The following is a 63446-nucleotide window of genomic DNA, read 5'->3' as shown; positions in this document are numbered from 1 at the left end:
CGGGTCCGTGTCTCTGCCCTGTCCCTTCCAGCAGCCGCCGTTTCGTGACATGAGAAGAATCGGAGAGTTTCCCAACGTGCTCTGACACAACCCGTTCTGCCAGCAATGACAGCCTTTTCTGCCTGTTGCTGTTCCTCATTTGGCATGATGCTCTTTCTTGGTACAGAACGCTGCTATTTGGAGACCTCCAGCCCCCAAATGCCCTGGATCTGGCCTGGGCAATGATTGAAGCCGGTGCAGCTCCGTTGGCTTTGGGATTGTTTTGCCTGTGTGCTCAGGGCTGACACGGGCTCTGTACGCAGCAGGACAATACCGCTATGTGTCCAGGTCTATGTCGTCTCCAGATCCCACCATAGTTACGTGGCTGTTTGGGGGGGACACCCACTGACACCTTAATGGGGTGATGGGGCTCTGCTGCGTTGGCGTTCGGCTGAGGATTGTTGGTAAGGGGGTGTCACGGAGAGGCTGGTGCGCCCGTGGCTGCTGGGACAAATGCTCTCTGTTTGCGTGTGTTTCGTAGCTGCCTGTGTTTGTAGCTTGGGCGGGTGGGAACTCTTTTTCGAGCGTCTTTTAATCGCTCAAGAATTCGTGTTTGCCTGCCCGTGCCGTCTCTGGTATTCGGTAGCGTGAGCTCATGCCAGAGGCTCGCAGGTAGCTGCGGAACGTAATTCCTGACAGCCTCTTCTCATGATGCTCACAGGAGTGTTAGCTTGGATCTCCCGGCCAAATCCTGCCCAGCTTTGCCAGAAGTTGGGAAGCTCCAAGTTTAAGCCCTTGGGCCCTGTGCTACCCTTCCTTTTCAGCTTGTGGTCAGTCTGCCCTGTATTTGCTGTGAATATGCAGAAAGCCCCTTCCTGCAGGGTAACTGCTACCCTGTGACACTGAGCACTTCCCGAGGATGCTGGGTTACGTGATCCCTGCTCAGGGGATGGGTGCTGAGCACTGGTGTGGGGTGGCAGCTGCCAGCCCCTTGTCCAGCTGCCCTGTGCTCGCCTATGGCTGAGAGGGGCCCTTCCTCCCCTCCTTTTGCTGTCAGATACCATCAAACCTGTAAAATCATGGGTTTTTTTAGGTGGGAAAGCACGTCTGGCTTTCCCCAGGGCTGAGGGTGCTGTAGGTGGGAGATGTGTGGTGCCTGCACGGCCGTGGCATCCCCATCACCCATCTTCCTACAGGGTTTAGCTGGCTAGGGGGGCTGAACCCCAGCGCTTCCCTTTCCTCTGGAGAGGGGGGCAAGCCCCAGGCTTGGCCAGGGCTTCCTGGGGGACAGGGTCAAGATTTGTCAAAACAGGCTGGGGAAAACCCCACATCCCTCTGAAAAGACCTATTAAAATTTACAGAGATTCCTGCAGGCTGTGGTTCAGCTGATTAAATGAAAGTTTATTGCGAGGTACATCTGTTTAAATTTTTTTTTTGGTGAAGATTTAACTTTCCTACTTAGAGAAGATCAAAGGGTCTCAGTTAAGTACCCACTTGCACATTTAATTTTGTTCGGATACATAACATCCTCCTTTTCCAGATTATTGAAAATTACTGTTGAGGCTCTGGTCTTACTGAAAAAGGCTTTAATAAAGTGACTTCTTTGGGGGCCACGATGCTCTTTCTATTTTGAGAGGCTTGAACGCCTGCCACAAATAATGCTGCTGCTGGCAGGTGTCTCCTGAGCTCCCTCAGCTGAGGCAGCTTGCTGTGATCGGAATTGCAGCTTCTTTAAGCGGCTGAAGATACCAGTTTACATATATCTAAATGAAATTCTAAGCACTATGTAGGTAATATTTGCCAGTGAAATACGTCTTTCATGAAGCAGGCTGTAACTCCATGCCTCACCTAGAAATTTTTACTACTTTTCTTAATAGTAGCAAAGTGTAAAGGTTTGTGTCAACTTGACACTGTTATCCCCTGTACTTTGAGCGCTCTTTAGACTGCAGGTGTGTCCGCAGGAAAGGCGAGATCCCGTGTTTTCCGGCAAGTCTGCTCTCCAGCAGTGATTTGGGAAATCTCCTCCTTCATAAACAATGCGAAGAAGTGCAGTGTTGTCTCCTCTGTCTGTTAGTTATGAACTGAACTTGGGTTTTTACAGTTATTCCTTCTCTGGTAATTTGATTTAAAGCAAGTTAGCAAATCTTCAGGGAAAGAAACGTCAGGGGAATGCACTGAACTGCTGGTGTTGACACAGATTTTATTCCCTTGAAATGAAATCATAAAAGAGATAAGATACTAATGTTCATGCCAGCTTCTAGATTTATTTTCTCCATCTCTACATAATGAACACATTGAAGGAGAAGCTGAAAAGTCCCTGAAGTCTGTGAAATAACTGAAGCCCCGGGTTACTGCAGCAAGCCATCATGCTCTGGGATGAGAAGCACCTTTCTGTTGCTTTTGCAAACAGATGATTCCTTAACTTCAGATTGGAACAGCTGTTTTATAGTGAGTCATTTCAGAAACAATAATTAAAAAAACCCCACGTTTGGGTGGGCACGAGCATTGTACAGTGGCCCTAAATCTGTGTATAATAGAGCCGAGGGAGCAATTTGATTTTCTTCTGGGTGTTGAGTTGCTGGAGTGTCTGATGTCAGTAAGCACCTGGTCTTGGCTGAGGCTGGAGCGGACACTTCATGCCTTTTCCTCCTCTTGTCTGCATGACAATCGATGATGTGTTTTTAACTTGCTGTTACATGCCTTGTACCCTGGAAGCTCTCCTGCAGGGACTGAGAGATTCAGTCATGGCCGTGAGTCTGACGGAAATTGTGGTTGGGCTCTTTTTTTTTTTTCTTTCCCTTCAAAAAACCTTGGCTAGCCTGTGGCTTTTTTTGTTTGTTTCTTTCTTTCTCTTTTTCCCCCCAAAAGCAGGGTTTTTTTGGTCCTTATTCAGGTGCTGCTTGTTAGGCTTTTCCTTCACTCTGAGATGTGGGATGTGTGAGTAGCTGGCACGCAGCCTGGCTTCTTTGCACCCGGTTATGTGGGGCCAGACCTCAACCTTGCTGTGCTGCTAGATGGAGATATCTACATATTATATTATCAATCAAAACTTTTATTTATATATATTAATACAGTTTTAAAACAGATTCTTAGCCTGTGCCCCTGCCCTGCTGCTCACTTCTATAGACTCGTGAGCATCTACCAGATGTACATACATGTCCAGACACCCTGGGAAGCAGAGAGTGGTGGAGGGATTAGAAAGTGGGAAAAGCTCTGATTGTTAGCTTTGGTTTACAAAATATTTGCCATGCTGCTTCCCCACCTACTTATCAGAGGGTGTCCAGGGTGGCAGGAGGCCACTGTGGTCCTCGGGGTAGGTAGAAATGCACCCTTATTCCAGCTCCTGTGCCTGGGGGGAGCAAATAGGAGGGGAAATGTGGATTTGCAGATCATGGATTTTTTATATATGTGCATATATATATTTGTGCCTTCAGATTTCAGCTTTCTATTTCCATGCAATAATAGTTGGAGGTACCTAACCTTTGGGGTTGGCATCATGTGCCATTGCCATTGCGCTGAGCACTCTGCTCATCCCTTGCTCCTTGTGCCTGTGTGCTGCGATGGCATTTAGTTCTTTCTGGATCCTTAAAGCAGAGAAACGCCAAAACCTGGGGGTTTACGTAACAGAGTGGGAGTGGGGCTCCTGCCTGTCAGACAGCTTGCCTGCGCTGGGGTGCCACGTCCTCCGGGCACCCATCTGCTGGCACGGGAGGCAGGGAGATGCTGTCTGGTGGCTGCTGCTCCCACGCTGGGGAGCTGGGACCCCAAAAGGAGCTGGGACGGTGCCAGGCATCCCCCTGGCACATGCTGCCTCCTCGCCAGGGGAAGAGAGGAAGCCATGCACCCAGGCAGGGAGGCAAGTATTGCCTCTGAGAATAAAAACTTGCAATTTAAACACAGCTCTGACTGACGTGAGTCTAAATAGATGCCGGCAAGGGAAAACTTGGTAAAAAGGGGTCAGGGAGGGGGATGGAGTCACTGCTAGAAGGACCCGCTGCTGCTCGGGCAGCCAGCATGGTGTGCTGAGTGACAACGTAGCGTGTGGTTGGGTTTATTGCCAGAAAGGGATGTGGCATTTTAATATCCAGATAATCACCTCGAGATAGCAATCTTGTCAGGCTAATGTGCTTGTTTTGTTGCCAAGAAAATGTGTCCGGAGAGTGGGGCTGGATGGGAATGAACCCGGTAGCATCTCCTTGGCACGTGTCTGCGTGGAGTCGGCACTGAAGCCGACATCCCCATGCAGCGTTTGCACCTCAGTGCCCCTCAGTTGATCGTTTCTGCAACCATTTTCACTTAAAACATCCCTCTGCACTCTGGGGCCGCAGCGCTGCCCACACTGAGCTCCAGCAGATCCAATCGTGCCGTACCTCTAGCTGGATTTGACAGCAAAGTTTGCGTTAGTTACCCTGGTGTAATAACCTTGTCCCTCCTCTATCCCTGTTTTTCTGGCAGAGAAGGCACAGGTAAAATAAGAGGTGGTCTTCTGCCCTAAGGAACTGACTCTCTAGGGGGAAAGGCTGTGATAAAAAGACAGTGTCAATAGTGATGGGGTAGACATTTTTCAGGAGAGAAGGAGCATCCCTCCATTGCGCACCCTGGGCAAGCCGGTGGCAGGGGGGGTATGGAAAGCCTCTGAGAGAGGAGGTGCAGAGCTGAGCATAAAAAAACCTCATCACTATTTGCAGGTGTACTCAACAGGAAGGCTCGTTCCCTGGGTGTGGAGTCCTGTTCACACGGTACTGACAGCAGTGAATATTCATGGTGTTGGGAGTTATCTTTCTGGTTTACAGCTCAGCTAGGGGAAGGAGACGAATTAAGTTGTAATTTCCTTGGTTGCATTTTTTGGGTTAAGCTGTGAGTGGGCCTGGTTCCTGTCTTAGATTTCTATTCCTGCCAGTGCAATGAACCCTCGTGTGTGCAGCCCTCTCATCAGGGCTTTTGATTTTGGTGAAATGAGATAAACCCGCTGATGAACGCCCTGTGCTTTCCTGGGCTTCTCTGGGTGGGTGCGGAGGGATCCCAGTGCTGTTCCCCAGCTCTGGGGGCTGTTCACAGCTCCCTCTCCGTGGCTGGCGAAGGTGGCCCAGGCACAGAGGGATCACTCTTCTCCGTGGCGAGCGTTCCAGCGCAGGGACAAAAGGCAGTATCGGGCAGACAATGTCCCACAGAGCAGAGCTCTGACGGCCTCTGTCCGAGCCTGTGATTCACAGCCAGTTGGTGTTTCTGACTGTCTTGCCATGTGGGAACTTGCTTCCCGGCTCTTCTCCCGTCGTGGGTCCTGCCAGTGATGTGTCCTGAGGCTCCCCTATGCCATTTCTCCCACTTGGACTTTTTTAAAATCAGAAACCCTCATTTCTCGTTCTCCCCTTTGGTCTTTATTTCCCCACTCAGAACACAGCCTTCTCAAACGCTTGGGTCAGAGGCAGCTTGCAGCGACAGGACAAGGGGTAATGGGTTTAAGTTGAAAGCAGGGAGGTTTAGATTAGATATCATGAAGAAGTTTTTCACGGAGAAGGTGGTGAAGCACTGGGACAGGTTGCCCAGAGAAGCTGTGGATGCCCCATCCCTGGATGTCTTCAAGGCCAGGCTGGATGTGGCTTTGAGCAACCTGGTCTAGTGGAAGGTTTCCCTGCCCATGGCAGGGGGGGTGGAACTAGATGGTCTTTAAGGTCCCTTCCAACCCAAACCGTTCTGTGATTCTATGATTGGTTGGGCGGTCTCTTACTTGCAGCCTCAAGAGATCCCCGGGGTAAAAGTAAACCAGCAAGAGTAATTAATTGCATGTTTCCAACAGCTTGGGTAACCCAGGGTGTTGTGGCCATGGCTGTACATCATAACTGTGCCCTGCTATACCTGCCTACAGGCAACCTCACCGCTTATTTTTTAATTTAAATTAAGAACTTTTCTCTCTCTCCCTCAACAAACTTGGAATGTGAAACACAAGTGAGTATTTTGGGTCTGAACTCTGTTTATTCAAGTAAGGTGCAGTTGCCTTTTCCATGTGAAGACCACAGATCTGCCTTGTCTGGTGCTTTCATGGGTGCGGTGAGGAACACCCTGTGAGTGCTGGTGTCTCCCAGGAAGTTCGGTTGTCCTGTCACAGCTAAAGGGCTGCTGAAACAATTTGGAAAGCAGGCATCATGTAGTCTTTTCAGAAAGAAATGCTTTGGTCTCTCATTCCTCTTTTTCTAAATGTCTATTTATGTAGTCCCCATGAGATGTTCTGAAATATGTTTTTCCATGACAGAGGCTTCCTGCAAATTGATTTTTTTGCAAGGGTCCCACCCAGCATTAAGTCTTACCAAAAAAGAATAGTAGATGACTCATGGTGGCTTTGAAATTTCTGTGGTTAAACCTGATCCCGCTGAGTTTTGGCAGCAATTATGGCAAATGAGCCATTTTCTTCACTAGCGGAAAGAACCGGCGAGATGAGAACTGCTGTCCGAGCCCGTTCACGGTTTCTTCTTTCCCAAAGATACCGCTTTTCTTTCTGCTAAGCGGCGCTTTTGTTCATGTAGAAAACTGCCAGCAGACACGTTTCCGAGCAGTGCCGCTCCAGAAGGTCATGGCACTTGAGGGGGAAAAGTAATATTTAACTTTCGGCTCATCGTGTGCAGCTGTCCATGTTGTGATGAGGTCTGGAGGGTTATGCTTGTAAATTGTAACCTTAACGCTCTGATTTCGTCTAGGAGCATGTGGAAAAATACTGTACGGGAGTTTTCACGAATTGAGAAAGAGCTGCAGGGTGTCCCTGGCTTGTCCAGACACCCACGTTGCTTGTAAGGTTCTGGAGGCCTGGGTGTGGGTAGGGAGAGGAGCGAGGAGGTGGCTGAGGTTTGAGCCGCCTCGTTTGATGGCGTGAGCATCATCTTTCACTGCCTGCCATAGCACACCTCTCTGCTGGCTTGATGGAGGCATGGTTTTCCCCCTCCGGGAAAAGAGGAAAAAAGAAATGTATTCGAGGCATCTATGTTGTTCTGCGGGAAAAGAGGAAAAAAGAAATGTACCCGAGACATCTATGTTGTTCCAAGGAAGCTGTCAGTATTGCCAGTGTGTGTAAATGAGCTATTTTGCATGGATTTGCACGGCTTTAGATGTATTTAAGCAAGAAAAGTGGGGGGAGCTGTTCTGTTTCTGAAAGTCACTTCTCTGTAATGAGTGATTTTGCCGTTGAGTTTGCCTGGGTCTGATCTTAGTTCAGCAAGTGCTGATTGGAAACCTCAGCCGTCCTTCTGGAGTTACTTGTGAAATCAGAACTGAACTTCTGTAACTACTTCCTCATCCTTAATTCTGATAAAGAATCGAGCGCTTTGAGGTATAGAAAAATGAACTTTTCAGGAACTCGAGTGCCCCGTGCCCTGAGTGCTGTTGTGATCCCATGGAGGGTCATACGGAGATCGCATGGAAGTCTCCTTGGGAGAGGCTGATCCGCAAACCCACCTGATGCCCTCGGTAAGGTCTTGGGGACAATGTCACCTCTGCCCTCGGAGCTCGGCTCGCAGCTTCCCTCACAGTTACCTCCGGGACTTCGAAAGCCGACTGTTTTCTTCTTGTAAACTAGAAGTTCTCAAATATTTGTTTTAGCTGGCCAGGAAGAAGGAAAATGTAGTTCTTGGGAAGCCTTAATATTATCCTAGATGCACGGATGAAGCTGTTTGTGAGCTGGTAGGTGGGTGCGGAAGGGAGTCGAGGGCTGATGTTTGCCCGTGTCGGTGCTTGCTGCTGGTGAGGATAAGCAGCTGCTGTTGGAAACACACAACAGGAGCAGGTGTGCTGTCATCTCCTCTGGCACATGCCGTTGCCAGCTCTTTGGGCATGATGCCTTATTGTAGGATGGGCTTGTGGTGCTGGGTGTCCCGGCTTGGTGCTGGGAGCTGTGGCCATTGCGCACTGGAGCTTCAGGGGCGGACTACAGAACGGATGTCAGCCAAGGATGGAGACATCAAATTCTTGGCGAGTTTATTAGCCAGAAGATGTGAAGATTCTTTAAAAGAATTGCTTAAAAAAATAAATCATCAGGGAGCGTCAGTTTAGAAAGGTGCTAAACCTGGGTTTGCAGGCAGGAATATGGGAGCGTTTTGGAGTGGTGCCAGCGGCTACACCATGTCATGAGGCTTTGCACTGGTAGCCCCAGCCCTGGGCGTGGACTCTGGATGACAGTGCTCTGAGTGGTGCAGGGTCCCTTTGGGATGGGGAGACAGTGGGGTGCTGGCCGAGGAGCTGCGACATATCCTTGCTGGGATGGCTGGAGGTGTGTGATGTCCCCAGGGTGCCGCAGCTCCTGCCGCTCCCACAAACCTGCCGTTCATCCCATACCTTGGGTTCACCAAAGTACATCCCTAGCACGCTGCGTGCGCAGCGAGCAAACAGCTTGGCGGAGGTTAATGTTCACTGTGCACGGTGGCAGGGTCCATTCACGGCACCAGGAAGCATCAGCATGGAACAGCCCCATGCGGTCGCCTGCATGGACCTGGGGGCTGCCCGGGTGGGTTCTGCATGTGGGTCCCAGCCACGCGCCCTCTGCTTGGGGGCTTTCTGTAAGAGGGACAAAAGCAGCAACAAAACTTAGGTGATGGTCACCCTGCAGGGGTTGTCCTTCAAGCTGGTGGTGCCCCAGGGAAGCTGTCATGGGAGTCTGTGCCTTGGACCCCCCCCAGGCAGGGGGGCTGGACTTGGCTGCTGCTCACATGGGAGCACTCAGTCCCGCACTGTGGTGCTGCCTTCCTGCTCCATCGTGCCCTTCTGCTCATGCCAACTGTTTTATTTTTCCAATGAAATTTATTTGAAGAATTCCATTAAAACAAACACAAAAATCAAAGCAATCGAAATGACATTTTATTTAAGCAATAAACTAAGTAAAAATACATGGTCTCAATCTGCTACTCCTTGTTGCTGTGGTACCCACAGAAATTACTCATTTATTTGAGCAAGTCACGTAAAGGGTCAATAAAAAGTTGGCACCTCCGTGTGCTTTCGCGTGTGGCTTTTAACAGCAGGAAGAGAAAAGAAAAATCATGTTTCCGCTTAATGGAAACTTGGCAAGAAGCAGCAGGGTCACAGCTGGAGCGAGGACGGTGACCTCTTGACGCGTACCTGTGCTCTCTGCCTTGACACGGAGCAGCAGCGGCAGGGGGCAAGTGCTGGTGCAGGGAGTGCAGGCAGGGCTGGGGAGAGATGGCTGAGAGATCCTGTTGCAGTTGCCCAAATCCCTCCTGGAGCGTGGGTCACAGTGCTTTCCCTGGGCTTAGCCCGGCTGGCAGGAGTTATGTGGAGGTCTGGAAGTGTTTGCACTTATCAGCTGCCCCCAAGCCCACTGTGGGATGGAGGGGCTGGGCTGCCTTCCAGCATGCCTGCTCGGCTTCCCACCGCCCAAATTCCCTGTGGAAATGCGGCTTGGCAGGTGGCAGTCGCTGGAGCAGACGTGGCACCCGGAGATACCAGAATAGTGTTGAGTGATGTGCAGGACATAGCCCTGTAGACATCTATACGTTTAGATCATGAAACTATGTCCTGTATTTATATGATGTATTCAGCTATATATAAGAGCACAGGAATGGTTCCATCCCGTGGGCACTGTGGTGGTCCTTGTCACCTCTCATCGTCGTGAAGATGGTTACTCCAGGAGCCCTCTGCATTACCCTGTTGCCCTGGCAAGCTGCTTGGTTTTAGGATTTTGTATAAAGCTTTTCTGCCCAAGCTCTGTGTGTCTGCCAGTATGCTGAAGTGCAGCTTCTTCGACCTTCCTACTGTTTGTGCTCTTTGAAGCAGGTACTCTTTCCAGCCCCTCTTTTCCCTCGTCTCAGGACTCGCTTTGCCACCCTCTGTTGCAGCGTCTGGCAATGCTGAAGTGGTGCTGATATCCAGGGTGTTGTCAACCGTCTCCCTTCATCCTCCACAACCACAGTGCTAGTGGGTCTCCGGGGATGGCTAAGCGGGTGCTGGAGGCTCCGGGTATGCCCTGTCCTGGCTTTTAGTGGTGTTAGGCACAGTGGTCCTGGGTTTAGGGGTTGTGACCACATCAGAGAGTGGAGGGCTGACAGTGATCCAGGGATTGGGACACAGCTCCCGGAGGATGCATGGCGTGAGGTGCCAGCACCGTACTTAAGCACTCTCGTCTGTGCCCAAGGAATCCAAAACATGGTGATGAATACGTACGTGAAGGGCTGGCATTAATCACTGGTAAATACTGAATGATTGGCTTCTCAGGGGCGGCTGCGCTTCCCGGGGCAGCCCTGGCAGCAGGGGCCATGCTGCGGCTGGACAGGGAGGAGTCCCATGCCAGTGGGAATGGGAGCCAGAACTCCCAGCACATGGGTGTGAGATCAGCAGCCACGGCTCAAGTGTGGATGTTTACGTATTTCCCTTCATGTCACTGTTCCGTAAAGCAAATAAAATGAGTCCTTGGGAAGGGCCTGACGCTTAGGCTGGTCCTGGGTGTGGGGAAAAATGCGGCACAGAGGGGTTTTCTGACTGCAGCAGCGGGTTAGTCACCGTGTAATGACAGCGCTGCCTGCCGTGGTGACCGGTGCCTTACCTCATCGTTTCCCTTGACCTGCCTGCTGCGTCCATTGGCTTTTCTCCTGCCTGAACGCAGGGCTCGTCTCGAAGCATCTCGTCCCCTGTTGCAAACGGGTCGCATGGATGCCCGTAAGTTAGCGTTTTTTCTGGGAAGACTCGTGGCTTGGCTGTAAGCCTCGCGTGGAGAGGACTAATAAAGCGTAACCAGGGAACTGTGGTGTAGTCGTTAAAGCGGGAAGCACTAATTGGATCCTGCTTTTAGAGGTATTAGTATTAAATGTAGGAACTCCGTGAGAATAATTGTTTTGGAAACAGTGTTTAAAAGTGTTTTGATTTTATCAGGACTGGGCTGGAGATAAGAAATTTAGGTCAGGACCATATCTGAGTGTGGTTTTTGTTGATTTAGATTCGTATTTCGGTTCTTTTCCAGCTCCATATCTTTCCAGGATGGGAGCAATGCTTTGGTTCTTATTTAAGGGCTGTTTTGTATGCATTAAGAAACAAGCCCTAATCTTCTTGCGCTGTCCCTGTAGTATGAGCATCCAGAAAGGCACATTTTCAGGAGGCATCTTTATGTGCTGTGCTGGCCACTTGCTCCTCTGGCTAAATGGCTTCCATGTCCTGAACTGGAAGGCAGGGTTCCGTCATTGCGGAGCACTTTTGAATCCCCCTGTCTCTGAATTTTATAATTAGAGAATGGAACACTCTGCCTACAAGAGTCCTTGGATTTTGAGTAACTAGTGGGGAGGGGTATACTGAAAAATAAAATCAGTGCGCATCTGTTCAGCTTTATAATGGGTATGTGGTTTTCCTGGGCTGGAAAAACAGGACCCTCTTTGCAGGTGCTGGCTGGGACCCCGAGCCTGGGGGACATTTCCCGGCTGCTCGGCGGACGTCTGACACCTGCCAAGGTCTGTGGAAGGCAGGTCTGCCAGGGCGTAAATCTAGGGCTGGTGACAAGCCCGGCTCCTCCTGCGGAATGCAAATAACTCCTCAAAAAGGGCTCTTGTAGGGTATTTCTCCATGAAGGAGTGGTCCAAAGCTAATTTTAGGTTTAAAATGGGATAAATTGGGAAATATTTACGTGGAAAAGACTCATCACCAGCAGGCAAGGCAAATAGCTGTTGAGGGCATCGTTCGTAGGATTTCCTTGGCATGTCGTCTGGGCCCTCTGTGCCTGTATGGCACTCAGGCTCCTGGCAGCAGCAGGAGGAGAAAGAAGACTCATGGCTCAAGTCATTTGGGTTTTGGTTTGGGTTGGTTTTTCTTTTTAATATCCCCATCTCCTTGCCCTGTTCTAGCCCGAGGCCATTTGCTCTGCTCGTGCAGCCACGGGGCTTGCCTGGGTCCCACCACCGGTGCTGCCCGGGGACACCGCCAAGCATGGGAACAGAGGTCGTTTGTCACAGCCCTTGCCAAAAGGTCATGGTACTGGGAGAGATGTCATGAGAACTGGAATGAGGGCAATTTTCAGGGATTATAGTGTTTCTCACCATGGGGATGGGAGTTGATGTAGAGCATTAATCCCTGGGAGGTATTAGCAGGAAATGCCTGTTTTTACTGGATGTATTTTCTCTTCCCTTCTCCCCTCTTTCCCAAATGAAGGCTTTCTCTGTTACATACCTCTGCGTGGTGCTTGTTAGCATTGTAACCTCGTTAAGGAGCAGCTATTATCTGAGCTTGTGGATCTGCCACAGTACATGTAAAAGAATAAACTTGAGCTGACCAAATTTTAGGTAGTCTGTGCTATTACCAGCTGCATACATTTTCCCATCAGGACTTGAATGTCTTCAAAACGCAGAACTGTTCATGAATATTTACTAAAATACTCATTTTCTGCCTTCCAGTTCCCATGCCTTTAGAGCCAGGCTTTTGTTGTGCTATGAAATGAGGAGAAAACCACTTTTTCTTTAGTGAGGGCTGATATTGTTACATGATCCCCTAAATAATAACTTGGGGTTAAAGCATAAGCAAAATGGCAAATAGCGAAAACCAGATATCGGGCTTGCAGTATTGAGCTGGGGATTTGCACTACATTCACAAGGGCTCAGGAGTTAATGTGGTTGATTTTCATTGTCACTTTTCCTGCAGTTGAAACCTTGATTCTGGGTGCAGTCATGATTTCCAGTGTATGTCTTTTACTAGTTCAAGAGGTTTGGTGCCTGCGGGCTGTGGGGACTGCCAGGTAAAGGATGGCAGAGAGCTTATGTTGTGCTTGGAAGAGGAAATAATCTGAAAATTGTGTTGGACAAAAGAGGTGTCAGCAGTGTGGGGGGGATGGGGGGGTGGGTTTAGTATGTTTTTCCCCTTTTCTCAATTTTTTTTTTTTACCATCTCCCTTTTTCCTTCTTTGTTCATTCGTTCCAAATTTTTCCTTTACTGATGCCTTTTTTTAATAGGTTTTTCCTCCTTGCTGCTTTTGCCCAGGCAGACTTTGAGCCGGATGAAGCCGGAGCGGCACCTTCCCTCCATTAATACGCAGGTCATCGTGCCAGCGCCTGCCTGCCCCGGCGGCAGGTTTGGGCATGTGGGGGTCTCTGGAGGGAGCTGGGGCGGCTGCTCCTCCAGCCCGCCCTTGCAGACATCCAGCCCTGGGCCCTCTGCGAACCCTCCTCGGACAGTCCTGTGCCTTTGCCATTAGACGGGCAAAGTCTGCTTTAAACCTGCAATTCAGAGCAATTTTCTCTCGTCCGTCCTGCTCGCAGCAGTATTCCACACACTTGCAGGCTGCTGTCATTTTTTATCCCTGTCTCCTCCGAGTTCTAACACTGCTCTCATGGGTCAAGGGCTTCAGACTCTTCCCGTCCTCTACACCCTGTATTCCTTTTTGGCTTGCTGACAGTAGCCCTGTTTGTGCATCTTGGCACAGTTTCTGCCTTTGTTTGGATCGCCGGTTCTTGACTCACTGAAACCCTGGTCTTTAGTTTTAGGTTTGTTTTTCTTTGTTTGGGTTTTTTTTCCTTTAACAAACTGCTGCTTATTTCCTATCCTGGGTGACAGCAGCCAAATGCTTCAATGTAGCGCTTGTTTCCAGTAAATTTCATCCTGTTATTTCCACCCTCCTGCAATTTGGCAGTACCATCTTACTGCCCTCTCTGTCCTTCACGTAATTGCAGCCTCCAAAGCTGACGATACCAGCACGTCCTACAAGCCTGTTCCCGAGTCCATCATTAGTGCAAGCAGTGAGTGGCACTGGATGGGCACTTCTTGATGCCGCTCGTCTGTTTCGCGGTTGAACCCTGGATATCCGTGCTTGGTGCCTGCTTGCACCCAGCCTGTTGCAGATTAACCCAGGCACATTCCTCAGCTTGCCTATGGGAATGCAGACAGCGTCCGCATGGAAGCTCTGGCCAAGAAGTGAAATAGCTCTTACCGAGCAGAGCCATATACAGCAGTTTATAGCAGCTTTGAGGGACGTGGAAGGTCCCAGCTGCCCCCACTGTGCTGGGACTGGGTTTGCCCCGTGCCCTCCGGCTCTGCAGTAGCCGGCTGTGATGGGGATCTCAGCCTGGGTTTGTGGCTGTGGAAGTCACATTTTCCCTCTCGAGCCCATAATCTGGCTCTGATCTCAAAGGGGGAATCTTGCTGTTGGGACAGACTCGGATCCAGCTGGGTTTGGACTCCGGTCTGTGCCAGCTGGGAAAACAGCTTTAGCTTTAAAACAAGAAATTTTTAAAAATCCTGAGTTATGCAGCCCTGCTGTGGTCCTTAGCAAATAACAGTTGCATACACTGGTTAATTGTTTATCCATTAACTGACTGCGTCAATTAATCAGACAAGAGGAGCTCAGCTGTACCTGGCACTGCGGGGAGAGGAGGAGGAGGGAGGATGCACATCCTTTCCGTGTTGGCCTCTGTCCGCGTGCTCTTCCTCCAGGCCTGTTGATGAGGTATTTGCTGATTTCCTTCAAGTGTAATTGCTGGCACGGCACGTACGAACCGTGTTTGGGCTTGTCTTCTCTTTGACCCTGCAAACCTCTGCTGGAAAGTGCATTAAGTTTCCATGAAGCAGGAGCATCTCTTCAAACTCCAAAAAAACTGTGTTTTGTTTCTAAATGTGAATACAGACAGAAGAAGTACAAAGCAAGATGCTGCTATATGTCCAGCTAGAGATGGCAAAAAAACATTCTTTGTGTGGAGTGCCAAGTGGGAAATAAAATAGGATTTTATTGTACGTGTCGATGCGTAACGTGGTGGAATGACTTCACTGCTAAAAGAAAATAGAATTGAACCTTACGCTTTGTGAGCGATTTGTCCTCTGCAGTATACAGCTAGTAACAGGTAAAGTGTAAAGCTCCTGACATGGAGAACTGGCTTTCCATTGAGCTGTGATGAATGGGGTGTGTGGCAGTGCTGATGCCGAATTCCCGCTGCAGGGAGGCTGTGCAGACTGGGTAGTGCAGTGGGTAGTGTCAGTGGCTCTGTCGCCCCGCGTTTCAGTGTGTCCCCATCTGTGAGATGCAGACTTGATTAATGCAAATTCCCTTTTTGCCTTCCCTGGACAGAAGGGGAACGAGGTACCCAGGAGTATTTGTGTGTGAGTTATTCACACAATCTCTTGGGGGGACGTGCTAGTCCAGCGAGCCCCCAGACTGTCCCTAAAGCCTTCTGTGCGGTGGTGGCACAGCCACCAGCACCCTCGGAGCCCTCACTCCCAAGATGAAGCCGTTGATTCTGCATTTACTTTGGTGTAAGAGAAGAGATTGACCCAATTTTTCTTGATTGAAGTCTGTGTGCAAATGGATTTTTTTTTCCCTGAAGGCAGCTGATTTTTAACATGTTTTCAGGCTTACATGATAGCAGCCTTATGTAGTAATAAAATTATGTACTTGTTTCAAGAGGAAACGATAATAATGTTCTTTCAAAAGCAGCTAAACACATGAATTATTAAAATGTTAAATTATTTCCAAATTACAGCATATCCAGCCCTGTCTATGGAGCTCACTCCAGAATAATTGCACAGTGTTTTTTGCAGAATTTAACACCAGAAATGTTACACTTTTTCTTCTTTTTAAAATCTTTCTTTCGCCCAGTGTAAGCATTTCCACGAGTGTAAGTGGGCATCCTTCTGTTGGCTCCTGTACAACATTGCAGTTTGTCCCGTCCGTATTTTTTCAGCGTAGCTGTCGCACTGTGACCATTATTGGAGAGCAGAGATTGAAGGGCCCGCTTATCGCGGAGACACCCAGGAGCTGGAGCTTGGCTGTGTGCAGGGACCAGCAGCCCCCCGGCGAGTTGCAGAGTCTGGAAAAGGAGGAAGAAGCTCTGCCAATACTCACAAGCGTTGCAAGCTTGCGCCAGTGCTAGTGGACACGCCTCACATCTTGAATTTTCTTTTTTGCCCCCTATTTTTTTTTCTTTTCTTCTTCCTTCCCTGCTTTTGTCGTGACTCAGTCTGCTGGCATGGGTAGGTGGGGATAAAAGTGGGAAGTGCTGTAGTTGTCAGTGCCCAAACATCTCCAAGTGCCACGGCCTGAGTAGGAGAGAGCCTTCCCTGGGCTGGGTGCCTGTTGCACAAGGACGAGCCTCAGCGTCAACCTGTGTAGCTCCCAGGCTTTCTGTGGGCATCGGGGTGCCCCCCACCCTGGGCCACTCTGTCGATGGGAGCCCTCGCGGCTGTGACTTTCGAGCTCGCTGAGAGGTGGAGCCGTGGGCGATTGTGTAAGGTGCACAGAAAGAGAGGAAATGTTCATAATGCAAGGATTTTGTGACACTGGTTCAATCAAAGGAAGAACGCTTAACAAAGACGCCTACTGATTTTCTGAGTGAGCTTTTCTCCGTGCAGCCGAAGCTGGGAAACGCAGCGTTGTGTGAATTAGGTCTCGGATTTGGCCGGGTGTTGATATGGTTTGTGCTTTTTCTGGTGTGTAGCTGTTATTACGGAGATAGCTGAGATGGTCAGGTGAGTTGATAAAGCTTCCTTGCTTTCCCTTTGAGATCATTATGTGAAAGTAGTGCTCAGGCACAACCAACCCCCTGCAGGTTTTTGTAGCTGGAATGTGAAATACTACGTATTTTCCATTTTAAAGTGCAACCGGAGTGTATGCGTCCTGTGGTCACTGGCACTGGGGGAAATTTTCTGTTGTAGCCTGAAGCTACCTTTGATTTTTCACTGCTCTGGGCAGTGCTTAACTGTAGCTTCAGGGCTGGGTGTTTGTGTCGGGTGTGTAGGATGGGGATAGTTGTGATGAATGTGAGTGGAGGGAAGATGCAGCCACATGCTGCTGGAGGTTTCCCTCAGCCTCACTGTGATAAAGGGTGATGACAGGCCTGTGCTCCTTCCTCCTCCTCAGCCCCCAGTGGCTTCAGCACGTATTTCCCTGAGATGTCACTGAGAGCCGAAAGCAATGCAGCTGCGTCAACACTGAAGAAGATCGCTGCAGACATGAGCAACATCATCGAGAGCCTGGACACCAGGGAGCTCCACTTCGATGGGGAGGAGGTTGACTCGGAGGTGCTAAATGACCCAAAATGCGCCGGTGAGTTGACACCCGTATGTTCTCATCCCACCTGGGTTTCATAACTGATAATCTGGTGGATCCAACCTTAGCAGTTTTACCAAGACCAGCCGTTGGCCCTGTTTTAGGACCAGGAGGCATTACTCTTTGCACTTGAGCTCTTCAACTCAAGTCCCTTCCGTGGAAGCTTGTCTTTAAACCCTCTTAAATAAAACGTGGTATGTTTTAGTGGGATTGATGCTGCTGTGCAAATGCTGCCGTTTTAAAGCTTTGCAGCTATCTCTGGCTTTCATGCCCTTGCTGAGTGTTACAAGGCTGTTGAGCTAACCAGATTTGTGGTCCTTCCAGTGTGCATTCCCTTCTCTGCCATCTACCACACCTGTGGGTTCAAAGAGCCGGGCATACAGGCGTACCTCACGGGATGTCCTGTTCGAGTGCGTGTGTTGGAAGTTGAACGCTTTACTTCCACAAAGAAGGTCAGAACTTCCAGAAATTTCATTTCATTTCTGTGGAACTGTGTTAGAATGCTGTTTGTGGCTTAATTTTGTGTGTGCTTGTTCATGAGCTGAGCCCTTGGGGTGGTGTTCTGCTGCTCAGGTACCAAGCCCCAACGTCTACACCATCGAGCTGACCCACGGAGAGTTCACGTGGCATGTGAAAAGGAAGTTCAAGCACTTCCAGGAGTTTCACAGGGAGCTGCTGAGGTACAAAGCCTTCGTGCGCATCCCTATCCCTACCAGGAGGTGAGTGTGCAGCCCTGTGGATGCGGTGGGTTTTGGGAAGGCACAATTTTCTTTTCTCTTGTAATAGTTTATCAGTGTGGATTCACCGATCCCATTTTCCTGCTGTAAGGAGGAAACTTCAGTTCATTCTCTATATGTTTAGCAGCTACAGCCTAAGTGGTGCGAGCATCTCCCTGCTGACTCAGAAAGCATGTTGAGTCCCAGGATATCAACTTCTGAGCTGCATTTGCCTTGGAACTGGGGAAGGGTTATGCTAACGCTAGTGGAAATTGTTGGTGTGATGTCACTTCCTGCCAGCGTGGGCTGCCTGCGGACACATGGGGGGCCCTAGCATGGGTGGTCAGCCCCACCTGGGCTGGTCTGGGTGCTCAGGGGACTAGAAGTGTAAGGAGAAAGAGAAATGGGAAGAGGAGTGATGTCGGTTGGCAAGTGCCTCCTGACGTGGAGAAATGTGGGAAGATGATATTTGGAAAGGTGAAATTATGAGGGGTTAAGGGCTAGGGGAACATAATGCCCTAAAAATAGGGTTTAGACCCCTTTTCCTTAGAAAGGCAAACGGGGACCCTGAAAAATCAAACTCTGTGTTGTATTTTTATCTGAGAGACTGTTGCAGCGCTGACTTCTTAAACGAATCCACACTTGCTTTTTTTCCTGCCCACCCAGCTCTCGGTTTTTAAGAGTTTGGATGGGAAGAATAAAAGCATTGCAGAAGAAGGGTTACGTATCGAGGCACACACACACTCACAGCGCTTAGACTCAACGTTGGGGTTTGTTTTTCCTTTCAGTCACACGGTGAGAAGACAATCCATCAAAAGGGGAGAACCGAGGCAGATGCCGAGTCTGCCGCACACCGCGGAGAGCACGGTGCGGGAAGAGCACTTCTCCAGCAGGAGGGTAAGTGCCCGGCTCGGTCTGCGGGGCTGGAGGGGTGCTCAGGTGGGTTCTGAGGTGCAGAGATGCCAGGCAGGTTGCTTGCGAAGCCACACGCTGTCAAAGCCCTTGTTTTATTAAGTCTTTTGCTTGACATAGTTAGGCTTTGACAGGTCCAGCTTTAACACCAAATTCTCCTCCGTGCAAAGAGGATTTTGCTGCTCCCAGGGTTCGTGTGGGGGAAGTTTTCCTCTGCAGTAGAGGAAAACCATGATGCCCAGAATGGCAGTTCCCCTCCTCCCACCTGCTTTGATTTAAAGATAGAAGAGGCAGTTCGCAGAGTCCAGTTGCGTGATGAAGGCAGCCCCGTGGCCATCAAAATTGGAGAGATTTCAGTCCTGTCCTCCTCTGAAAGAGGAGATGACAGTCAGGCTCTCGATGCTGAAATGGGTAATTTTAGCCAAGGCACACGTGTTCCGTGTAACTTATCAGATGTTAACAGATGGGCCCTTCTATGAAGAGGGTGGATGCCTTCCTACCTCTTCACTGCAGCTTCACTGTTTGCAAAAAAACCCAAGCCTGTTAATGTTAAAATCCCGCTTGTTTGTTCCCCCTGTGCTTACCGCTCTCCTGCTGCTGCTCGCTCCCTGGGCTTTCTGCCACTGAATCCTCGAGTCCCAGAAGGTTGTGTCTCGTGGCTGCGCCATGCAGCTACCTCTCCCTGCTGTGCACGGCTTCGCTGCTGGGCGGGAAGTTTTAGCAGAGGGGTGTTGGTTTAAAAGAGGAGGAAAAAATGTTTTCTAGATTCCTATTTTTCCCCACCTTGGTTTCCTTGTGGGAATCCAACAGCTTTCACCAAGGATGTATACCCCGCTGCCCAACTGGGTAGCTCAGTGCTGGGACGCTAACACCGAGAAGGACGAAGGTCCCAATGACATTTGTTTCTTTGTGGTTCATTTTATGTTTCCCATGCCCATTCCCATGGTTTCCCATGCCCAAACAGCTTAGTCTCTTCTTTGCTCAGTTACCCTGATGCGAAAAATCCTCTCTCCCATAATGGCTTCTTTTCTTCCCCCCACTCTTGTCCCAGGAGGCCAGGCTCTCCAGTTGCTGGTGGCCTGGCCACTGCCCTCTCCATCACTTTGAGACAGGGCAGCATGGTCACTCTGCTTCTCGCTCCATGAACGCAATGTTTGGAGTAAATAGGCTTTCTCAGTTGTGTCTGGGCCTGTGTTTTCTCACAAAGTTAATCTTTGGGGGTCAGAAACAGCGGGCACTAATTTTGTATATAAAATTGTTCTGAAATGTGGGTTCAGTCAAGAAAGTTTAACTCTGAAAGGACAATGCCAGCAACAGGTCTGCTGGTAGAAGGTACAAACACGGATCTGTGAGCAGTAAACGACCTGTGATTGAAGTGTTCATGCTGCTGAGCTGTAATCTTCTGTGAGCACATAGTGATGTATTTATCCATTCAAGCTAAAAAGTGTGTTGGATTTCTTGATTGTTTCCTAATGCCAGACAGGTAGATTGTGGGTTTTTTTCTTGAAAATTCCTGCATCTTAACTAAAATTTCAATGTTAATTGTAGAAACAGCTGGAAGACTACTTGACAAAGATCCTAAAAATGCCGATGTACAGGAACTACCATGGAACAGTAAGTAGAAATTAGTTTGCTTAAATGCTTAAAGAATATTCACTTTACAAATGTTGACTCCATTGGAAGAAGACGTGCAGCTTATATAAGAAACGTTTTACAGCTGTTCTGCAGGCATTTTGGTTTAGCCATTTTCTCCAACGTGGGTGTAATATGATTAAAACCATAGGAAGAGAGTGAATGGCTCACTCGTGGGGGTCACTATTACAACACAGTGATAACCTCCTCAAGATAGTCTAGTCCAGAAAGCCCATCATACGTGTGTGATGTGGTGGGTTTGTGTTTAATTCTGGGGAATGCTTATGATGATAAGTTTTAAATACTTAAACAATTGGACTCCAAACCATACCCCTTCAGTTTAGGCTTTGTGTGTGGTCCTGGGTGCAAATTTGTCTCAGGTTCCTATTCTGTGCAATTTCACTGGACTCTGGTGACGTTGAGTTTGACTGAGTGATGCCCATTTGCCTCTGTGGGTATTCTGTCACTTCTGAAGAGAGATGGTAATTGGCTAATTTCCCTGAGTCAATAGTCTTTTTGAAGACTTTGGTTGTTATTTGGTAGGAATTCTGCTCTTTTGCAGGATTTCAGTTGTGTGGAGATGTTGGGCAGCTTGTAGCTGGATGTAGTGCCTGAAAGCAGTGTGTACTCTTGTTGCAGAGCTCGGTGTGTTGAGCACCACTTCTTATATGGTGCAAAGTGCCCAGGGTCTGGACACGATTCCCGTGAGGGGCGGCTGAGGGAGCTGGGGGTGTTCAACCTGGAGAAGAGGAGGCTTAGGGAGACCTTATCACTCTCTACAGCTCCCTGAAAGGAGGGTACGGAGGAGGAGGGGGATGGTCTCTTCTCCCAAGTGACAAGCAACAGAATGAAACAGCTTCAGTTGTGCCAGGGGAGGTTTAGATTGGATATTAGGAAAAACTTCTTCCTGGAAAGGGCTTTCAGGTGTTGGAACGGGCTGCCCAGGGAGGTGGTGGAGTCACTGAGGGTATTTAAGAGCCATGTGGACAAGGTGCTCAGACACATGAGTTAGTGGTGGGCTTGGCAGTGTTGGGTTGACGGTTGGAGTTGATGATTTTAACGGTCTTTTCCCACCTAAATGATTCTGTGACTCCATAAGCCAGCTCTGGCCAGCATGCTTTGGGTTGGCCGGCATGCTTCGTGTTGCAGGAAGTCTTCAGATCTGGGCTGGGAGGAGCTGTATTTCCTACAGTTCTGTTTCTGGGGACAGGCCATGGAGCTTAAGTCCAGTGCAGTCAAGAGCTGCGTTCGCCTGCATGTGGAAAAGAGTCATCTTTTGTTCTCAAGGCAGGGCTGGGATAACTTGGCAATTTTGATCAGTAGCATATGCAAAGCGGGGGAGAGTTATTTTACAGTGTGGATCTGTCTTGTCACTCTTAGGCAGGCGTTGCTTTTTTCAAATATTTTGGAGGATTTCTGCTCACGTAAGAACGTGGGTGATCTTTCGACCAGGCTGTGGTTCGACTCGGTGGGGGCTGCTGCGGTGGGGGCCGGGCGAGGAGACGAGCAGTCCTGCCTTGCCCAGGCAGCTGTGGGGTGCTCCCCTCCTCCTGCATTGAATCGCCCTTCTGTCCCCAGCCCCGGGAGCCAGATGTCACTTTGCACATAAATTCCCAGTTTATTGTTGGCTCTCGCTGGATTTGGCTGCAGCGCAGCATTCGGCGAGGACTTTCCTGCTCATGGTGGTGCCGCTGAGTGGAGCGGATCCTGCAGGCAATGCTGGAAGAGAGCACAGGGAGAAAAACGTTTCCTTTAGAAAACCCAGCACAACAACCCCCACCCTTGCCAGACTGCAGATTTCTGGCATTTTCCTTGGAACTGTGCTTGTACTCTGTAGAACAAAATGAGGCCTTTGCTCTTCCTGTGGTTGAGAAGTCGAGTCCCTGGACGCTGACAAATGCTGTAACTGCCTTAATCTTGGAGCACAGTTTGGCTCCTCTGCGTTCCTCTCATCACATCCATGCCCCAAGGGTTTTTTTTAAAATCCTAAATCTTTGTGAAATCAGACATGGAGTTGCAGTCCTAAACTGCAACACACCTGGTGTGTAACTCTTGGTCCTTGTGAAAAGCCTGCTTGGGTCAACCCTCCTTGGAGATGTTTTTACATCCGGCCTGCATAATTCAATTTTTTTGCCCCTTTTATTTTGTGTTTGAGTTTAACTTGCTCTTTGTCAGCGAGGGGATCACCACTTTCTACGCTGTCTCAGGGCTGTGCTGTGCACCAGGGAAGCGCAGCCCGCAAGTCGAGCGTGTAGCAACTTCGCAGACCTGATGTTCCTGGTGGGTTGAGGGTCAGGTCCGTGGTGACCACATGATGTTGTAGAGGTTGTACATCCTCTGGCCTTTCTAGGTGATGCTTCGGCAGGCTGATGATGCTTCAGCAGGTTTGTTTCCACATTTACAGATGTACCAAGCATCCCTTGGTTACTACTTAGCTCTGAATGGTAGAATTTAGAGCGTTCTCACGTTTCCCTTGATTTCTCAGCATTCGTTGCAACACAGACCATTTAGTGTGGAGTTCACAAAGAATTTGGTACATGCATTGTATTTTGTGAGCAGACCCCAGACTTCATAGCCTTTTTTTGTTTTCTTTTTGCCTGTGTGGGCTGTGATTCAATCTCACATCTTATGGTCCTTTCCAAAACCTTTTTATAGTACTTCTGGGCTGAAATGCTTCAAGACAATCAACACTGAAAGTAATATTACGGGAATCTCAATGTGCTAATTGTCCACACCTTTGTCTGGGAAGTGGTAATTGGGGGAATATAGCCCAAAACCATTAGGAAGCGGGAAGAGTGGGCTTGATTGTATTCCATATAAAAATGGATTAATTGGACCTTTGCATCATTTTTGTAGGAGCTGCAATAGTTGAAAAATGCTTAAGCAAAATAAAAAATTTAAGATTTGGTTGAACCAAAGTGCGTGCATCTGTAACATTTTGCATGAGCTTTGATTAAAAACCTCATCTTAAATAAAAGCATTACAATGTCAGAACAGCTCAGATACGTGAGGGTGGCTGCTGTTTTGCCTCTGGTATGGCACTTGGATCTGCAGACCTTGCAAAGGTCCCTGCCCAACCCTTCAGTATTTTTCGTTATTGCACTTGAACTTTTGCACATCTAATAATTCTTTTTTTAAAAATTGGGTTTAACATACGCTGATATTTTTTGTGTAAGAAATAGCTGGCATTTTGTTGCTGAATGATATTATTCTGAACAGCAGTGTAATTTCATTTTATTGCTAGCCACAGCTGCTAATCAACTCTTTATGGGGTTTTTAACCCACTAAATTAAAAACAAGAGTTGAAATGAAAACACAGTGTGGGGCTGCTGAAATCTTTCAGAAATGCAGATGCTGTGTGAAATTTTGGCTTACATAAATCACTGGTGCTCGACATGGCTGGCAGAACGGGGCGGTTTAAAACCGTGGCTCGTACACCTTGCAGCTGGTTCTCCACCTTTCCCAGCTTGTCTTGCTGCAGCCCATCGCTCCCGTCTGCTACAACAACGTCACTGAAACTGCATTCTCTAGGTCTGTATCTCATACTTAAAATACTCTGCTGCGACCGCTCTGAAACCAGAGCGGGATGCCGGCTCCCTGGGGAGGCAGCTGGGCAGCGCAGGAATTCAGATGTGAAGGAGATGAAAGTACCTCCCTCCTCTGTGTTCCCCTCTCAGTTCTTCTGTGGATGACGAGCACCTCGGATGAAAGGCACTGCAACAGTAAAAATAGCTACTGCAGCAGTAATAATAATGATAAATCATTCAATCAGGTATTTTCCACTGCGCTGAGGAATTTTCCTTCTAACTGGTGGAATCTATTTATTTATTTATACGAACCAACGCTCCTAATTGGAGCTGCTTGATCACTGTGTTGGATGGGCTCCTGTCACCATTGTAGCCATTTTAAAGACTCCTTGGCTGATGAGCAGGTTGCTGCGCTGCCAGACAATCTTTCTTCATTTTTATATAGTGGTAGTTCTGTTTCTGCAAGTAATTTTTCCTCCTGGTTTTACTTTTTGCTTCTTTGAGGACAATTATTTCTCTGCGTGCAGTGCTCCTCAAATTGCTGCCAGCTTTCTGGTTACAGCCGACGTTTTCAAGGGGTTTTGACATCCGTGTGCGTGTTTTTTTTGATGTGCCTGCTGTGAGAGAGATGTTTGGGTTTCTGATTCAGCTGATGGGGAATGCCAGCCATTTTCTGAAGCACTGAAAATGGGATTCAGGGCCAAGAACTGGCCTGAGACTTCACTTGGGAGCTCTGATAAGAGCTTGTAGGATACACTGGGTTCTCTGTTAATAAAAGCGTGGAATAACTTGTTCTAGCCACTTTCTGAAAACAGGCTACAATCACCCTAAACTGAGGGCATTAAATTTGCCTCTACTGTATGGAATTTACTTTATGTCCTTGAGCTACTCGGAGAACAACGGATCCTTTGTTCTTCTCCGTGACCATATTGATGTGAGAAGTTTGGGAAGGAGCAGCAGATTGTGAGGAGGAGGAAGGATCTTCTGTCCTACTCCTGCAAAAATGGTGTTGCGAAGGAAGCCGGAGCCAGCCTCACCGTCACTGCAAGATAGGCTTTTGCCCCAGATTTACTGATATTCTTTGTTATACTTAGTGTTTTGAAACTATCCCTGAGACTTGTGGGTCTGCCCCGTGTAATTCCTGTACAAAATCAGATGTTGCTGATGAGGGCCCTGAGGTTGGTTTGCCAGGGACCGGGTGACAGTGGCCACCTTGGAGGAGAGACCTCCGTGGGGTGCTGGCCCCAGCACTGCTGTGGGGCATGGGTGGGCATGTCCCCAAGCTGGCCCTGAGGCTCTCATGTCTCTGCTGCTGTCGGGAGGGTGGGTTGAGCCCTGGGCTTCAGTCCCAGCAGGCTTCATTGACAAAACCTGCGGTTAGAGGCTTCCGTCCAGCCCGCCACCTGCCCACGGGCGAGAGCAGCTCCTGCCTTCACCCTGCCTGGAGCACCTTTCTGCACCCAGACAACTTTCTGTGATAATAGATTAAGTGCCTGGGTGCAGACAAGCCTCCGCCGTGCACGGCAGCTCCTTCGCAGGGCTGCTCCTGCCCCAGGCCCATCCTGCATGGGATGCCCGGCCAGGCGTTTCTCCCTGCTGATGGGGCCCAGGGCTCATAACCAGCAGACTGTCAGGAATGTCCCACCATGCCAAGAAAAGCCTACTTGGTCGAAATCGCCTGGTGTCCTATTTTTAGAGGTGGACGTAATCGTGCTGTGCTTTCTCACCGGGTTTGCTCGGCGTTACGTTCCTCTGCAAGCTCTGCTGAAGCAGGAAGAGCCCCGAGGAGGCCGGTTGCTTGAATCTGAGATGTGCTGCTAAACTTGATAGTATGGGACGTGAGTTTCCCAGGCTGAGCTTGCCGTGGAGCTCTGTGCAGAAATCATGGAGAGTGTACTTGAATTTCCTCTCCTCCAGCCCCACTGCAGCCTTCCTGCGGGTTTTCGGCTCTTGGGTCCAGACAGGGCAGTGGAGCGTGTCCAGCGCCGGGTGGGAGCGACCTGCTGTGGTGGTCTTAGAGGATGCTGGTGCACTGTGGGGCTGAACCCCCACGTGGTGTGTGTCCGTGGGTAGGGGTCTCCAAGGGAATACGTTGATCCCCACCCTGCGTATGTGTGCTCATTCCCTTTCCAGCCTTTCTGCAATGTTCACTGGAGGAAGGAGAGGATTCAGGCAGCCAGCCAGGTTCACACAGGCCCCCAAACAGTATCCTCGTTTCAGCCAGTGATCCAGGAGGGAGAATACCCATGGGTCCCTATGATACATTTGATCTTGATTGTCCTGAAATGTGTTCTTCAAAACACACTTAAACAAAAAACCCAACCAAACTAATTTTCTTGCTCTTCTTGACGATGTTTAAGTGATGGTGGGTCGCTTCTGCTCAGGATCTTCTGTAGGTTCTGTCTTTGACGAGTCGCTTTGATGAAGCGAAGTATTTTGTGGCTTTCAGAGTATGAAAGACATGGGAATCTTTTTTTTTTTCTCTCCCCAGATGGAGTTCATTGGAGTGAGCCAGCTCTCGTTCATCCACGACCTGGGACCAAAGGGCATGTGAGTTGAGCTATGGTTCACCAAGAACATGGCTTTATAAATAAATGCTGTTCAAACTGATGGTAGAAATTGCTATCGCCAGTAACTGACGGGAGAATATTTTGCTATCTGGGTATAAGAATATGCTAATGTTCAGGCAGAAGTGCTACAGCTTTTGGAGTGCTCTGCTTCGTGAGGTGAGGGCTGCAGCCCATCGCCTGACTCATGAGGTTTCTCCCCTCCCATAACCTGTTAACCCACTTGTTCTCCTGCTTGTGCTGTAAAGCAGGACCCTGCATTTTCTAAATCTGCATGAATTCCTCCTGGGGGGCTGGTATTTTTGCTGTTCTTCCAGCTTTCAGGGCAGTGGGCAGGGTCTGCTCAGGCATGGAGGTTGAGAATCCATCCCTGGGCACAGGGGCTGAGGGTTCCGCAAGCATCCTCCACCCGAGAGCTGCCACGCTGCCTGTCCTGACTGTCCGTCTGTCCTTGCAGAGAAGGGCTGATCATGAAGCGTTCCGGGGGCCACCGCATACCCGGCCTGAACTGCTGTGGCCAAGGAAGGATGTGCTACCGATGGTCCAAAAGGTACTGCTGGGGTGGCGATGCTCTGCGCTCCTTGGGCACACGTACAAAAATCCTCACTTGTCTTTTTATCCCAAAAAGTCTGTGAGGGAGATTCTTGCTTTGGTTTTTTGTTTTGGTTTTTTTTTTTTACAAAATCCACAGATTTTCAGATTTTCCTCTTCATACCCCTTGGTTAACTCTTCCCTGTGTTACGCAGAGCTCAAGCTTTAGTGAGAGCAGTAGCACGTTCATCCTTGATGGATGTCAATTTTTCTTTAGAGCCTAAATAGAAGGTGGGAGAAGTGTGTGAGTGGGATCGTGTGCGGAGTAACACAAGAGGAGCACTGGGACTGACAGCATATGTATCAATAAATAACTCTCTTTGGGAAATATTACTGTTATTTGCTTATTTAGGTGAAGGATTTCAGAACACGTCAAGCATTGGACAGATCATGGCCATCCCTTTCCCACAGCAGCTTTGCTGTAGGCGTTGGGGTTTTATACCCCAAATTCGTTTCACTTGTCATAGTAGGTTGGGTGTGTTATGGCCACGGGAGCTGTGGAAAGGGACGTGGAGGAGGACAGTGAGGTGACGCCATGAACAGGCATGGGCAGGACTTCTCAGACATGGACAGCTGCGTGGGAAAACTAGAAAGGGGAATGCTTGGAAATGTATCCCATGGGATGTTTGAGAGAGAAATTAGGGGCCAAATAGGGACGGGACGTATTTTGGCACCAAATTGAGAGGTGATGCTGGGATAACTCTTTCAGGGCCCTGAAAGAGAAGAAGAATTTATGTGATCTGGAAGGAGATGAGGCTATTACTAAAGATACAAGAATGAACAGATTTTTGTGGTATTTTCTGTTGCTTTGTGTGTTTCTGAGTGTGCAGAAGAATGAGGCGAAGGTCTGGTGGTGGAGACCTGTGTGGGACAGAGGGGGCTGGTTACCCCAGCTACGCTGCAGAGAGAGAAAAAATTAGAAATGCCATTCAGAGTAAAAAATGTGTTGGGTTTTGTTTGGTTGTTTTTTTTTTTTTCTTTCCCAGATTTGCCTTCAGGCTACGGTATTTATGTAAAACCTGCTGGTCATCCCTCATCACGTGTTTCTTAACGAGGTGCCTGTTGCTTGGCAATAACAGCTTTCCAAAATGCCTCGTTCATATATTTTGATAGGCATGAAAGTGATCCTAGCTTCATAATTAATGTTTGAAATGTCAAGTAAGCTCCTTACGGCCTCTAGGTACAGCATACAAGCTGAAGAAAAATCTAGGGTGGAGGAATCATTGTTGCACCTTGTCTGGTGCTGGGAGGTTTGTAGGCAGGGGGGTTCTCAGTGATTTATTAGACGTGAGAACCTGTGTTTTCAAAGATTTCTGTAAAAAGGAGTCATGCAAATAACTCTAGAAGTCTTATGTTGAATTCAAACTTACTACCCAAGTTCATAAAACAGGCACTTTTGAGCTCAAGAAAACCTGGGCTAGGCCCTGAAAAGAAATTTTAACACTCAGTTGAACGCTTTCCTTGCCCTGATAAATGATTTGCAGTTGTTTTGAAGGAAACACTTTTCCATTTGATTAACTTTTATGGCTCGTGTTTGGAAGACTGACACGGGTGAAATACAAGTTACCTGCTTGCTGTGCCTGTACAGGTGGCTGGTGGTGAAGGACTCTTTCCTGATGTACATGAAGCCAGACTCGGGGGCCATTGCCTTTGTCCTGCTGGTGGATAAGGAATTCAACATTAAAATAGGCCAGAAAGAAACAGAAACTAAATACGGGTTGCAGATCGACAATCTCTCTAGGTAAGAAATACAGACTTTCAGACCCTTTTTAATTTGTTTTTGCTTTTTTTATTTTTAAGGAAGATTCAATGCCCCTCTCTGGGAGGGGTTAACAAGGCTGCGGTGGTACAGCTCCGCTTCCCGCAGGGATCAGTGCCTCCTGTGTTTATACCTGCTGGGGATTTAGCCTGTCATGCTGATCATTTCCCATGTCTTAATGAGGCATTTGAAGCCTCCACTGCTGTTTGTCCATCCTTTTGGTGACTGCTTGGGCTTGGGGGCGTGGTGCATGTTGAGTTGCAGCAATTGCTTGGGGTAGTTTTCGAGGCGCTTTGTTCCTTCATGCTGCAAGCAGGGACGTGTCCTACGGCCCAACCAGAGTATTACCCAAAGGACATGCTAGTTGGGATAAATAGATATGTAATATTTTTGTGGTAGCGTACACTATAAATGAATGCAGCCCGTATCCTGGGCTGTATCAGGAGAAGTGTGGCCAGCAGATCGAGAGAGGGGATTCTGCCCCTGTACTCTGCTCTTGTGACACCCCACCTGGAATACTGCATCCAGCTGTGGAGCCCACAACATTGGAAGGATATAGACCGGTTGGAGTGAGTCCAGAGGAGGCCACGAAGATGCTCAGGGGGCTGGAGCCCCTCTGCTATGGGGACAGGCTGAGAGAGTTGGGCTGTTCAGCCTGGAGAAGAGAAGGCTCCAGGGAGACCTTATAGCACCTTCCAGTACCCGAAGGGGCTACAAGGAAGCTGGGGGGGACTTTTTACAAGGGCCTATAGTGACAGGACAAGAGGTTACGTATTTAAACTGAAAGTGGGGTGGTTTAGATTAGATATCAGGAAGAAGGGCTTCCCAGGGAGGGTGGTGAGGTATTGGGACAGGTTGCCCAGAGAAGCTGTGGATGCACCATCCCTGGAAGTGTCCAAGGCCTGGCTGGATGAGGCTTGGAGCAACCTGGTCTAGTGGAAGGGGTTCCTGCCCCTGGCAGGGGGGGTGGAACTAGATGATCTTTAAGGTCCCTTCCAACCCAAACCATTCTGTGATTCTATGATAATAATTTTAAAAATACAGCATCAGCTAGGTACAGCTCTCCTCCAAGTTAAGCTGATGCTCGTAATTTAAATGTGAGGCAATTTTTTTTAAACTTGGCAGCGCAGTACTGTGGTAGTCACTCGGAGCAGCTCAGTGCTGATGGATTCATTTGCAAACAAACCAACAAAATCCTTACTTTTTTGCTTAGATAAAATACGACCGATATAGCTGCATTTATCAACATGTATAGACAGCCAGGAGCAGCCTAATTAAATGTCCTTCAGCGCCCTGCCCCATGTGCCGTCTGTTTTACAGGTCGCTGATTTTGAAGTGTAACAGCTACAGACATGCCCAGTGGTGGAGGCAGGGCATTGACGAGTTCATTCGGAAACACGGCAAGGACTTCCTCACAGAGCACCGCTTCGGCTCCTACGCAGCCGTGCAGGAGAACACGCTGGCCAAGTGGTGAGGACCGTGGCGAGGCTGCAGCCTCATCATGGTGCCTTGGGCACTGTTACCCGCAGCCGGAGCGGCACACGCCTGCCTGCGTTAGCCCGGGTCTGATGGATAGAGCTGGTCGCGTTCGGTGGCTGTAGGGGCTGACGATAATTAGGGATGCTGAAAAAAATGAGGCTTTCTTCAGCGGGAACAGAATAGCAGTACTGGTGACAGGAGTGCTTTGATCCTGTTACGGCTTTGCATCACAGCTAATAGCATTTTGAAACATCACGTTTTGTTTGAATTTGAACATGTTGGGTATTTATTATCGTAATGGTAAAAATGGTATTTTGGGGCACATATAATTGGCAGGATGCTTATGAGTTAAACCCAGTACTGCTCTTTGTTTAAGATCTCCCTGGTTTCAATTTTATCCTGGTTTCTAATTCTGGAAATGCTGTTTCCTAAGGGTTCTGGGTTGTAAGCCCAAGGTAATGCAGGGGCTGTTAAATACAGGTGCTGTTAAATACAGGTGCTGTTAAATACGTCTGCCTCTTGGGCATAGCTCCTTCTCCATCATGCCCTGTGCTGGAGACTGTCCTGCCCGTGCTCCTCTGTGACCGGCTGAGTGGTGGTCTGGTCACATCCTTCATGCTCTGAAATGCAAGATATGTTGTCCTGCTCACCACATTTGCAAGGCTGATTCTCTTCTGTAAGGCAGGATTGGCCTTCCAGGCAACATGGATGTGTTTAGGTGCAAATGTCACTCATCTGGTTGAAAACCAGCATCAGATTCAGGCTTTGCAGATTGGCTTTGCAATGAAAGAGAATCAGCAAATGCAAATTTGGGTAGAGTCTGAGGGTACCTGGGCTTTATGCGCTCAGCAGTCCCAGGAGAAATCCTCCTATATGCACTGTAACCTGACTGCACTGTGCCATTCCCAGAAGCACCAAAAAAAATTGATTCCAGCTGGAAACAAAGCCTTGCAGTGTTCTCACTGCAGCTTCTGCCTTGCAGCAACTGCTGCCTGAATAATTTCTGTAAATCAAAGCAAAGGCCACTCTGCCACCCTCTTCTGAGAGCCAAACCTAGCTGGCACATCAAGCAAAACCCAAGAATATTGTGTGCTGTTGGCAGAAGTACCAAGTGGCACTTAATAATCTCTAATAATGCTGTTTCATTAAGCTAGTAATAGCAGCATGAAATTCTTCTTGCGTGTTGTCCTAATTCTTGAAATTAGGTTTGTGTTTGCTTTTGAGAAGAGATCGTAAGTGGCATTAACACAGAACCCTGTCGGTCTTCAGCTATGGACTCTGTTTAATGAAGGGGGAGGAAACCTAGATCCATGTGCTGTTTGCTTTTACAGGTATGTAAATGCTAAGTGGTACTTCGAAGATGTCGCAAATGCCATGGAAGCTGCGAAGGAAGAAATTTTCATCACAGATTGGTGGTTCGTACTTAAATATTTGGATGTTGACCAGCCGTCTCTCTTGGGACGTTCCCGACAGTGTGGCACTGTTCAGAGGCCCTACAGTATGGCAACTAGCCGTGCGGCCAGATGGTTTGGCAGCACACCCAAACATCTCCTTGTGTTGTATTCAAAAGCCTTTTCAGGAGGGTTGGCAGCAAAAGCGCATGCTTGGAATCAACTGCTTGGTTGTCTCCTTCCAAGGAAAGGCCTGAAATGGCACGAAGGCACCACCTGAATTGCAAATGCTGTGGCTCGAGGTGCTCATCAGGAGTGTAAATCACTGCAAATCCAGGAGACAGAAATGTCTTTCAGTGTGTAAGACGCTCAAACACCTCTGACAGCACTCTTCTCATGGGATCCTGCATGGGATCCTCCTTTCAGCTCTTCCTCACTGTCTTGGGAAGCCTCATGCCAGCGATGAGAGCACTTTCAGGGGAAAGTGTGATTTTGCTTTGCCCTTAAGTGGGCCAGGTAGTGGAAGGGGGGGAGTGTTGTTGCCACTTCTGAGCTGTGTGGCTGCCAAAGGACCTGGCTCTGCCCACTTCTTCACTCGTAATTCAGTGTTTATGCAGTGCTCGGTTCCTGTTTGAGGCAGAAAAAGGGTTCTCTCACAGTCTCGGGACAGAGTTTCTGGCTGGATCCCGGTTGCAGCTGCCTGTGTCCTGCCTTTGCGGAGGTTAATCTGAAACTCAGCGTTTAAGATTAAAATGCTGTTGTCCAAAGCATGTTTCTAGGGTGTAGCAGTAAGCTTTATCCAAGGTCCCATGCTCAGTAAAAAGGTAAAGGAATGAGATTCTGTCACCTTGCTTTGCAGGAGTTGGATGAGATAGCTTTAAGGATTACAAGGAATAATTAAGCAATGAGTCCATAAAAACGTCATTTTGAGAGATCATACTGCTTTGTCTTTAGGCAGCAAGGAAAATTGAACACAAATCTGTGCTACTTAGGTAGCCGAAGTACCAGAAGAACTGAAATCCCACTCTTAGTTATTTTTTATGCCTACCCATTTCTTTCAAATCTACCTTGGGTAGATTCTGTTACCTCTTTCTTGCGCAGATAGAGCCCAAGTTTCCCTATTCGTACATCACTGTTAAACTTGGTCTCGTGGGTTGTTGGATACTCAGATGAATGTGCTGGACACATCCCCTGCCTTCTGTAATGCTCCGTTACTAAAAAACAAAGGGCGTGATGTTGGAGAATGCATTGCTCTGGGACGTGAGCCTTCACATCCACTTCACGTACACTTTGATTTCCTTGCTTCCTAGGTTGATTGTTTAGGCCAGTGCTTTGTTCGCAGACTACATCTGCTGTGGTTTTTCCACCCCTTTATTTTCTCAGGCTGAGCCCAGAAATCTTCATGAAGCGGCCCGTTGTGGAAGGGAATCGCTGGCGGCTGGACTGCATCCTCAAGCGGAAAGCGGTAAGCGCGCTCCAGCTCAGCCTTCGCCCTGCAGACAGCCCCTGCGCCCACCCAGTTACAGGGTCATACTGGGACTGCAGCGTTCGCACCACGTGTTGCGGTAGGGATGAGAGCTAAAGCTGGCCAAGCCTCATTTCAGGTGCCCTTGGAAAACCGTGTGTTTTGATTTGCTCCCCCAGTTTGGCTTTGGAAGAGCTCAGAGGCAGGAGGGTAGGCCCTCTGTTTTCCCCTGCGAGTCCTTGGGTTTGGGTCCCTCTGTTTTAATTTCTCTGCTGTTCCTCCCGAAGAGAAAAGCTCAGATGTGGTGCCTTTCCTGGCACTCGTGGTCAGGATTCCCATGCAAAGCTCTGGGCTGTTGAGTGCTCTCCTTTCTTGTGCAGTACTTTATGAGCAAGCAACTGCAGCTACTACCTCCGTTTCTCTTTTCCTTAAGCTTTTCATCTCAGAAAAGTTTAGTTTGTTGCTGGCTGTGCTCTGCTTTCCAATAACACGTCTGGATCCAGACTATAGAGAACAAGTTTCCTGGAGCCAAGTGAGCCAGGCAGAGAAGCAGAGTGTGACGTGTTTATGGATGTGGGCTGTGCTTCAGTTGTTCGCCCAACCCGTGATAACAGCAGTGCTAGAAACGGTAGTTTGCCCCGTGTGAGCGGTGAGTCAGGAGGGAAACATGGCAGGGGACGTCGCTGAATTCTTGACGTGGTAGAAGGGCAGGAGTCCAGGTGGATGTGCTGAAGTATTCTTTGACTCCCTCCCCGTCCAAACGAGGTGTCGTCGCAGTCCTCACCCACTCCGGGTGCCTGTTTAAAAAAAAAGAAGTGTTTTTTGTGCCTGGCTGTCGTTGATTTGGAAGCAGTCTTGCACACTGGCAAAGGAAACGTGGCCACGGGGCATGCTCACTGGATGGAAGAATTTGGCTTTGTCATGTCAACATGGATTTTCCTACGACTATCAATTCCTTTTAAGAGTAAGGAGTGTTTCAATGTTAGTTAGAAATACTTACCTGCTCTTTCACGTGTGGCATTTCTTTGTTTCGGCAGGACGGTCAGCAGGCTGGTTGTCTAGGTATTGGGGTAAGGCTGTCCTTTACGTAGGTGCAGTGCTGCCTTGGACTTCCCTGGGAGCAGTGGGCAGTGGAATATCCTCCACGGTTTAGAGACTGCCTAAGCTCTCAGTAGCAGCTTCATAGGGACTTGACAGGCTGTGGAAAGTTTAGGTCCCAAGTTTAAGCTGGCAAACTCCACTGCAGGATTTTAAACAGTGCTGATTTACGTCAAAGAAGGTGTCCCACTGTGCGACCAGCGTTTGCCAAGGTTTGGGAAGCGTTTGGCAGTTTTCAAAGTGCTTTAACAAGTGTCCATAGAAACCTCCCTGTGAATACTATTGTAGCCAGGAAAAGCACCATCCTTTGAGCATTGCTCATGGTATTCCAGGAGCTTGTTTAGCTCTACCAGCAGAAAGACCTTGTTTGCTCGTGTTGAGTCAGTTGCATCCCCTTTGGGAGAGGGATGTCCATATGACCATGCTGGTATTGTTGCCCTGCAGAGGCTTTTAACTGTAGGCAAACCCCAGGGCAACTTGAAACAGCAGAAAACAACTTCAGTGGATGTGTGCAACACTGTGTTATGTGGGGGGAACTACATTTCCACATTTGCAGAATTGTATCTCAAAGGCTGTTTAAACGGGGCCACTGTAAGACTGACCTGTTGGTAAGCTTTGGCGTAGCTCAGAGTCCAGGTACTGAGCCCTTCTCTGGAGGCTGCACGGTTTTCCTGAGCGCTGAAGGTCCTTGCATAATGTGGGATGAAGAGCGTAATCAAGAACAAGTAACCTCAGCCTGCATTTCTGTCCACAAGCACAACGTGCTTACTGCCTCTTAGCTTTTCTTCCCCTCAGAAATGGACTGTATCCACTGAAATGCCTGCATACCGTGTGTTTCTTCTTATTTCTGACAGCAACAAGGAGTGAGAATTTTTGTTATGCTGTACAAAGAGGTGGAGCTTGCCCTGGGCATCAACAGTGAATACAGCAAGCGGACGCTCATGCACCTCCATCCAAACATTAAGGTAATTGCGCGTGGGACGGACGTATGAAGGACATCTGCATTCATTTGTTCTCAATAGCTAGTGCTGACCCTCAGGGTATTTAGGTGCGAGACAGCAGAGCAGCGTTTCCCTCCACTGTTGTGGGAACAGTTAGAAGACCTACCCATATAGTGATTACCGTATCTGGCAACTTCATTTCATTAGGTTATAATTGAACATAAAACTGCCTAGTTTAGACTTGCCAAAGCAACTATTCATCTAATTCACAAGAAACCTATTTCATGTGACAAGTTAATGGGGTTACATCAGATGGAAAATGACAGTTTGAGAGTGTTGCCTCATTTTGGCATTTCTGTTCATGGACAGACCATGAGAGTCAACACTGGATGTTTAAGTTCCCATTGTAAATGAACAACCTTCCGCTGTCCTTTGCTGTTTCACTGCTGCTCTGCCACCGAGCAGAAAATCAGTTGTGGCACACAAACCAGTAGATAAGTCTAGATCCAGTCTCCTGAAATTAGAGACATATACCTTATTGCTTATTAAAATGTATATGTTATGCGTGAGGGTGACTAACAGACTGCTAGAACAATAGATTTATTGTCGCTTGATCAGTTGTCACAGGGAAGGGAAGCATCCATTCACACCGTCTCGGCAACAAGGCTGGAAGGTGTAACTGGAGGACACGTGGTAGCTGTGTAACAGGTTTTTGTGGGCAGCCAGGTGAAAGTCTGTAGCTTTTTTTTTCCCAGGAAGCTGGTCTAATGACTCTCCTCTGACATTAAAAAAATACATGCTGTATGCTTTGATATAGAATTTACTTTGTCATAAGCACGTGTCAAAAAGACTCTCATAAACACATGTCAAACAACTTGCTGAGTTTAAATGGGGAGAAAAGCAGCCAACTCCTCATTTCACTTATGTAGCGGCAACAACCGAAGTAGTGAGTCAGATCCCCAATATGTTGTTTTCTCTCAGAGCAGGCTCTGTGTTTGAAAGCTCAGCTATTATGACTCTACTGAAAGCATGATATTATTTGTTGAAACAGTTTCCTTGACTATAGTTCTTCCATGAACACTGTTGTTGTGTGACCTATCCTAACATCAGTCACCATCGCTGCCCGGGAATACCCCTGTCGTGGGGAAGCACCTGCCTGCCCCTAAGGCTGAGCTTAACCAGGGGGGTGCCATGTAGCTTCAGTAACTACAGCAGTCTGTGTGGAGGCATATTCTAAAAACTCCAGTGTTTCCCCACCACCCTGAGCAGCCAAAAAGAAAAGCTGGGCAGCTCTCTGGCTGGAGGGATGTAAACTGGGCAATGAGGCTGAGCTCAGCGCTGGTTTTCTCCCCAGGTGATGAGGCACCCAGACCATGTGTCCTCCTCCGTGTACCTCTGGGCCCACCATGAGAAGCTCGTCATCGTTGACCAGTCCGTGGCGTTCGTGGGTGGCATCGACTTGGCGTACGGCAGGTGGGATGACGACGAGCATCGCCTGACCGACGTGGGCAGTGTCAAACGGATGGCGGCAGTGAAGTCGGTGTCGACCACCAACCTGGCAGTAAGTCAGCTTGCTCCAGCTGCTGACCACATTCAACATCTGCCCGTCGGGTCTGTAGTGGGGGTGCACAAGCTCTCTCCGCTTCTGAGCATGATGTTGGGTTTGGGAGGTTTAAAGAGGAAGAATAATGGGAAAGAGGAAGTATCAAATGACCCTTTAGGGCTAGATCCTGACCAGCCCTTGCTAGGGCACGTCTCCCAGACAGCTGGGTTTCCCCTCCAAACTCACAATTTGGAGGCTGCATTCTTAATAACACTTAGCTAGGGGTGCAGCGTAAGCACGCACAGAGTGCTCCAAACCTCTGGCTACTCGGGCCTTCAGCAGGTGCCTTGCTTGCTGAGCTTTCTGCTAATGTGTGTCTGCATGCAACTGCATCTCTAAAAAATGTGGAGAGTTCTGAGTTTAGGAGAATTTTAAGGGGAGTAATCCAGAGTAAATTTATTGGATTGAAGAATGTACTACTGTCATTAATGGGTTTTACTGCTGCGTGCCTCCTCGGTACAGACTCTCTCTCAAAAGCATTAGTAGTTCCCACCAAATGTCACAGAGCAAAATTTGGCTCCTGGTTGCTTCTGAGCATTGATATGCATGTTCACTTGTAATTAAATATTAAGGAATTACATATGCATGATCGCTTGTAATTAAAGGGGAACCTGTCTGTACATCACCTGCAGCAATGTCTCATGTCTTTTAAGTCTGTAGCGGAGTCATCTGAATGTGTCCCCCTGCAATCTCAAGCTCTGTCCCCAGAAAGCCACTCGTTCCAGAGAAATGCTGACGATGCCCCAGACACATCAAAAATGAAAGGAGTAGGAAAACCCAAAAAGTTTTCAAGGTTCAGTATTTACAAGCATCTCCATAAGCACGGCATGCACCATGCTGACAGTGTCAGCAGCATAGACAGTGAATCAAGTAAGTAATGTTTTTCAGCTGAACACGTAGGAAGCACGTGTGGGGATGGGCGGGTGGGTGTACATGCACATTCACAGAACTCCTTGGGTAATGTGTTCTTTGCCAGGAAGGAAAGTTGATTAATTTCTTCACTATCAGAATAATAAGTGCGTGTAGTCAATGTGTAAATGTGTGTCACTGCAAAATAGGCAAGAAGAGTTCTAAGTGGATTTGCATTTAGTTAATTAGCAAATGCCATGAGCCTTCAGGTGACGTGATACAGCCTACATGATACCTAATGCTTACAGTGATGGAAAATTTTTGTTCCTGCAAGGGAGAATTGAATCTTTTGGTTTTCAACTTGTATTTATTGTAACAAGCAAAACAATTTCCGCATGTGATTATCCCCTCTTGTAGGCTGGTGTTACCTAGGCTTAAATCAGTTCACTTCAATGGAAGCATTCCCGATTTACCCCCTTCCTAGAGAGGAGAGACTGTTCAGCGGTTGAATGTTTGAATGCAGCTTTCAATTACCCACATCAAAAACAGCTTCAAAGCTGAAATTACAAGGATCAGCTTGACATTTGTTCTGGCATGGAGTCCTTCCTGAAATCTGTTCCTGAAGTCCTCAGCTCCTGAACCTGTCTATTGCTTACAGTGGGAGAAATACTGCTGAAATATCACTTAGTTCCGTTTCCATCACTCCCTGCAGATCTTACTCCTGCCTCGGGCCGGAGGAAGCCTTGCTGGAGCATCGTTTGTGGTGTTTGCAATCAGCTCAGGACGTAGCCACGGCTTTGCTACCTCAATATATCTGTTTGGTTTAAAACAAGCCGGGTCGTGAATTTGCCCCTTTGCCTGTTGGTCACTTGCAGTTTCAGCAAGCTGACGTCTCGTTTGAGCTCCTGTCGTGCAAGGCGCCTTCGGACAGGATCAGGCACCAGCACAGCAGAGGCAGACAGGCGTTGTTGCCATGAATAGAGCATCTTGACTTTCTGCAGGTTACTGTAACCCCACCAGAAGTCAATCGAACATAATCCAGAGTTTAAAGCCCCATCTGAAAATGTTCCATCACCACAGGGAATCCAAACAGGGGCTCGCTGAGCCTCAGGAGGGTAAGTGGAGGAAGGAAGAGGTGCGGACCCCTTCAGGCTTTAGCTGCAGACCCCTTCAGGCTTTAGCTACAGACACCTTCAGGCTTTAGCTGCTGGTTTTGCCTTGTAACGATGGTGAGAGTTAGGTTGGGTGCCAGGATCAGCCTTCGCTGCTTGTTGTTCTTGCACCATCCTTAGCACCTCCCTGAGGCCATCCTTGCAGAATAGCCTTCTCCGGAAGCTTCAGGAACTGCAGCATAACTAAATAATAATTAAAAAAAAAAAATCAAAAAAACAACAACAAAAAAAGCCAGAATATATAATAACCAACACATTCGCAATAACAACAGCAGGGAACAGTTGAGGAAACAGCTCTGATTCTGGTATATGACTATTTCTACCACTCCCTTCCTGTAAAGAAATGGGTTTATTACTGGGATTGGGAACTTCTGCATTGGATATTTTAAAATAATCCTGATGCAGGAAGACAAATGCAAACAGAGAGAGGAAACAGCGAAGTGGCTGCTGCCAGACCTATGTTTTGGATTAAGACTTGGGGAGTCCCCCTTTTGCCCCTAATTAAAGTCAATGAAGGCATCCTCAACTGAGAAAGGAGTTGGGTCTTAGGAGCACTGAGCTCTTCTGACCTCTGGAGTGATGTTGCAAGGGCCTGTTTCAGTGGTACCTCATGGAGTTACCTTTGAGCTCTGGTATGGAGTGAGGAGCTGTTCTTCATCATCTTCCTCCTGCTAACGTCATCCTCCAAGGCATTAATTGCCAGTTGTAAAATACTGGTTGGGAAGCAGTGGCAGGTAGCAATGAACAGATGCCTTTGCTCCATGGAAATGAAGTGCAGGCTCCCCTGCAGTCACCTCATGCCCATTCCTGAGTCGATGTACAGTCATGGAAGCTCAGTGCATGAAGTGTGTTTTGGCCGGATGGTGTGTCCCACCCATTCCCATCGGAGCGTACAGAGCCAGCGATTCCCCAGCTCCACCTGGACTCTCACTAGAAGCTCACGCTTGCCAAGGCGGCTGTGGTGCATGCCTGCCGCATGGCGTTCTTGGCACGGCTTGGCTCGGCTCGGTGGGGTTACAGCAGTGCTGGCAGGGCTTTCTCGGTGTCAGCTGGTCTTGTCGCACTGCTGCCGGTGTGCATTTGCGACTGTTGGATGGGGTTTTTGTGCTAAGGGGTTTCATGGTTACCTGGTGATGTGGTTGGGGTAGGAGGAGGCTTCTGCTCTTGGCATGTTACACTGGCATGTGGCACCGTAGGTGACGGCTGCTCTCAGGGTCAGGAGATAATGCTAGTTAAACCTTCACAATCTAGGCCAACCGTTCTGGTTTTCTTAACAGTGACGAAAGAGGGTTCACTGTACCAACGTGTGTGTTCTAGAAAAGGGATCCTGTTAGGAAATATCCCTGTCTACAGTGTTTTAGGACCTTTTTAATCACCATCAATTTGGAATTCGGGATCCATTTGTACAACTTGTAAAATTGTATCAAAAGATGATATTATTTGGAGAGAGAGAATAAAACAAACAAACCCCACAATACTTAGTGAAGGAACACAAGCTTTTTAATCACGTTATACTAGTTAATATAGACTAGCTTCTGTTAGAGGAGATACTCCATGCTATAGAGGCAAAATCATAAACCCTCTAGCAGAGAAGTTGGAATTAGTTCATTAGGACTGTAAAATACATGAAGTAGATGATGTACGTGATGACCTGTTGGAGTGAGTCCAGAGGAGGCCACGAAGATGCTCAGAGCGCTGGAGCCCCTCTGCTATGGGGACAGGCTGAGAGAGTTGGGCTTGTTCAGCCTGGAGAAGAGAAGGCTCCGGGCAGACCTCATTGCAGTCTTCCAGAACCTGAAGGGAAGCTGGGGGGGACTTTTTACAAGGGCCTGTAGTGATAGGACAAGGGGTAATGGGTTTAAATTGAAATTGGGGAGTTTTAGATGGACATCAGGAAGAAATTCTTCCTGAAGAGGATGGTGAGGCACTGGGATAGGTTGCCCAGAGAAGCTGGAAGTGTTCAAGGCCAGGCTGGATGTGGCTTTGAAATATTAAAAAAATAAATTAAAACAGGAAAAAAAAATACTAATGTGTGTCCTTTGAAAGCAACAGGCAGACTAGGGAGCAAGCAGCTTCAGGCAGCAGGGATGGGCATGTGCCAGCAATGCTTCTCCACAGCAGTGAGTCTCTCCCCAGCAGTATGTGATGGACAGCCATGACTTTGGAGCGTGTGTTTTTGTTGTCTTGTTTGCCCGTGACAGATAAAGGATCCATCCGCAGCTTAAAGACGGGTGTTGGTGAGCTGCTTGGGGAAACCAGGTTCTGGCACGGAAAAGACTATTGCAACTTCGTCTTTAAGGACTGGGTTCAACTTGACAAGCCTTTTGCTGGTAGGTGCCTTTCTACCCTGGAAGTCGTTATTTTCCCCTGAAACGTGATCTGCATTTTCTCAGTCTCAAACCATACTTTTTCCTGCTTCTAAGCCAGAGGTAATGAGGCTCTTTTGGTTTGGCTGCAAGAAAGAAGCAGCAAAATTCCCTTTGAGAGGTTCTAGGGCCAATTATGCTGTTACGGTCCATGGACTTGGGCTGCTAGCAATTGCATGATAAATCTAAATTCATCTGCACAGCCCTTGGTGTCATTTCCCAGAAACCTTAGTTTGAGGGGGACGCTGTGCTTTTCCACATCCGTGGCCTGTGTCTGAGGAGTGTGCTTTCCCATCCCCTAGACTTCATTGACAGATACACCACGCCGAGGATGCCCTGGCACGACATCTCCTCCGTGGTGCACGGCAAAGCTGCGCGCGATGTCGCCCGACACTTCATCCAGCGCTGGAACTTCACCAAGGTGGGGTGCGGGCACCCAGATAAACGCAGACCCTGCCTCATCCGCGTGCCTTCCCTGGGCATGTGTGTTGTGATTTTTCATGTTATCTGCTATGTTGCAATCTCTTCAAAGATTTTTTTTTTTCTTTCTTTCTTTTTTTTTTTTCCCCTGGGCAGATTATGAAGCCCAAATACCGATCCCTGTCCTACCCGTTCCTGTTGCCAAAATCTCAGCAAACTGCTACGGAGTTGAAGTACCAGGTGCCCGAGGCAGTTCATGCCACAGTCCAGGTGGGTGGTGATGGTCTCCTGCTCACCTACTCCTAGGAGAGCTTGTTTTGCATCTTCCCTGCAGGAAGCATCAATGCCTGACAGACCCTCTGCAGCACTTGAAATTGTAAAATTAATAACTCTTCTTCATTTAAACTCACAGCAGAGGTGGTCAGATCCCCCGTTACAATAATGTAATGCAGCTCTTTCAGTAGAGATGCATTAATTTAGAGCTCCACCTTTGAGGTAAGAGGACCAAGCTGCATGCAGCACTCACCTTGTGGGAACACCATGGCTTTGTATAGCTGTGTAATTTTCTGTTTTGTTTGCTGCTGCTCTTCTAATGCCTAACATGGGTTTATGTTTTGGGAAGGCCTGTTGGGTTGAGGTTGCCCACTGAATATTTATCTTGGGTCTTAGAGCAGTCTGCCAAGCCTCCGACGCCCCGCTCAGACGGGTAGTAGTCAGCTAGACCCCAGCACTAAGTGGAGTCTCGGGGCTGTTGCTTTCTGCATTGAACTTCATCTGCGTTTTAAGACGCAGCCGCTCAGCCCTGTGGGTCCTCTGCAGTTCTGTGCGGTCAGTGTGGTGTCATTTGCGCCAATCATCCTCACAGCCATGATTGCCAGGATACCTCTGCTTAAAACCCTCTTAGCTATGTTGAGTGCATATATTGAACACAACTGTTAACCAGCAGAAACATGGACTCGTTGAGGAATACAAAGTCAAAATAGTTGTGCTGAAGCAGCAACACAATTGTGTATCTCTGTGGAAGAAAGATGTATGAAATAAGAGCAATTAGGCCAAAACCAGGAAAAATGCACGTCTCTGCTCTTTGTAAGGAGCAGTCCACCCAGCTGACAGAAACGCCTTGGGAAGCTTAGTGTAACAAGATGCATTTTTCTGGGTTTGCGGGTTGCCAGGGCATTGTCTGCTCCTCCCCGCGTGGTGTGAGGGATGGCCAGCACCGGGAATCTTGTGTCTCAGGCATTTTACATCAGCCTCCAAAGCAATGCCCGTGGCTTGTTGAGAAATAGTCTCGCTTCAGGCATCATCGTGCTTTCCTGTGGCTGTAAATGCCTCCCTGGCTGTGACTGTGACACTGGCTTTTTGGGAAGCTTTGTTCTCATAGAACTGAGGGGGCTCATCTCCCCTGAGCACGCTCTAACCTCAACTTCTAAATCGTGGGGTTTGCTGTAGCAAAACATTAAGTTCTACTGATTACAGAACTGGAAGCAGTTCCCAAAGGAGAAACTAAACTGAGCAGAGTCTAGGTCCAACTTCCCTTCGGTCCGCACTGCATAGCTGCAGGCTCAGGGCGCCAGCCCATGGGAGAGGAGGATGACTGCTCAGTGCTGCCTACGCCAGTGATGAGTTATGGGTGAGCTGTTTGAAAACCAGCCTCGTCACGGCGTTGTTGGGCCATTGCAAATAACTGATAGGTTCCAGGAAACGAGGCGCTGTTGTCAGCAATGCCGTAAACAGCAAAAAGACAGCAGGTTTTTCTTGTAAATTATTCATTTGAAACTAACTTGCTCATTTCTAATTTATGTCAAATGGCAGCTTTCAGAGACCTGTCAGGGTAGCCCAAGCCTTCTTATAGCCAGATAAATAAAACTATATGATACTAGGCTGAAATTTGTTGCTCTGCAATGCACCAGCCTTCCCAGTATGAGGGAAGACCGTGGAGGAAGACCATTGGCAGCACCAAGCACGATGGAAGTGGTGAGGGTGGCTCCTTCGCCCAGGCCTTTTATCCAGAAAAGCTGGAGTAATACTGTTGTTCTTGATACTGCATCCTTGGGCTGGGCCACAGCCAAACCCCTGCTACCCCCATTTCGGTGCTCTGTAGGGACTTCATGGGCAGAAGTTACTGCCCCGAGGTAAAATCCAGCATCCAGTGACCGTCCTTGGAGGTGGGTGATTGAAGAAAGTCTGGCTGATGGTTTTCTTGTTTCTGACCTTGTTTGCAAATCTGTCTTCAATTGTGGGCAGATCAGAGGAAAGGAAAACAAAGGATCTGTGGGGATTGCAACGTGCCTGCAAGCCCGAGCCACTGACCTGTCAGCAACAGATTTTGACCTTGTTGTACCATCTGGTTTTGCTGCCCTTTGTTAGAGAAGCAGGAAAGCACTGACAGAGGCTTTGCCCTGGGCAGGGAGGATGAACGTGGTGTGCATGGGAAGCAACATGCAGGTACAGCCTGGGTCGGAGGAAAGGAGCCTGTCAGCACAACGGGTTGGACATGGGCTCTCATCCTCTTCTGGCTGAACTTCTGGGCTTTGCTCGCAATAGCAATGCGATTGCACATTGATTTTTGCAAGGGTCAAATAGCTATCTGCCAAAGGCAGTGCCAGGTTTTTTTCCACCTCTCTTTTTCCATTCCAGAGTTTGCAGTTATCAGCCAAAGCCAGTGCTGCAAAAGATGTGACGTGGTGAGGCAATATCCAGGTCCTGATGTAAATGCAATGAAAATTTAATGCTCTGGCAGTGGCTAATGCCCTTACCTCTTTGAAGTGTGCGTGAGAGCTTGCATTGTTCAGGATTTATGCCCTGGCCCATAGCAAACATCAGATTTATTACTGTGTGTCGGTTAAGGAAGTTAAGGAGTTGGCAAGCCCAGCACGGCACGCGGCGCTGCTCTCGAGAGACCTGAGGGAGAGGAGAGGGAGGAGAATGGAGACACCAGCTTCGGTTGGGGGTTGGGCAGTGGGTGGCCTTTTCTCCCTAACAAAAACGTTGTGTTTAAACCAGCTCACTTCAAAGGCGAGATGAAGGGTCAGTGATAAGGGAAGGCCCGTGTAGGAAACATCAGGGCGTATTTGTTCTGGTGCTGCAGCCACAGCTTCGTTCCTCGGATGCGTGCTGCGTCCGTGCGATGCTGCCGTGCTGGCCGCAGAGCCACCAACGCCGGTGGCCTTGTCCTGCCACCTGCTCACCTGTCATTGTGGCCACAGGGCTGTGCTGTGATTGGTGCTGGCTGCTGTGGTGGTCCAGGTTCAAAATAACTTTATTTGAAGGAGGTTGAAGCTAGAACACCTTACAGCTGTACTGCTGCCCAGCCGGGCTCTGCTGACACCTCTTCCCTCCACACGTGGGTTCGAGGTTGTACCTGACCTAAGCTTTTTGGGTGATGCTGAGACAGCTTTTCTAGAATGAGCAGTGACCTGTTGCTCTGGGATGGGGATGGCGGGACGATGGCCCTGTAACAGCGGGCAGCCTGGAGAACAGGGGGAGCTGGGGTGCTGGCATATGATGGGGGAAGGGGAAGGCAGGGAAGGGCAGGTGGGTGATGCCCTGGGAAGCTGTTGGGCTGGAAAGGGCTGGTCCTGGGTGGTGGTGGGGTGCTTCAGGTGGCACCCTTGGTTTGGAATAAACTTGTCTCCTGGCAGTGAAGCTGTCTTTCAAAGCGAGGGGCTTCTGTGCCTATCAAGCTCACAATTCCAGTGGTCTAGTGGAAGGTGTCCCTGCCCATGGCAGGGGGTTTGAAACTATGTGGTCGCTTCCAACCCAAACCATTTCAGGATTCGATGAATTCAGGAAAGGGTGTTCATTCCTCGTCCGCAGCAGTTTCAGCTATTGCTGCTGTGAATGAGGGTGTGGAAGTTACTTTGTTGGGTGTGGGACTCAGCAGCTTATCTGAAAGAAAGCAGCAGCTCTTTGGAGCGTGGACAAAGTTTACCAGCAAAAAGGATTAAATATCAGTACTTGGTATATAGGAAGCTACAGTCTACAGCTTTCTGAAGTGCAGTTCCAGCCTGCATGGGCTGGAGGTCCCTGGCCCACAGGAACAGGCTTTGTGGCCCCACCGCAGCGGGACAAAAGGCAGGGAAGGGGCAGCGTGGCTGCTGATGAAGGCGGAGGGGCTGCGAGCTCCTGCCCGGGCTGGCTGTGTGGGTGGAAAAGCTGGTTTTCTGTCCTTAGTAATGCGACTGGTAGAATTTTGTTCAGGAGTGCTCTGCGCCACGGTGCTCCCTGGGGTTTCAGCAGTGCCCAGCCTGGGCTTTGCAAACCAAGTGAGTGATTAAAACCCCGCAGGCATGAGCAGCATTGCCTTGCCGAGTCTGTGCAAGCAAAGGGTGGCTGTTTGGGGGGGGCAGAGGCTGTGATGGCCCTTGATACAGGCTGGTTCTCTTGCTCAAGCATCTGTCACCCCAACATTCAGTTCAGGAGGCTGCGGAGTGCTCCCTCCTGTTGCCCAAGCGAGCGGCCAAATAGGAAAGATGCAGGATCTGTTTTTTTGGTGACCTGTGGGATAAAGTTCCTTTTGTCCAGGTGAAGGAACTGGCTCAGGAGTTGTGTGCTACGTCACAACAATGCCCTCAGTGCCACCTCCAGAGATGCTCTGCAGAGCGGAGGATTGGTTTGGTTCAGGCATGCGGCACCTGAACCAAAGGGCCAGATCCTTATCTACTGGTATTCTACTGGTCGTTAACTAGCCCTCAGAGGGCCTCAGCCATGCTGTAGCCTGCTTTGATGGTGGTTGGTGATCACAGTGTGACAGCAGAGCTGAGGGTATTAGGGATGCTGTGGGGAAAGGGAGAGTAATGTGGAGCAAAGCAGAAGCTAGACATGGCGAATTAAAAGAAATCCAGTGGAGGATTTCTGGGAAAAAATGTTGTTGAGCCCTACAAGAGATCAGGATTTTGCATGTACTGATGAACACATTTCACAGATCCTCAGCGTTTGCATCTTGTCCTGTGTGTGACTGGCCCCAGTGCTGGTATGATGACTGTATTGAGAGTTTCTAAGGCTATTGTTTCAATGGTTTTGTCTTCACAATGTTTAAAGGCAGAGGCTAATCACAAGTAATTATTTCCCCTGAGCACGTCTTCTGCCAAGACTTAATTAAAAACTACATTTCCGTCTAGGAGAATGTCACTCGGGGCATAGCGCGGTTGCTTCTTGCCTCAAAGCGCGGGAGTGGGAGATGCTGCGGCATCTCGGGGACGGGAAGCTGCCTGCCGCAGGGATGGCTCAGCCTGGCCAAGAGCACGAACAAAGGTTGTTTCTTATAGTGGTTTGGCTCTCTCGTACAAATGCTGCAAGAGGCAGAGGGAGAACGTGCCCCAGGGATCTCGCAGTGTCTACTTTAAAAGTGGATTTCCAGAAAAAATTATTAAGTGTAGGCAAGTGAACTGCTATGAATTTTAAAAGTCATATCATCACAAATCAGATGGCTTGTGCAAGAATTTGGCAGAAGAAATAAATGACCTCGAGTGCTCAGGGCAGAAGCATGGCCGGTGTTATCAGACTGACTCTGTAATTGCGTAGGGCCTGTTTGTGGGGAAAACACATTGCCCCGGCTGGAGACCAGCTTTACGGGGCGCTGGGGAGGAGATCTCTGGTTTGGGTGTGCACGCCTGAAGCTGGGAAATACAGGTGGTGTTTTGAAAGCAGTGCACCTTAAGCAAGAGTGGGACTTCTGTGCTGCTTCTGTCGCATCTAGAGCTGCTCGGACAGGAGAGAGCAGTAACACAACAATGTTAGGGCACGTAGGTTTTTAATCAAAGTATTATTAAGCATTAATACTATTCTTGCATGTCCTTTCTCCTTATTACAAATGCAGTGTAAATGGTAAATTTTGCACATATTGCCTTAGTGAAATCCTGACAGGCAAACGGTGCCAGGGTAGAGCAAAAGAATTCAGCTGCAATGCTGTGCTGTCCTGGGTGGGAGCTGAAGGTGTTCATGGCTTGTTTTCCAGGTGATCCGTTCTGCTGCTGACTGGTCAGCCGGCATTAAATACCACGAGGAGTCCATCCACAACGCCTACATCAGCGTGATAGAGAACAGCAAGCACTACATATATATCGAAGTGAGTGGCAAGGAGGGAAGGCAGAAGGGTCCTGACGCTCTGGGCATGGTTCGCAGCCATCAGGAGGGTAGTTCTTGAGGTTTGGTCCTCATTTTTTATGAATTTAGATACATATTGTAGCATTGGGAGGCACCCAAAAGGATCATCATATGGATATTAATACAGAATCTGCTCTGAAATTTTGAGGCTGTTTCTGTTGACTTCAGGCTGGCAGCTTTCTGACGACAGAAGTAGACCTTCTCCTTTAGAAGCCCCTTTGCAAAATTGCCAGAAACTTTCAGGACCTGTGCTATAGTTTTCCCATCCCCTTCATGGCTTTGCGGTGTCCCCTGTGCATGCCCAAACCTCCTGCTCACCGGGCTGGTCTCGAATCCGTACAGCCTGGAGCTGCAGGAATCTCCGGTGTCAGAGTGACTCAGTGCTGCCTGAATGGAGATATGGAGATGCTTAGTCTCCTCTCTTTTCTTTTTTTTTGTTTTTTGGCCTCCTGTTAAGAAGTTCTTTATGTGAACTTTCTAAGGAGTGTGATTAATAAGGACTAATTCTTTAAGCGAGCACAGACACACACATCATTTAATAATAAGAAGAAAACATTGACTCAAATGGCACACAACCCAGCTACCTTTAGTTGATCTTGGTCTGAAAGAAAGCATGCAAATATTTCTTTGCTTGTTGCCAGCAGTGTCTGACAGTAGCTTTGCTTGCTTTTCCTGCAGAACCAGTTTTTTATTAGCTGTGCTGATGACAAAGTTGTCTGGAACAAGATCGGCGATGCAATTGCTCAGAGGATTCTTAAAGCTCACAGGTAACCTGTTTTTAACAAGGCAATGAAAGTCTTCCAGGTGCATTTATATGGTGTGGTGTAAAATAATATCTTAATGGATGCAGCTGTACAATGGCTTTCCCAGTGCAGAACCGATGCGGTCACACATCCACTTACGTTTGCAGCAGCGAGACTCCACAGTGGTTTCTTTGCAGCCAGAAAGTGATTTTCTGGACTTACCCTGTGTTTTTAACTATGGGACTTGTTTAAAAGCCGGTCCTTTCTGCTCTGGTTCAGTGACACCTTTGCTCCAGAGCCAACTGGTCTTGAACTGTGTGACAGGGCAAGTTAAAGAGCAGGTTGAACTAAGATTTGTGGTTTATTTAAATTATCTGTAGAGAGGATTGGCTTCAAACAGGGGAAGCAAGCACATTTTGAGGATTGGACTGCAGGGTTCAGCTACTGTTCAAACAACTTTTTCTGGTAAGTGCTGGAGGGTATTTGCAACCCCCAGCCGTTGCAAGGGGACTGTCGTTTGTTCCTGGATGGATCAAATCCAGCTGTGTTTTAGGCACTCCTTTTAATTCAGCTGACCCAACTCCGTGTTAACATTAATGTCACAGGTAGGGGCTTGGCTTGGCTTTGCTTTGATCCTGGACAGCCTTGTTTAAGGTTGCTCCCGCGCAGTCTCTAAGATACATACAGTGCACAGCTGTATCCTGGTCTGGCTGGGCTGATACACAGAAAACTTCCTAAACTTCTTCCTTTCACCTCTCATCTGCTTTCTCGCTGTGCTTGGAGACGTTTCTTGCAGTGATTATTTTGTCCTTATTGTAGTTGTCCAGAGCTCTGCAGGGGTTGCTTTCCCAGCGATGCCCTCACCAGAGCCACAGAAATTCCTGTCTTTGGCACTTGAGCTTGGAAATTCCCACTTACGTAAAGGCAGCCAAGCCGAGATGCACAGACAGAAGGGTACGGGGCCGGATCTGCAGGGCCGCAGCAGCTGCTGTGAGGCAGGCTTTGTGCAGAGGCGCTTGGAAAGGAGGAGTATTATTCCTGCAGAGACAGCATGGGTGTTATCTGCTGTGCCATTAGCAACAGGGCAGGGGAACAGGGTGGAGTTGCTGGTAATCTGTGAGCTGCAGTGCATAGCCCACAACTGAAATTAGCTGGGGATGAAAAGATGGGGTGGGTTTTCTCAGCGGGGTGAATGAGGAGTGGTGCCAGAGCTGCTGGGAATGGCCTTGCTGGTGTTTGCATTGCAACCTGGGGGCTCGCAGGCAGCCGGACATGGCGTATCTGTGCAGTGTTCCCCCTGGAAAGCTGCTCTGGATTGCCTTCCCTGCCTTTCGGAACAGACTGCCATGGGCCCTTTGCATCGGTTGTCTGCTTTTAGCAATGCTGCTGAGGTAGCAGCAAATTCTCCAGGTAATCTGTTAGGATTTTCCCCTTGCATAAAGTTTAAGTAATGGGTGTCATTCTGTCCAGACACAAAAAAGGCAGTCGCACCAATTCTTCAGTGTCCCATCTTCAGATGTGATGCTCGCTTCTGTATCACTCCAATTTTATACCAATATTGTGCCAGCTTAATGCCGCTGATTCCTACCTGAATACTAGACTCCAACTGTGCACACTCCAGAGTGCTTGGCATTGCCCAAGACCAAACGTAAATGCAGATCTAAATGGTTCATATCAAATGCTCATGTTCCAAACTGCCCTGGGAAACCAGCAGAGGTGACACACAGATGTTTAATTGTAAATTAAGTTCTTTAGTTAAGTTTGTACACTTCTCACTCTTCTAGACTAAATATTTTCTACTGATGTAACTCAGGATGTTCTTTCTTGGTTTCCTTTTTTTTTTCAAGTGTGGGTCTTTAACTACTTTAATAAACACTGGCTTAGGCAAACAAGCTGCTTTTTGGGGAATGTTGGTAGATGTTCATGACACAAGCATGTTCATTTCAAAGTCTCTTGTGTATGGGCGAGACCTCATTAACTGTTTCTGAGCTCTGCTGTCAGCCTAAAGCTAGTTCCCAGTGCGTAACACAGCTGTAAGGAAGCGCTGGGTGGAATGGAAGAAACACGGGTCCTCGCTGTCTCCCTCCCAGCTCAGAGGAGACCCCAGTTCTTCATGATTCCTGTGCCCTGAATCCCACAGACACAGCTTGCCCGGGGAAGGAATACTTTAACAAAAACTGCCGGCTGGCTCATCTTCAGACTGTTCCTGAAGTGGTTTTGTCCTGATTAAACTGTGTTTGCCATCTAGTGGCAGCACCCTTCAGTGGAGCATCCTCCTACTCCTCCTGCTCCTCGGTGCAGGGCAGGTGACTGCCAACACCCACGGGTGCCCGGAAGGCGCTGGCAGAGCTGATGTTCTGGCATCTGTTGGCAACAGAAAACCCGAAGGTGGGCTTTGAGGGAAGCCCCAGGCAGTGCTGCCATCGTGTCTTTGGTAACACTGGATCAGATCACGGTCAGGGCACAGTTTGGTCTGTGCGTGTGCAGTGGAACTGAGTTTTTGGAGGCTGTGATGTATTGATCAAATACGTGAATTCCCAAATGATCAGTATTTTGCTTGTCCCCAGAGCTTTTTACACCTTTTGTGATGCTTCTGACTCCCAAAAACCAGGATTTATGGGAACGTCAGGTTAGATTTTGGTTCTCTGCCTGTGATAGCTCTGTAGTCTTTTCTGCCAGACAGTCATACACACCCCTCTGCACCAGTATCCCTGTGACTGGGCTGTAGGGGTGCTCAAACGAACTTCTGTAGTGGCAGGTGCAGTCTGCAGAATTATTAGCCTGCCCTTGAACTTCAGTGAAAATGTATTTCTTTTCCTTTAGCTTCTTCTGTCATCCACTGAGAATAAATTACTCCACCTCCCCCTGAAGGTCTGAGCACACACTGAATTACTGACGGCAGGGGATGACGACCTGGAACTGGAAATACGCTTCACGCTTTGCTCCCTTAAAATTTGTGTAGTAGCCTTGGATGGAAACTGAGACAGTCAGCACAAGGAAAGCGAAACCGAGGGGACGTCACCTGGTACAAAGCAGTACAATTTGCAGGCTAATCCTCCCCCAAACTATCATTTCAGGGAAAACAAGCGTTTCCGAGTATACGTGGTGATCCCGCTGCTGCCTGGCTTTGAAGGAGACATTTCGACTGGCGGGGGGAACGCGCTGCAGGCCATCATGCACTTCAACTACAGGTACCGTGGGCAGGGCTGCCGGAGACCTCCCTGGGCATCTCCACCGGCTGCGGACGGTGCCCACAGCTCCAGCTGCTGTCAGTGTGGTGTTGTCCACACAAACACACGGTGTTGGGAAAAGGGGAAGAAAGCCGTGTGGCTTTCACATAGTACTTCAGCTCGTTTGCTTGCTGGCCTCGGGATTTGCATTAGGAGGTGAGGCAGTGCTGGCCGAGTGGGGAAATGCATCATGCTTTGCCCACCGCTCCCTGCAGGCAAACACACCTGGAAGCCCTGCATTGGGAACTGGCAGGATGGCCCAGGGGAAGATGGTTTTACCAAAAAGCTGCTGTGTTAATGGTATGGCCAGGGCACAGTCAGGCTGTGGAGATGACTGCTAACTCCAGAGTGAAATCTTCTCTGTCTGCCAGTGTCCTGCTGCACTTCCAGAAGGATGTGTGGGGCAGGAGACACAAGCAGAAGGAAAGCAGCATGTCTCCCAAACCCGGTCCTTCTGCCTAAGCTTCCTTTCCCAAGGGCAACCATAGGTCTTTACAAATTGCCCCAGGGTTTGGGTTTTTTCAAATGAGATGCTGGCTGTGGCTTTTCCAGCCCAGCCAGAATCACGCAAACTCCCTGACCTGGTGTTCTGCACGTGCTGACTTGCCTTCCTGATGTCACTTTGCATCCAGACCTGCGGCACAAACGGTAGCAGCCCTTCTCGTAGCACACTTACTGCAGTGTGCTCTGGAGGGCAGAAATACTCCCCAGCTCCTACAGATTGCTACGAGCTCCTTTAGGAAACGAGCAGTCCTTGCTGTGTCAACAGTCGCCCAAGGAACGTGTGTGTTCTGGAAGCACCGTGTTTGCCCTGCTTGCACAGGGTATCTGAGGGGCATCTGTGTTTGCGATTTATCTCACCCGGTTTGGCATATGCCGCTGCCTCAAGTCGCGGTGGTGCTGACGGCTGGCTACCTTCTTTCCAGGACCATGTGCCGAGGAGAAAACTCGATCCTGGGCCAGCTGAAGGCAGAGGGTAAGACCTTGATTCCTCTGCTCTGTGGTGTTCAGTCTTGGAGTGCTGCTCTTTGATGGCTACATCTGTAACACATCAGAAGAAGCTAAGAATGCGATTTAACGTGGGCTTGCTGTGGCTGAGGGGTTTGGGCGTGGACTGGGGCATCTGACAGCATCCCATGGCAAGGTCTGTTGGGTCACGCGAGCCTTGGCCGGCTGTCAGGCTTTGCGCTTGGATGCTGCCCCGATCCTGAGGAGGGGAGGAGCACGGCTCGGTTGCAGCTGCTCAGGATCGTGTTATTTGGAAAAATGTCCTGAGCGGGGTCACACTTCTGGGAGCGACAAGCCCTCTGCCTCCCCCGCAAATCCCACCCTGGGTTTGTTTCTGGCAGTGGTTGAGCACGGAGAAGAAAAACCTGCCTAAGCAGGACGCTGTTTGAGTCGCTTCCTCACCAGGAGGATGCCTGCTGGAATTTGCTCTGCTGGGAATCGGACCAGCATGAAAACCCACGTATCGCAATACTAGGGGCACACATAACGCCTCGTTCGTTCCAGGCCTTTGTGTGAAGCTGAGCTGCAGACAAGTACATTAGGACATGTTTTCTGTACTGTGTCTGGACAAAGCACCTGCTTACAGCACCCTTTCTGCAGGATCTGCAGAAAACCAGTCCCATACTCCAGTTATTTTAAGATGTTCAGATCAGCGGTGAGCACTTACGTGCTGCACAAGGGAAATTTGGGTCATTCTTCACCAAAGTGGAAGTATCCGAGCAGGCAGCAGATCAGAGCAGCACAGAGAGCCCACAGACAGCTTGTAAAGTCTATATGGAAAGAAACTTATTTCCATCATCTGTTTGTTTTTTGTTTTTTTTTTTTTTTTTTAAGTCAAAAGTGAATTGTTATTCGTATGGGCCAGTTGATAAAAAGGGTCTTTTCTCTCTTCCATCTCCTTCATCCCATCATATTTGTTCTCTTTTAATTTTCAGTTGGAGATAAGTGGATAAACTACATATCATTCTGCGGGCTTCGAACATATGCAGAGTTGGAAGGAAGACTAGTCACGGAGCTCATCTATGTCCACAGCAAACTGCTTATTGCTGATGACAACACAGTTATAATCGGTGAGCAGAGGGCGAGGGGTTTGGGCCACTCGATTATACCTGGATTAGTCCCGTTGCTTCTCTGCCCTGTACTCAGTGCAGGCTGCAGGGCTTTTCTATCCGTTGGTTTTTTTTCCCTCAGGAAATATTTTGCTGTTTAAAAAAAACAAACACCAAACTCACAAATTCATCAGGAGAGTAGGTAGGAGGCAAGAAAGGATTTGGAGGGCTGTCATTTACTTTGTTTTTCTAAAATAGTTTTAAATCTCTGTGTAACAGCGAAGAGAATCCCAGCGCAGGGAATAGTGTCCATCTGTCTTGTATCAAACTCTGCTCTAGCAGGAAGACTTGTGAGACTTGTCATCTGTTCCTTAAAGAACAGAATGTGCTGTAAAATTTGGAAGGTTTGGACAACATGTGTCATTTATCAGCTCTGTTTCCTAATAATGGGGAAGTATGTTATACCGAGTAATAGATAGCATTTCATCCGTTTCTCTTACCATATTTATTAGGAGATCGCGAAGCAAAGACAAGAGCCTTCAGGCTCAGAGCTCTACATCGCAGCGGAAAAGCAGCATTTTAGCCTGTTTCTTTAAATAAAACCTTTTCAATCTGTTATATCAGCAACGAAAACTTTGCCAAAGAATAACTTAATACCAGATTTTGCAAGACTCAAAATACTCCCCTCCTTCAAATCAGCAGTTCAGGCCGCAGCCTCAGATGACCTGTGGTTAGGTTTGCTCCTCTGTTCCCCTCTCAGGGGTCAGATCCCATCTCCAGTGCGCAGAGCAGCCCCGGGTGGTTTTAATATTACAGCAGGAGCAGGGTTGTTGCAACTGGGCTGGGCTGGGGACAGCTCTTAATTTTTTTTCTGTACTTATGAGCCTGAGGATGGATCTTTATGCGGTGTGTGCATCCATGCTGGCTGGTGAGCTGATGGGGAGCCAGCGTCATCCCTTTTCCACCCACAGAAGAGACAGTGCACTCGAATAAAACCCCAGGGTGCGAGCAGGGAGCTGTGCCTGGGACACCCGTGGGTCCCACCATTGGGGAATGTGTCCCCACAGCACCCCTCTCTTTTCTGGGGTTCAGGTTTTATGCAGCGTGGGACAGTGCTGCAGCAGGCACAGGGCAAGGAGCAGAGATGAAATGTGTCCCGTGGTGGGATGGTCACCCAGGGACGCCCCCACCCCGGGGGTCTGCTGCTGCCTTGCTGTGTTAGCAGGACAGTGCCTGAGCTCTTGTGTCTGCGGACACAGAAGTGTCCTGGCAGGACAGGAGGGTCTGGGAGTTGGTTACCCACAGCGAGGAGATGACATCCTGCTTCCTAGAACCCCTCCTGAAAAATCCCGACCTTCTAAATGCAACTGAGAAACTCCCCCTCGTTACACCGCTGAAGAGCGGATTTCCCCAGGGAGCCCATCCTGCACCACATAACTTGGTATCCAAACCAAATGCAGGTAAGACCTTTGAAAGCTGTGGCATCCCTCAGAAAAAGCATCTGGGAAATTAGAGAGTAAACTTTTGGAAGTGTTGGCCTGGGCTTGACTATAATTTAACCTTCCTCCAAGCCTCGAGCTTTTGGATCCTGCAAAAATCAGGTTTGGGGTTTTTTTCCCCTCCCCATAATCCTGGCTCTCAGGGTCTCTGTTTCCATAAGGAACCCCTCTGGTCAGGGTTTTACGCATGGAGACGAGGGATGCGGAGACCCTGAGGGTCTGGTGATGCATTGCCGGTGCCTTGTTTTCCTCCCCTCCAGGCTCCGCCAACATCAACGACCGCAGCATGCTGGGGAAGCGGGACAGCGAGATGGCCATCATCGTGCAGGACACCGAGACCATCCCCTCCGTGATGGACGGCGAGGACTACAGCGCCGGGAAGTTTGCCCAGTCCCTGCGGCTGCGGTGCTTCAGGTGGGATGCGTGGGGTGGGCAGCGAGCGGGGGCGCAGGCAGGGCTCGCTCAGGCTCAGGCCTGCCCACAGCCTTTCAGGCCGCCGGGGCTGCTGCTGCCTGCTCAGGGTTAGCATCCCCTGGCCAGCATTTAGCCTGGAGTTCTGCTCCTGTTTTGTTGGCCTTTCCCATTCTGCTCCTGTCCTCAGCTCAGCACCTTCACTTACAAATCCTTTTGCTCCAGGATTTTGCTAGGAGAGCTCGTTAATAAGACACTGATACTTTGCTTCCAGATCCTGCTTTCACACTCTCAATTTTGGGTGGCGGTGTCTCTTTCTAATAGAAGTTTCCTCACTTGGAGCAGCCATCTGGCCTGCAACACGGACATTTTTCTCTAAGACCTTTATCTTTTTCCTTTTTTTTCCCCCCACCCTATTTCCCATCTGGACAGTTATTGCACAGAGAAGGAAAAAATCAAGCAGCATTGCAGCTGACAGACTACTGCAGGGGGTGGAAGCGGGAGGGCGCTGGCGGAACGCAGGATTTGGCAAGTCTTGAGGAATCTTTTCTTCTCCTGGTGTTGCTCACCAGGGGAGCGCCCGGTGCTTCAGCCTCCATCAGCGTCAATCCCTTTGCCTTCTCAGGGTTGTCCTTGGCGGCTCCGACCTCAGTCCAGAACACCAGGATCCCGTCTGTGACAAATTCTTCAAGGAGGTGTGGATTTCTACAGCAGCTCGCAATGCCACCATCTTTGACAAGGTGAGGAACACGGTGCCTCTCCGCTCCCTCCGTCCCACATGGCAGCAGCAGATGCCAACAGGAGAAGCAGCCTGGGGAGGACGGAGGCAACAGCTCCAGCTCCTGGGGTTGGGCCTTCAGAGATGCTCTGAAGGAATGAGTAGCGTTGGATGCAGGAGCTGTGAAAAAGCAGCTGGAGTTTGTGCATCGTCAGCGTGTGACGCAGCCCAGGAAGGCAGCAGTTCTGATTTCCCCTTATACTCCATGAGCTGTCGCCCAGAGAACGCTGTGGTGTACTCACGGCTTCTGGCTGGCCACGGTGTAACTGGAGTAGAAGCAAATTTTACTTCTGGTTTCTAATGAGCTTTTGGAGTGATCAGAAAAAAACCCTGGAGCTTCCCCTCTGCCAGCCCTATCACAGATACGCACATCCCACTTCGCTCCCCATTCTCCAGGCTGTTCATTAAGTCACTACCATCCAGGGAATTTGTGTGAGGTGGTTTGGTCTTTCTCAGGAACCCCGCTTTGCAGTATTTCCCCCGCACTGACGTGCCACTTCTTTCTGTTCTGATCAGGTTTTCCGATGCCTTCCCAGTGACCAGGTGAATAATTTAACCCAACTGCGTGATTTCATCAACAAGCCCAAACTGGCGAATGATGATCCCGCGAAAGCAGCGGAAGAATTAAAGAAGATACGTGGGTTTTTAGTACAATTCCCCTTTCGTTTTCTGGAGGAAGAGTACTTGCTTCCCTCCGTCGGAACAAAGGAGTCCATGGTACCCATGGAGGTTTGGACTTAAGAAGATGCAGACTGCTTTGCGTTTTTAAGTCTGGTTCTTTACTGACAAGTTGGTGAACGATACGGGATCTTGGAAAGCTTTTTATTGCTAAGGGAGGCGAAAAAGATCTCCACCAAGCTAACGTGCCTTTCTTACGGATTTTGGTAGAGGAACTTGATGCAAATCGACACTAGCAAAGGAGAGGAGCAGAAAGACTTGAAAATTATGGCAGATGAGAAGTTTATCCTCTGAGGAGTTACTTCTAACGACATGTTTTGAACAGCTAAAGGATGCAGGCCACTTCCTAGGTCAGGGAACAAATCCCAGTCAATGTTTTTACCGCTGCCAGCTCTATATCGTGGTTGCATACGTACTGTGATCGTGCTGTGGCTGCGCAGGAGTCGTGGGCTGCGTGTGCTTCTAAGGATTTTGGGTACCCGCGCCTGGGCTCGCTGGAGTCTCCGCATCTCACCCCTTTGTACGCTGGGCACGTCATCAGCTCCGGTGCTGTCGGGGAGGGCTGCTTGGTGCTGCCTTGGGCTGTCCTACAGCTTGCCAAGGGGAGGTGTTTCACTTCTTAGCTGATAGCAGACTAACAATCTTGTACCAGAATCAGCATTTCGGTCTCTTTTTCCCTCTAGGGAAAACAAAACCCTGTTTCTCCCCCAGCTAGAACAATCAGCGGCCCTCAGGCAGCGTGGTGTTGCCTAGGCCTTGGCAAAGGGCAGCCTCGATGGAGCCGGAGGTGCTGGAAATCACTGGAGTTCGCTGGCCTTTACAGAAACATAGCACGTTAGTTTGTTCACACTGTGCCTGAAGGCTTTCTCCAGGAGAGGACCCAGGTTTACACTCAAGCCTTAGGTCTCCAGAGCTGAAGGAAAGCAAGGCATTGCGTGTGACGGGACAGAAACTCAAAAGCCAGTGTGGGCCAACGAAGCCCTGCACCCCGGGTCGTCCATTCACGCGTTTCACTTGCAGCACATAGGTAGACCCTTCTGTCCATCTCTTTCCCCCCTGTTCAAAAGAAAGGACAAGCCATTAAGGTGGGGCTGATGTGACGCTCAAACCAAGCTGCTGTGTCGCTTTGGAGATGGGGTGAGGGCCAGGGGGAAGGGGAGGAGTTAGCAAAGCCTCGTCTCTGGTCTAATTTGTTATTAGGCCAGGCACAATCTTGAGCCCAGTCGTGCAGGACACGTCTTCCCAAGCACAGGTAAAACTCGGCGTGCCCAGTCCTGTTTTCCATTTCTGTAAGGCGGTTTCCAAAGCTGTTTTGCATCTCGCTGTGCAGCGAAGCAGCATTTCGATTCGTCTTTCCCTGCGCAAGACACTATCGCTCCCAAGGACCTCCCGTGGTGGGTGCCGTCCTGGGTCTTTACACCCTCCTCCATCGTGCAGTGAGCTGCATCTCCCGATTTCATGTCCCGCTCCAGCTGCAGTCCCGGGACAGGCAAAGCTGTGTCAAACACTAAGCAGAACGTTGGAAACACCTGAGGAGAGTCGGATCTGGGGGAGTGCGAGGCTGAGCTCCCCCGCTGCTGGTGCGTCAGGGGGATCCCTTCACTGACTGGGTTTAACTCCGTGCCCAGCTCTCCTTAGTCAAAAGACCAGGTGAGCTGGTATTTAGTTTAGTTTACAAGCAAGTTTCCTTTTTTCCTTTTTTTTTTTGGCTTTTCCAGTGGTCTCACCTGGTTTTGGCTAGAAAAGAATCACACCGGTTGCCTAGCTAGCTCCAAAACATGGCCCCACGTTTCAGCCGATTGCCTTCTGTGTCTCAGACCTGAAAACGGGCAGGGGGTAATTCCGTACCTGCTGCATCACCGAGTAACAGCCCGCCGTGCCCCCGGGGCAGCCCCCACCTCAGCCCCTTCCCACTGCTGGGCGCTCCTGGTTGGTAGGTGCAATTACTCCTTCCCAGCCGGTGCATCTGCGGTCTCGTTAGCCCCTTGGGAAGTGCACATGCAGCATTTTATGTGATAATCTCTGGTCCAGGGGGTCGATGCTTTTAGCTGGCATGCTGTAAGAAGATAAGTATGTTCCCTTGAGGTTGGTTTTGGTTTTTTTTCCTTAAAAAATTGACTTGGGCTCATCCCCTGCAGAGCTGGAGCAATATGTGCCCTGACCATTTGCAATCAATGAAGATGAAAGGCATCTTGTTACTTCACGTCAGTGCTGGCTCAGAGCTTTTTCTCTCTCAGTATGTTTTTAGCTGGTTTAGTTTGAACAAAGCTGCTAACTTTAAATGATGACAGCCTGTCAGAGAATCGCTGTATGTCACACACCTCCCTGTTCGTAGTTGAAAAAGAAGCATTCAGCCCCGCTGCCCCTACGCGTGCACCTTGGAGAAGCGCAAGACTCCTGTCATCTGTTAAGTGCTCTTATTGTCCCCATCCTCACATTAGCAAAGAATCCTGCAAACATTAAATTGTCCTTATATTGTCTTTTAAGGTGGTAGGTAGGTAACTGCAGTAAGTCCCTCTCTGCCCGTCTGCTTTGGGGAAGAAACACCCAAGTTCTGTAACACTCAGCCCACCGTGTGATGGCTGCTGGTCCCTAATGACACAGCAGAGCCACGGAGGAAAGATTTTACTGCCTGATTCTGTGTGAAAAGATGCTACTTAAGAGGTCTTTCATTATTAAAATAGCAGTCAGACCTCATGTTGGCTCCCTGTTCTTTCATTATTAAAATAGCAGTCAGGCCTCGTGTTGGCTTCCTCTCTGGGAGGTTTCCCTCGGTGAGAGCGGAGGAACCACACTGAACATGCCTTCCCTGTGTTGGGGGTGCTTAATTCCTAATATCAGGAATTCGGCATTCAGATGCAAGCAAGGTGTGCGTGGCAGCCTCAGCCCAGTGCAGGGAGAGTGGGGCTCGGGGGCCACCGAACCCCGCCATCGGCATGGCACTGCTCGCCCTGAGGAGATGACGGGGCTGGGGCTGCTTCCGGTGAAGGCGCGACTCTGGTTGGTACCCGCGGGCTGTGCTGCTCGGAGCTGGCTCCTTGGGGTTTATTTCTTATATTAAGAAGCCTGTGACGTTGGACACCTTGAGGGAGTTAATTTCTGCACCTAAACAATCACTACTTAGTCCATCATACCAGCGTGAATTTACTTTTAATACCTTCAAACTGGAAGGGATCGCTCGCAGTACTGTAACAAGCGATGTGGGTTCAGGCACTGGGAAACCTGGAAACAGGAACTGTTTCTTGGAGCATTTAATGCTAGAACTATAGGAACTGAGAGAACTCCCAGGCTCAGACTTTATTTCGTAGTTTAACTTGAGTAGAACACTTCTTTTTTTCCTTTAATTTATTCCTTAACACGTGCCACTTTGGGAACTTACACTCCTTACCGTATCTCTTCAGTAGTCTGGTATTTTAAAATGTGTTTTGTTGTGTAGGTGTTGGGCTGGATAAATGTTTTGCTGTAAGGTTAATGCATGGTTTAAAAAAATGAGAGATAACATGCCATCGTATGTAAGAACTTTACTAAAAACTAATCTGCAGGAGAACTACTCCAGTGCTCCATGGCAGATGCCAAGTGCTCGGCTCAGTTCCTGGTCTCCTGGTGTCAGTTTGGCGCCTGACTCAATGCGACCTTTGCTGGATTAAACCCCAGACACTCCATTTGCCTTTCTTTTGATCACAACGTGATTTCCCACTCCTGGTGCTGTCCCTGGGGGAGATCCCGCCGTGGGTTTTGCCTAGCTGGGACCCTGGCAGTAGAGAGTATCATCATTCCTTCCAAGGAAACATCCATGTACAATCAGGCTCAGATGTGGTTTGCTGTTGTGATTCCAGTGTAACAAGTCTTTGGTGTCACCAGGACAGCTGGGGGGTTGTAATCTCTGCCCAGAGACTGCAGTTGGGGGGACATTTAAATAAGAGTCTGAATGGTCCGTTGGGTTAATGCCATTTCCTTCTCCTGCCGAACATAAAGACCCAAATCCACGCTGGATCAGCTGCGGAGCTCCTGAGCCGGTTTTCCGGCAGGAAGGACTTGGGCCGTAGGATGTCGTAGTGGCCAAGGGGAGCAGCGCGAGTGGTCTGCGGACCAGGTATGTGGCTGGAGGTTGGCATCTCTTGGGATGTGAACGCGCTCCCACGTTTTGTGCCACTCGTTGCAAACAAGCGATCCCTTTTGCACGGCCGAGGTCCTGCCGAAACCAGGGGCTTTGCAGAACCGAGGTTTAAACCAGGAGTGTAACGCCGTGGCAGTGAGCCAGGTTAAGCCTGCAAATTAAGGTAGATCAGAGTAGAGCAGACCCACAAACTGTGCATCGACCACTGAATGCAACGATCCTCTTGCGGTTTCTCTTCCTTTTTTAATTCCCTGCCTGCTTCCTTGTTGTGTTTTCCAGTATTTGTGATTATTCTATTTTTAACCTCCCAGTGCATTGCCATAAAATCTCCTCCGTGTAAATAATTCCAACTTAACCTCTTTCCTGACACTTGGGAAATGAGAAAATGTGTTGAAAGTCACGCTTCTGGGAATGCTGAGGTGGGTTTTTTTTCTAAATCGTGTCTCTAGCTAAACTAATCAGCGAAAGGAGAGCTTCCACTTCGGATGTGGGTGCAGGTCTCCGTGCGTCGCGCCCTTCCAACGGTGCAGTTGTGAACGCTGGATATCCCTTCTGTGAAGGCTGCTGGAATTGAGTTTTGGATCCTTGTTTCCGCTAACGATTGCTTTCCTTCCCACTCCGTTTGTATCTGGTAAATGAATGTGTATTAACGGACTGAAAATACACCTGCTGATCATGTTGAAACATTCGGCTTCGGTCTCATTTCTGCTGGTTTCGGGGACTGCGGTCACATCCCGCTTCTGGGCTGAGATCTGCCCTTGCCTTGCGTTGGCCCCGGCAGCCGAGACGTGATGGGGAGAGGCCCAGGGTTGCAGTAAAAGCAGCTGGACTTGGGTCATTTGGGTTTTCCTGGGAGAGAGAAATTGGTGAAGTGAAACAGCATAGAAAGAGAAAATGTGACTTACTTAAATAAATTTTAAACCCCTCTTTTAAAGGAGTTCTAATAATCCCAAAGCATTATGCAAGGCAAGGACAGAAATGGTCTGTCTCCAAAACAGACTTAAATTGCCACTGTCCCTATTTAGCTTTCAGTAAAGGAAATTCAGCGTAGAGAGAGGAAAAAGCAAATTACTGTTGTCCTCTGGGGGGAAGGAGACGAACAAAGCATCAGGGGCATTTCCGAGCTGTCTTGCAAACTCAAAACATACTAACTTCTCATGTTCCTCAGGTTTCATCTCCTTCCCCAAATGCCAAAGGGCTCTCTGCAGCTTCAAAACTTCCAAATCCAATCTGTGCGCTTGATAAACAGAACAGACTGGGATAACGGAGCCGGAGCTTCAGGGTGAGGGTGTGTTGGGAAAGGCGGGCGGCTGCTGACTGGCACCGTCGCTCCGACCTCCGGCTTGGTGCACCCCGCGCGCAAGGTCGTGCAAGCCAAGGTAACGGTGAGCAGGAGCGGCGCAGCAGGGACAAAGCAACAGTGCTAGTGCGTTGAATAGACCTGCTCTTCCCAGGATGGGTTTTTCCGGCCACTTCCGTACCGGGGCAGCTCCTGCCTCCTCTCACAGGTCAGCTCCTCCATTGCCGATGCGTCCACAGGCACCAGAGGCTGGAGAAATCCTCTTCTCCACCCCAGCTCCAAGATGTGCTCCCTGGGCCTTCACTAGCCGTGCATTTATGCACAGGGCTCCCAGTGATGTGTCAACTTCTTAATTAGTGCTAGCCCTTTGCGTGTGTGAAATTATGAATACTCTGCAGTTATTTTTGTAGAGGAGGAAAGTGGGAAAGAAAGAAAAGGGTTTTGTGAGGCCGGTCTAAAGGCACATGAAGAAACAGGTTCCTTCACGCTGCTAAAAATCAACCTGTTTTACTTCCTCTGCAATTGTGGTGGCTCTTCAGATTTTCAAGTATGTACTCCGAAGCGCCGATGCAGTGGAGCGAAGGCTTTAAGAGCCTGAATCACAACAGCACTGCGAGTGAAATGCTCGATTTTTTTTTTAATTGGAAAAATTAAAAGTGACAGTTTCAAAATTGGTTCCACTGCTTTGATTGATTGTTCAGAATACCCAGCTCAAAATGATTATGGCAAGATTTTCTACTGAGGCTTGTGGCTGGGATAGAAATTAATTTGGAGAAAGGGATTGGTGTGTGTGGGAAATTCTTAAATTATTCTGCAAAGGAAACTGTTTATACCCAGGATCAGTGATGAGTAATCTCACCATATTCATCCCGATCTGGATAATTAAACATCCTGTGAGTTCCCATTTGAGGACAAAGGGGAGGAGGCCAGGGAGATGGTCCTATCATGGCTTCACAGATTTGTTAGCTGGAGACCACCAGTGCCCAGCAGAAGCGGAGGAGCCGTCTGGGCGCTGCTCAGGAGCTCTGTAGCAGGTGCAGGGGGACTGGGAATGGGGGT

General features: G+C 48.9%; 1 protein-coding gene across 2 annotated transcripts; it reads left to right on the top strand.

Annotated features, from left to right (window-relative positions):
- The first annotated feature begins 16824 nt into the window (after positions 1 to 16824).
- Positions 16825 to 57033, top strand: PLD1 (phospholipase D1, phosphatidylcholine-specific). 2 transcript variants are annotated; one of them, XM_010151964.1, is made up of 27 exons: positions 16825 to 16978; positions 17306 to 17433; positions 17555 to 17700; positions 18486 to 18594; positions 20158 to 20223; positions 26260 to 26318; positions 26793 to 26885; positions 28515 to 28667; positions 30006 to 30155; positions 31496 to 31579; positions 32939 to 33020; positions 34973 to 35083; positions 36414 to 36587; positions 36908 to 36944; positions 37323 to 37532; positions 38513 to 38626; positions 40885 to 41013; positions 41352 to 41470; positions 41626 to 41739; positions 47426 to 47536; positions 48253 to 48341; positions 51395 to 51508; positions 52474 to 52523; positions 53491 to 53625; positions 55364 to 55517; positions 56140 to 56254; positions 56809 to 57033. In XM_010151964.1, the coding sequence occupies exons 1-27, from the start codon at positions 16825 to 16827 to the stop codon at positions 57031 to 57033; spliced, it is 3225 nt and encodes a 1074-aa protein (XP_010150266.1). The 2 variants fall into 2 exon arrangements, with proteins under 2 accessions (XP_010150266.1, XP_010150268.1); XM_010151966.1 differs by lacking the exon at positions 38513 to 38626.
- Positions 57034 to 63446: the final 6413 nt, after the last annotated feature.

The sequence above is a fragment of the Eurypyga helias genome, unplaced genomic scaffold (genome assembly GCF_000690775.1).
Source record: "Eurypyga helias isolate BGI_N326 unplaced genomic scaffold, ASM69077v1 scaffold26945, whole genome shotgun sequence".
NCBI classification, from domain to species: Eukaryota; Metazoa; Chordata; class Aves; order Eurypygiformes; family Eurypygidae; genus Eurypyga; species Eurypyga helias.
Note: the sequence above shows the minus strand (reverse complement) of the source record. Positions and strands in the feature narration are given on the sequence as shown.

Bases quoted from the DNA above. Each gene is read 5' to 3' on its own strand.
- PLD1 (XM_010151964.1), top strand. From the start codon at position 16,825: ATGTCACTGAGAGCCGAAAGCAATGCAGCTGCGTCAACACTGAAGAAG. The intron at 26,886-28,514 runs GTACTGCTGGGG...GTGCCTGTACAG, and splicing joins TGCTACCGATGGTCCAAAAG to GTGGCTGGTGGTGAAGGACT. The intron at 35,084-36,413 runs GTAATTGCGCGT...TTTTCTCCCCAG, and splicing joins ACCTCCATCCAAACATTAAG to GTGATGAGGCACCCAGACCA.